Raw genomic sequence first — 72089 nt, 5'->3', positions numbered from 1 at the left:
CCTAGTTTCGTCTGCTTGACCCGTAAGAATGTTCTCCTAAAAATAGGGAAAGGGAATTAGCCACCCGTGGATGAGAGGATACAAGCACTCAGTTGGTCCCCACTGAACACCTCCGGTATTCCCTTTCACTGGTCTCACCTTATAGTTTGAAAAGATGAGCTCTCCATCCTGCGTGGAGTGCAGGGGCACGTAGAATATCAGTTACTTCACTGGTCTGAAGGTGTTGGGTGAGTTCCAGATGAATAATGACTCTGAGGTAAGTGGCGTGAAGCCCTAAGTATATAGTTCTTTTAGATTCACTCTTGCCCTTTCACCCCCTTTTGTCTTGCAGCTTGATCCGAGGGGAATTCGCCTGTTTGCAAGCAGGTAGCGCTTAGGTAAGAGTCCGGATTACCCAGCACTGTCTAGTGAAAAATAATGATCCAAATGTATCTAATCAACTACCTTCTATCTCCTTATAGGTGCAGCGTAAGAAGAAATTGTGTGCCGAAGAATAATGCCTCGGGCGGTAAACTCAAGTAAGTATCTTGCGGTAAGAGAAGATTGTCTTTGTTGGCACTCGGCTCACCTTGTTGTTTCTATTGTCTTTTCAGATGCCGGGAATTCAGCAACGAGGCAATGGGTGCTGCGCCGGATCGTGGAGATGCTGTGATGACTGGTGAGTATGGCGCAGCGCTGCAGCTGGCGATGCAACGCGTTTGAATTTAAAGTCTTTTTCCTTGTTCGGAGGTGCGGTTTCTCCGGGAGCTGATGATGATCAAAAGGTAATGTTCTTGCTCTAACCTTTCCTTCTTCTTTCCCTACTTTCTAGGATCAGCTCCGGATTCGAGGCGGGCGTGGCAGAAGACAGGATGCTTGACTTGTAGGCACGGTGAGCGTTACGCTGCAGAATGCAGACTAACACGAAGCGTGTGCTGTTCTTCGGGCGTGGTTTAAATAGCCTCCAAAGTAGTTCCAGGTAAGAAGTTCCCAAAACCACACCCAAGCAAAAAATAGTCCCTAAAGAAAAGTAATCCCTTCCAGGCCTCACGATGGCCTATGCTTAAGTTCTTTGCAGCATGGTCTGCATGAGGTAAGTTTAGTAATATGAGCCTGGCGCCTATGGCACCAGTACTGAACCCATATAGCCCCTAACCGGGGTTGTGGGAATTCCAGTGAGTGCTTGGATGTTTGTTCCCTGGACAGATGGACTTGATCCGGATGTCCGGGGGTAGGCATCATGACACATGGAGCCGTTCTGGGTTCATACGAAGCTGTATCCACGGCCGCTATAGGTGACTGACAGTCCAGGCCATGGGGGCTCGTGCCAAACGGGCCTCACGCGCCGTGCATGGGGGGGTCATCCTCTCACCCACTTAATTTCCCGGATTGGGTCTCACCACTCCTGTGGTGTGCACTCCTTCTCCTTTCCGGGGACCACGCCACAGCCACTCCGTTGGTCCAGTTGGATCTCGGGAGCCGCAGGCAACTCACAGCAGTGTGGGGGGGAGGCACAGCACCCATAGTGGATTCTGACTGTCAAGTTTGGATGGCTCCCCCATTCTGGACAGCCACGTGGCCCTTCCTGGAGGCTGGATTCACCTTTGCTTTTGCTCGATGCTGCATAGTCCGTTTCTCCCTTATCCGGGGACAGTTTTCTCCCGCTTTTTTTGTCCATAAGGCAGGGGGGTGAGGGGGTTCAGCAACACTGTGGGTCCACTAATTCAGTGGGTGGGGTCCGAAGTGGGGGCTCAGACCCGCTTACGGGACCAGTAATCCGGGAGCGTCGTGGGGTACCTTTACCAGCCCAGCAGAACTCCCCTGCACCACCAAACTGCATTTTCAGCAGTTACAAGAATCATGGCTATGCTGGGTCTACTGAGCCCATATTCTCCTGCATCACCACAACTGCATCTTGGCAGCTGCCAAAGTAATGGCTGCGCTGGCTCTGCTGAGCACATATGGGGCAAGATGGAACATGGAACACCCCGAGAACGGCTGCATTTATTTGTTCATGTGCACCCAAAAGAGAAGGATTCCAAGACAGCCTGGCTCAGTGCTGCTATGCTGCCAGCTCAAAACGTCCCGCTGAAAGAGAAAATGTTCATCCACATGTGAGGAAGGTCGCATTTGTAAATGACTAAGGAAAGTAAAATGAACCTGTGTTACTTTGCTTTGCAACAACAATGAAAGGACACTTTTAAGTTAAAATGTGAAATCATCAACAGCATTATGTGTGTGGGACTGGGCTTTGGTTTAAATGTGTAATATCTTTATTTACAAAAAGACTTAGCTTTTGTAAAAGAAAGAAAATGTTTGAGGGTTGTTTGAAAGCAGCAAAACCAGTTTTGCCTAGGCAGGCAATTCTAATGTACCACCACAATGGGAAAGGAAGTTCCCTTACAGCATGAAACGACCAGAGGTGTGGGAAGTAGCGGCGTTGTCAGACTGACTGGCATTTCTCCAGCCAGGAACAATGGATCAGGGGAACTGGCCTTGTCACAGGCAAGTGTGAATTCCTGCTGACACCTCTCTTCAGCTGCATCTACCAGAATGAAAGGTTGCTATGGTAGCCCTGCATGCCCAGAACTGACACAGTGGAGGTAGGATGACTGGGGAAATCTTAAGGACCACCCTCCAGTGACAGATGCATCCATTTCATTTAAAAGACTTTTTGATATTTAAGTATTTATTTCAGTAACTTAAAGATGCAGTAATGGGGAATTAGGATGGTTTTAATGTCATTTTGGTGCCATTAAAATGAGACAATGGGCCTCATTACCCGGTAGGCGGTGAGCCATGGCGCTATTAGCGCCATGGCTCATGCCGGTAAAATACCGGCACCGCCTTGGCGGAAAGGGGATTTACCGCCCCATTCCAAGGTTGGAGGGGCAGTAAATCCCCTTTCCGCCATTGCCCTTCCCCATTCCCATTTCTGCCCCATAGGGCTCTATGGGAATGGGGAAGCCGCTAATTACGGCACCGCAAATTTGCGGTTCCGTAATTAGCTCCGAGGTCCCTTAGCGGGTTGGATTTTAACGCCTGCAAAAAACAGGCGTTAAATCCCTCAAAACGCAAAGGGACCTCGTAGTAAGGCGGTAAGGATTTACCGGTACCGGTATTTTACCGGTACCGGTAAATCCTTACCGCCATCCGTGTAATGAGGCCCAATGTGTGTTATCCTAGCATGTGGGGGATGGGAACAGCATGAAAGTGACATTTCTGGGAAAAACGTACATGGTACAGTTTTGAAACTTAAATACAAATGTGTCTGATACTGTTAGGCCAATGTATTTCCATTTGCAGGATGTTTGATAAAATATTTCCCATATAAATGGCGAAAGAATGCCAGGAGAACCAAGCAATGTTGCACCAACTTGGCGTTTGGACAGGAATGTTCTTTGTGAAATATGGAATCTGCCTATCTAATTTTTATAAGGGTGACGTTTATAAAAATGAGGATTTTGTGGCATAACTGATTTGTGGCAAAAATAATTGGAATAACAATGCACCTTATAAAAAAAAAAACACACACTAAAACTGAGTCTCTTCCTTCAGTACAATCTGCTTACAGGGAGGCAGCTACATTTCCAGGTTGACCTATGCGATTTTAGAGGTATGTCCAGCATAGTTTTGCCCACATAGTAAAAATCCTCTGATGTCTTCCGGCCTATATAAGGAGGGGACATTCAAGATTCAGGACATTCCAAAATTCGACATTCCAAAATCAACATCCAGAGATCCATACCTTCAACATTCACCCTGCAAGACTCCAGAGCCAGGCCAGAAGTAGCAGATCCAGGCAGAATCTCTTATCCAGGCTGAACTTTGTATCCAGAATTAAACCCTTCAAGAATCCCAATAATTCAGGGAGTAAAGGGGAGAGGCTGCTGAACCCTTTTGGGATTATCCAGTGACCAGACCACTTTGCCCCGCTACCTGATTTGCCCAGCTGATGCACCCACCTGTCCACTGAGACCAGACCCTGGTTGCCTCGCTGTGTCCCTAGAGGAGAGCTGCCGCTTCGCATTGACCAGAACCCTGTCCCGCTGGCCAATGACCCAGATGGCTGTCCAAACTATTCCATTCAAGTGCTTGCTGTAGTATTACCCTTCCCCAGTAACCTCACTTTCCCACTCTCACTCTGGCCAGTCTCCCCTGGTCCTGTGCCACCACCCACCAATGAGGCAAACAATCTGGGGGTCATCGTCAACTCTACTCTCTCCTTCTCTTCTCACATCTCAGACACGTCCAAAAAGTCCCACTACCAGCTGCATCTCCTCAGACGTATTCTACCCTTTCTCACCTTCCCCCAGAGGCTCATTGTCACCAGAGCCCGGGTTCTCTCCAGACTTGACTACTGCAACAGTCTCTTTCTCAATCTTCTTACTTCTACTTTCGGACCTATTCATCTTATCCAGAATAGAACCGCAAGACTTATCATTGGCATCAAGCCCAGGGACTGCATCTCTCTGGCACTGAAATCTCTCCACTGGCTCCCTGTGGCTGCAAGGATCAAGTTCAAGACCCTCTGCATAGTCCACAAGGCGTTCTGAGACCGGGGCCCTCACTATCTACAATGCTCTCTTCCCAAATAATCTCCTTCTAGAGCCCTCTGATTGGCCTCCTCCAACTCTCTGTGGGTGAGTCGTTCCTCTAAACAGAGATTTGGGGGTAGATCCCTATCATCTGCAGGTGCCTCCCTCTGGCACAGCCTCCCTGCCGCTCTACGTCTTGAGCCGGTCTTCCTCAAGTTCCAGGAAACTCCTCAAGGCCTTCCTCTTCTCTTCCTCATTCTCTCTCCCTCTCAACTGCTAACCTCCTTATCTTTGCTTGTTTCCCACCCTCCATCTCTTCCCCAACTTCCTTCTCAGTTAGCCTAATGGTCGCCTGGTGCACCTCCAGAACTTCACAGGTCCCTGGCTCACCCGTCAGTCCTGCACTTGCCTTCGGGCCTCTGCCTGGCACTACTGCAATATGTGCCATGATGGGGCAACCACTCTGCACTCAACCCTGGCCCCTGCTGGACTGGGCACACTTGTTCCCCTACCCCTCCTTCGCAATTCCTGCCCTGTGCACTTACAGAAGCTTGAATGTTCTAGTCCTAGCAAGTATGTTTTTTCCAGTCCTCCCACTGTCGCCCCCCGCACCTCTAGCTGGTCGTGCTAGAAATACTCATGCACAGACGCATGGATGATCAATCACCAAGCAATCTGAAATGTCGCCAGACCAGTACTGTAGTTTATTGATTTGTATGTTCTCCCCCCCCGCTTTCTCCTCTCACCCTTTGTCAATCACATCACTAGTATATATGCCTCTGACCTGGTATGCTAGTTACTGTTGTTAGATCATTCGGAATCTTCAAGGCCTCAGAATGACGACCGTATTCCCTTGTTCCGCTCCTGCCTTGGAGCACTTTGAAGCACTTCACTTGTGTATATGTGCTTTACAAATAAACAATTACAATTACTACTAGTTGTAGCTCTTGAAATCCGAAATTGCGTGGATAATGACGCAGTAATGCACTAAACCCTTCACTCTTGTTAGGGGTGTTGGACAATAGTGTATTCTAGCCTCCACTAAAGCCAACCTGATCCAAAGGAAAAGGAGCAGTGCAATCTTGACCTATTCCAAATCTTTTGGTAACAATATTCTCCTCTTGGCATTGATAATCTATCAAATGCAGACCCTACCAGTGATGATGCTCGGTGCAGAATTGTGGGGCACTGCAACATCTCCAGATTGAGCGTAATTGAAAACAGTTTTATAAAAAAGCTGCTCACAGTCGTCGTCCCACAGCACACCAAATATCCCGTTATTTCTAAAATGGGCTACCATCTATTGACGATAATATCAAATTGAAACCAGTACTCTACTGGGTGCGTGTTTGGTTCAGCAATAAACTTTTGATTAAATATAGGGAAGCGCTGTTAGATCTGTTGGGGCACCAACATGCAAGTTCCCTCCCTCTGTTGCTTGCCCCTCTCCTGTCGCTACGACTTCTGGTTTGGAGTATGAGGTGGCGGACATTTGTGACTTCCGCTACTTATACTGGCGACTGTAGAATCTGGTGGACCTGAAGGGGTACTCACCTGCAGTTTGCACGTGGGAACTTGCCTCTACGGTCCATGCCCTGCATTTGGTCCAACACTTTCAGCGTCTGCATCTGGGCAAACCGGGGCTGTCCCGTCTTGGGAGGAGGCATACTGTAATATCCTGGTTCCACCAGCATTCATTCCTGCATCGCTGGAAGAGGGTTGGTGCATTACATCCTGGTCCCACGACAAGTGCCATACGACAGTCTAGTTGTTCAGAAGGAGGAGTATTGGTGCATGTATTCTTCAGCCCCGGCGTCAGTTTACTGTGGGTGAAGTGCTCAAGTACAGGAGAGACTGGAGAAGAGGGCGTTGCTATGTCTCAGTGTAATGCTTGTGAGTTTGTTTTCTTTTTCTGCTATCCTTCTGTGCTGAACTCAACTATCTCTGCTCTTATCCTGTCCTGTTGATGCTCACTATATACCTCTCGTTTGTAGAATTGTGTGTGGTCTATTCTCTCTCTTCTAACCCGCCTTTGCTCCTGGTGCCCCGATATTTCGATTCCTGTTGAAGCCCGCTCACTCAGCCGGTCGCTAGCCTGCTGCCCTTCTTGGCTAGACACAGGGAAATACGTATCACAGAAAGCTTTCCAGAGAAGCCTGTGAAAACGCAATCAAAGAAGACTTGACTACAGGGTTTACCCCCCTTGAGGGTTTCCCTGCTGTGTCTGCAAACATCCTCCCTTGCAGAGGATGGAAGATACGGGTGGGGGATTCTAACATACATCGCAGTTTTGCTGCATCTGAACAGGTTTGTCCATTGTGTATAAGGGTCAGTGTTCTGTTTGTGCCATTGAGTTAACGCCTGCCTAGCTCTAATATTCACGCAGCAGAAGTTATGTCTCGAACTTCTGAATCAATACATTACAAATGTGTGTTTTGAAACTGAAGCTACGCTGAACTATATCATGGGTTTTGAAGTCGAGCTATTGCGTCTTGGCTATGCTATTCATAAAGTATTTATACCTACTGTAAAAATGCGCAATCGCACTGTAGATCAGAGGCCTAACATTACTATCCCATTTGTTCCTATTACCAACTCACAAGCAAGTGCGGCAAATGAGAAACGTCTGCCTATTCAAGGCACTAATACTGTGACAAACAATACTGATGCCATCCCTGAAGGTTATTGGCAATGGTTGCCTCTGAGTTTCAAGCCCCACTTTGCTGAATCTCGCAAATGACCAGATTCATTGCAGTTGCTCTACTCCTGGAATACCCGTGGGCACACGCATTTGTTCCAGGACGAGGGCTTGATCGAATGTATGGCACTCTTCAACATCATCGCACTTCAGGAAACATGGTTGACTGTGGAAATAAAGATAGTTGATAGGAACACCGTTCATCAACTTGCCTCTAAGGGCCCCCTTGGCCGTCCGAAAGGTGGGTTGTTGATATCTGTGCAATCACCATGGATGATAACGAAACTTACACTATCAACCGAGCATGTATTAGTAGCTAAAATAAGTTGGCTGTCGGTCGCTCTAATTGTCATCAACATATATGATCCTCCTAATATGGCCAATATGGCAAAGAACATTATGACGGTTGATACTGTGTTGAAACTATACAACCATCGCTACCCTTTATGGCTTCTGGGTGATTTGAATGCTAAAATTGGAGATTACTGCCAATCGGACGAGCTGTTGAGCGTCTCGTCTAAATCAAAAATTCACACGGTGTCCAATAGACAAGGCAAAAAATGGTTAAATGTAATGCAGACTCATAAACTTGTGAAACTTAATGGCCTAACTCCCAGTGTTGTGCCTATGAACTACACTAGGGTGGAGGGTAGATCGGCAGCCACACTTCATTATATTTTTACCAATCAGTATGGTTTTCACTTCGTTATTGAAATGGGTGTTGTTGAGAGAGATGAGAGCGACCACCTACCCCTGTGTTTATTATTTGCTACTCCAGGAAAAGAAGTAGAGAGCCATGACTATGATGCAAATGGGATGCTTAGCATCAATGAAGGTAATAATAGAATTGTCTGGCACAGTCGTAATATTGAGCATGTATCCCAACTTGTATCCACTTTACTACCGGAGTTTATTAAGGAGGTGGTGTCTGGCATGAATGCTGGTAATTTAATCTTGCAAAACTTTACTGAGCTTATGCATAATATACAGAAACAAGTGGGAGACCGTAGAAAATACAAATCATCTGGGGAACACTCTAATATGGTTATTCCGCGTAGGCCTGGGAATGACAAAAAGATTAATGAAGCAAAAAAGAACCTACGTAAGGAAATTTGCGATGTAGTAAGAAACAATGATTCTCTGTTGACAGAGTTCGCGGTTGCATGCCATATTAAAAAATTTAAAAAGAACTATAAAGATTGGCTTAAAATGCACAAACGCGAATGTGAAACCAACTTGTGGCAAAAAATTGCTTTGGTCACACTGTCTAACAACAAACAAGGTATCTGGCACCTGCTCAGGAAACATAAAAATGTGATTTGACAATCAATTGCATCACTGAAGAAGTATGGGCCCATTATATAAATGGTACACTGGGTAAAGTCGAATTAGATGCTAATATTTCTCTACCACCTGAAGTTACATGGGATTGTCAATCTTCCGAACTCGACATAGTCAAGATTATTGAAAATCTTAAGAATTCCCGAGCAGCTGGACCTGATGGGGTCTGTAATTTAGTTCTGAAATAGCAGCCTGAGTTGTGGGGTGCTGCACTTATGCTATTATTCAAACAAATAGGGAAGCTTGGTGCATTACCTCCATCATGGAAGACAAGCCACATTCTAACAGTGCACAAAAAAGGGTCATGGGACAACCCGGCAAACTTTAGAGTGTTGGCTATGTTAGATGTTTCTTCTAAGATCTTTACTAAGGTATTGCTCCAGGAACTTAATGTATGGATTAGTGAACACAATATTCTTCCCTCCAAACAAATTGGCTTCCGTGACAAATCAAGCACCACACACAATCTGTTACTACTAACATCATCGATTGAGCATGCCTGAAGTACACGCAATCTTAATGTCTATTGCGCATACATCGACTTCTCTGCAGCATTTGATACTATTCTTAGAAATAGACTTTGGAAAAAACTCAGCTCATGGGGGATCCCAAAAGGTCTCCTAAAGATGCTTATGTTACTACATTCAGAGACCTCTGTACGCATAAGACTTAACGCGGCTGGTAAACTTTCTAAACTCGTGGCCACTAGTTGTGGTGTGAAGCAAGGCTGTATGATCGCTGCCATCCTGTTCAACCTTTATCTGTCAGATATGATGAAAGCATTTCTTATCCCAGAGGCTAATCCCGTGAGAGTTAATGGTGTGACTATTGGTTGGCTTGCCTATGCTGACGACCTGCTGTTACTGGATTATACTCTGGCGGGTCTTCAGTATATGCTCGACTCCCTGGTCACCTATTCCTCTGAAAATGGATTGACCATTAATATTGACAAGAGTAAGATAATGGTCTTTTCAAATAAACGTAGAACTAAGAAACACTCGTGGAACCTAGCCCTCAAAAAAGTTGAACAGGTAAAATCCTACAAATATTTGGGTGTTATCATTGATGAAAGGTTGAATTGGGATGAACAGTGGTCTACAATCAAAAGCCGTTGCACCGTGGCCGCAAATGCTCTGAGTGTATTGATTGGTAGAAATTGTTGTTTTTCTGCCATTGCAGTTCTTAATATCTACTTGTCAAACGTGGCGTGGTTTTTGAATCAAACTTTTAAGAAAACTCTTGCGTCTACCCCGAAATGTGAGTGTTGAATACTTATACTTGGAATTTAACATCAGAAGTTATTTGTATGCATATATTTGTCAATGCGTTTTGTCGTATGAGAAAGCTGTGACACTTTCCACTGATACAATTTTTGTCCCAAATGTTAAAGCCTACCTTAGTCTTGAAGGTAATGTGCTGATTGGTACAATTGGTACTATCCAAAGGCTCCATCGCACATGGTCTAATGGGTCTGTCCCAGGAACTATGTCTCTACTAGCCTTCAAAATGAGACTTAAGAAAAAAGTCCATGTTTACTGCCATGAACTTAATACGGTAAATTTAGCATCTAAAAGGTTCAGTGGCTGGTTTTTAGATGAGTATTTGAGTAGAGTTTCGTCTCCTCAATACATTATAGCCTATCCTAACACAGGTACTTTTCGCACTTACCTTATGATGAAATTCAACTCGACGGTTGCACTAGAGACTAATTGTGTCAAAATGGGGTCTCCACTCACGTCAAAGTATTGTCGTCTATGTGGAGTAAATGTTGTTGAGTCCCTTCACCATCTTATTATGTGTTGTGAAAGCTTAAATGAACTACGAACCACGTGTTTTAAATCCTATAATAATGGCATTGTGTTGACTGATATATCCGACCAATGGATGCTTTTTATGAGAGGAAATGATATTAATCTGATATATTTTATTGTTGTTATTTATCTGAAGATTGGGGCAATTTTAAAATGTATTGTATAGGATATATTGGAAATGTAATATGTTTTTAGATTTTGTGTATATATGTTGTCTGTTTATGTGTTATACAAAGCCTATTGGCTAGATGTATATCTAATTAATAAATAAATAAATAAGAAGTTATGTCTCCTTGATGATTTTCTTTCTCTGTTGGGAGGAAAATCCTTTTGGAATTTTCTGTTCTAGTATTTCCCCTTCCTCATCTGGGAACGCACACGTTAGAGGCCAGATGTCTAGACCTTGTGTAGAAGTAATCTAGCGCCAAATGTTGTTTTGCCTGGCGTAGCTGGAATCGGTCATAATCTATGTTCAGCATAGGGGAGAAGTAGTTCATCAGGGCAGCTCCAGAGTCCACATAAGGCCCATTCCCTTGTGGAAGAGCCTTGCATTGTTTGTGCAACTCACTCCAAGCGTAAATGATATATGTGTCTTTCTGTGGTGTTTTCTGACACTCCTGCAGCAGCAACATCTCTAACCTCTTGCCCACAGGGTCCATCAGGAGCCTAATGAGGCTGTAAGCCCTATAAATCACCTGCTGGCACCAGGCTGCTATGAAATGGTGGCAGTACCATTGTCTGACCACGTGGATCAGCCAGCAGTCTCGGGAAAGTGGCTCTATCCTGGTGGAAGAAGATATGTTGCTTTCTTCCTCTGCACATGCCTCATACCTCACAGGCATGGACATTGTCGCCTTACGTGGTATGTATGTGTTGCATGAGCACGGCATGCTTGTGAAGATGCAAACACTTGGTGCAGGGTTCACGTTACTCTTCCAGGCTAGAATATGCCACCACTCACAGCCTGGCCCACCTCTAATAGCCTGATCTGCCCTTCTCCCATTTACTCACTGTCTGTATTTAATAGTGATGTGGAGCCGATCGACGGCTGCAGAAGCAGTATGACGGTTTCCCCCGGAAGACCTCTGAAGCTCGTAGTGTGTGAGTCACAGCAGGATTGAATCATGTGTCAAACAAGCAGCACGGTGCCCGGTGCCCGGGATAGATCCACCACCCAGCAACTCTCTCTCTTGGGACTTCAGGACTTGATCTGTCCAAGCGCTTCCTAGCCAAGAACGAGGAAGTGTGCCAAGTCTTGAACACTTTGTTGTGCAGTCCGCAGTGTCGAAGGCAGATCCCAGTGTGATACGACATGGGGGATATCCGGGCATACCATCTATGTTAGAAACACAGAAGAGCTGCGGTAATGAGGCGCAGGACCCCATCCCCAGATATTAGGATGCGCCATGTGGCAGGCCGCATTTACCTTTAGCAGTACAGGGAGGCTGTACTGAAGAACCACGCACACTAGTAGGTAGTGATAACTCTTGCCCTGCCTGTGCTTAAGCACAGCCCGATTTATTAACTCTCAAACGTCCTGTCCATGGCACATTGCAGCACGTGTCAGTTAGACGTAAAAACACCGTGCACACTGCTCTCTGTGACATTTTTTTGGCCAGACCCGTAAACATTCTGGTAAGGGAGGGTGTGGTCAAAACCGCTGCACTCTTTTAAGTGAAGGTTAGCATCATGCATTGCTCTGTGTGCAGCCCCCCTTCTCTCTTTTCTGCCAGTGCTGCAGTTCTTTCCTGCATGGACACTTTTCTCCCCCTCCCCCACCCATGAGTTGATGTTTTCACTTACTTTAATCTCTCTCCTGTCTCCCTCCTGCCTTAAAATATACATTATGTGTATTGTTATCACACTAACGGGGCAGTGCCATACCTTCGTGCTGATGCAGCGCTCTAGCTTAAAGGAAGCCAGTTCTAAGATTAGTGGGGCCCTTTCTCTAAGATTAGAAGACGTGTGGGGCCCTGGCATCAGGGCCAGAATCTGAAGTCGGAGCTTGGAAAGGCATCAGTCTTTCATAGTTGAGTGCATCACCATGGAGTGGCATTAAGTTGTGATGAGTGAACCAAGCAACACATATCTATGTCGTGCAATATACGAATGGCTCGAATTATGGTACATCGTGCAGCTACACTGTAGCTCCTTGATCTGTGAGCGGCTCAAGCTTTTTATCTATAGTGTACACTGAAGGATCCCTTCAGATGTTGGCAGATAAGGCTCAGTGAGAGGAAATGAGTTGCTTAGAATCACACATTTTAAGTGGTGCCTGGATGTGCAATCAGTCTGCAATTCGGGCCCTTGACCATGCTCACAGCTCCAGCTCGTACACATGTGTGTCTTCGTTGTGGCTTTGATGAGTAGACAGAAATGACAAAGACCTGAAAAAAATGAATATATTTAGTGAAAACACCTTAGTTAAAGTGATGTAAAAAACATGTCACAGAATAATGCACAGATAGTGTGGGAGAGACATAATTATATGAATCTCTACGGATCCCTCCTTGGCAGTTCACTGCATCAAATGGACCACATGGCGCCTGTGAGACATGGGGACGCCCTTTTCCTTGTGTTCACTGTAATGGAGCTGCATAATGGTCTATCAGCCAGAGGGCATTATGGCCGCATGGGAGCTTAACACGGAGCTCAAAGCCTGTTACCCACTTTGCGCATGTGCAGGAGATCCGTGTCCCCTGTTTCGGTGATTAGTGTCGCCTGTTAGGAGCAACTTCAGTTAAATACTGGGATCCTGCATATGTCCACCACTGTCTCCCAGACGCCTCCTCTCTTCCCGGTTGGGTGTTGTCACGAACTCTGCAAGAGATCACTGAAGAAGAATCCACCCGAGATCACAGGACCGGAATCCACCCAAGATCACGGGAGAGGAATCCACCCAAGATCACTGGAGGGAAGGGGCTGAGCAAGAGCCAGGTCAGGTGAGTTGCCTTCCCTGTTGTTTTCATGTGGTCGGGAGTCATTGCTGCCATCTGGACCCATGTGACTGGGCTCACCTTCAGTCTCTGGCCTTTTAGCCAACGGTGCGGTGGCTTCTGGGAGTTGTAGTTTCACTTCTCCCTTATTATATATAGTCCTTTAGGCATTAGCATTGATTCCCAGCATGCAGCCTGCTGTCATCTAAACAAACAGGACTGGGCAAAGGTGTATTTTATTCCATGGGGCCTTCTGCCAGGCATGCAGAGCTTATAATTGTATTTTTGGAAGATAAATCTGAATGCTTATATCAGAAACACTGCACATGATGAATAAGAATGACGAGTTGCACAATACCTTAGCAGGGTGATTCACAATCATAGTGAATAGTGAGCAGCTGATGGGGGTGGTACAATACCTTAGCAGGGTGATTCACAATCATAGTGAATAGTGAGCAGCTGATGGGGGTGGCGCAATACCTTAGCAGGGTGATTCACAATCATAGTGAATAGTGAGCAGCTGATGGGGGTGGCGCAATACCTTAGTAGGGGGATTCACAATCATAGTGAATAGTGAGCAGCTGATGGGGGTGATACACGTTTTGACAGTGCACCATATACATCATTTACACTTATTTACACTCCCGTGCAATGGGGGGAGAGGCCGGGGAGTGGAAGAAAGGGGTGATGCCACTGTAGCAAATCTGCAAAGTCTCCCACAACCCCCGGGAGTCTCCAGCAACAAAATGCCACCTCCCCCACCTCTGAGACAGACTTTAATCATGACACTAAATGAACTTCATGGCGCCCACATCCTTGGGCATTCTGCGAGACAACACTCAGGAGATGGGTGTGTTGTGCTGAGCACAGCATAGGCCGGGATTTCCACTGCAATCAGGAACACTATTGCAACATGTACTCACCTAGGTGTGTACAAAGCAAGTGTAACTCTCCCAATGCACATCCATAGCCTAAGACCCGGCCTCAAATCCTCTAAAATGCTGCCGGTCTCCCAAAAGCAGCGACTCTCTCCTCATATGGTAGAGGAAGCATGAGGAGCAGGATGGCTACCCCAACAGAGTGCCAGATTTTAAAACATGTTTTTAAAAATGTGTCTAGGATCATTGTTCCATTCAGGAATAGTAGATAGTCACTTTATGAATCACCCACCGTATTAATCAGTCTCAAGAAACATCAAGGAGTACAAGTGTACAAACTGTTCTTTTCACCTTTTCCCTGAACGGTAAGGGCCAGGTTAGTCAGAACATTTACATTTACTTACTCCCCACTGTCGCCGTCGTGAGCGCCAATGAAATCGTAGTCCCTCAGGAAGCTGTGCTTCATTCACAGACAGGATTGACAGATGTCACAGCCACATCATGTCAATTCCAAATCCTGAGGCTGTCTAGATGAGTTTAAATGGCACATGGCAAGAACCACTTTAATGATTGGGTGAGTGCTATGAAAAAAGAAATGAGCACCAATCGCGTTATGCCTAATGAGCACGCAACCCCATGATCACAGAGATATTTGTCAAATGTAAAGATCTGCGGTCATTCTTATGTTCCCAACTTCTGTTTCATATTATGCAAAGTAGCCAGGGACCTTCATTGCTGCTATTTGTCCCACCGCCTTTCTCATAGGGGTATTTCCAAAGAGTATAATGGGACTGTACAGGAATGTGAAACTTGGAGTGATAAGCATGTATTAGAAAATAAACACATGTATATGGTTAGTGTACTTTGTATAATATTCTTTGTTCAGTAAGATACGTGTATCATTCTTAGTATGACTACAATATATACTGGAAGTGCGTCTTAGAAATGAACGGTGTCCTTCCTTCTCGGAAAGGGTTGTGGTAAGGTTAGAAGCAATGATCTGTTTTTTCTGTTCGCACCAATATAATACTTAATTTCGTGCTAGTCGCTGTGGGGGAGAAGCACCTGATGGTGAGACATTGTATCCCCCTTTTTTTACAACTTATTGTACCCTGCCTATTATATGGGAAAATACAGTTCCCATCATTCCTCCCCACTTTACATTTACAACACTACTGAGCCGAGGAAGATGAGGAATCGCCCCAGGAAGATTACCGCTACTGACTTGCAATGGCTCTGTCCCTTTAATGAGATCAGGCAGAGTCAAGCATGCAATCTTTTATTTTATTATTATTATTTTTTTAACTCTTTATTTCTTATTATCCATAAACAAAAATAAAATACATCAAAGGTAATACATGTTACATTTTAGATCTCAATGGCATTAAAGAATATCACTTCAAATAACAGAATTTAAGGAATGCAATAACATTGATCTCATCATTAACAAATTGAATGCGTACTAACCTAAAACATAACCATGAGTAAGAATCCGACAACCACAACAAGAAGGACTACACCACACAGACACGTAAACGTACACAACCCCCCTCCCACCCTAACACACTTTTTAGTCATCAAAGTAAACCCACATTTTCAATAGTACAAACCAGGATCATCCATGAAGTTCAATGAAGTTTCTCCAGAGATCCTCATAAAGTTCTTCCTTGTGCTGTCTATGAAACATAGTTTTCTCATATCTCGACAGAACTTGCGCATCTAAAATCCAATTCTCTATTGACGGTTTCTTCCTTGTCTTTCAGACCTTTAAGATCTGTTTATTCACCACCAACAATACTTTATTAATCCAGCACAATGTTACCCAATTAATATTATGTCCACAACCAAGAAGTTGTAGAATGACTGCTAGAGGATTACGTGGGTAAGCAATTTTCCAAACCTGGTCGATTCTGTCCAGCACATCCCTCCAAAAATGTACCACCCTCTCACAGTTCCACAACATATGAAGCAAACTACCCCTCTCCTTCCCACAACCCCAACAAGTATCATCATCCATCATTCCCAAAGTACACATACGCACCGGGGTCCAATACATTCTACCTAATATTCTTTGGTGCGTATAGCGTAGCTGTAACTCTGCCTTAGCCTTTATTGGAGCTCTCCATACTTTTTCCCATTCTTCTTGTGTTAGTTCTCTACCCAACTCCTCCGACCACAACAATCGTAACCTCTCCCATGAATCTAACCACCTCGCCTCTGGTTGCATACATTTCATAATGTTTGATACTTTCTGCGGCCCACTAGTCAACACAGTAAAAACTTCTGGTTTCTTTGAGAATGGGACAGTCATCATCTGCCTTCTTTCAGAGATTAAGCGTACCAATTAATTATACCTTCTTAATTCCCTAATTTGTATACCAAATCTCTCCACCAGACTCTCAAACGGGACCGGTCCTCCATCATCCCAGACGTCACCAACCATTAAATTTCCTCTACTGATCCAGCTCCTCCAGTTCAATACCTTGTTATTGACTCGCAGCCCGTATTATGTCAAAGAGATGCCTCTTCATAAATAAACAATCCTTGCCCGCTATCTATTATCAAAGAAGTCAATGCATCCGTAGTCACCAAAATCGTCTTTAAGCTCTGTATCTTCCCAGGCAGCTTTCCAAAAGAATACATATTCTTAATGTCATACAGCAAAAACTTCTGTAATTCAGTTTGTACCCACCATGGCATCCAATTACGTTCCCCGCAAGAGTAGCTAGACACCTTTTTCAACAAAAAACCATTATGTAATTCCTTAAAATCCATCCTTAACACTCCTGACCATAATATCCCGTGGAATTCTATCCCTCTTTCCTTCACCCCATAGGAAATTTTGAAACAACCTATCTATACGCCGAAGAGCTTTCATAGTGAAGAGTAGGGGCAATGATTGGATCATATACAAAACCTTCAGCAATAAAAGCATTTTAATTGCATTAACTTTAGCCCAAATTGTCAAAGTTATACGCCTCAATTTTCTAATATCCTTTTGTAGGATTTCAATGGTTCTATCTACATTACACTGACCTATTTGTCTAATGTCCCGAACTAAATGAATACCTAAATACTTTATGCACTTGTTCTCCCATTTACAGTTCCAGACTACTGTTTTACCCCAGTTAATCGGGTAAACTGATCATTTTCCTACTTCTTCAAAAATCCCTCTTAAAAGCTGACCTCCCTCCACAGGATTATTCAAAATAACCACTACATCATCCGCATAGGCCAATGCTTTTACCTCTCCATCTCCTACACAAAGACCGCAAACTCCCCTATGATGCATAATGTATGCCAGCAGAGGCTCTAACACCAGATTAAACATATAGTACCCCTATATAGTGGGAATGAAGTTGAAAACCCCTCCTTCACCCACACCTTTGCTGTAATGTCAGTTTGTAACGCTTTAATTCCATTATTAAACAACGGCCCAAAACCCAATTTTGATAACGTGGAATTCAAGAATTGCCAGTTTACCCTATCGAAGGCCTTCTTGGCATCTAAAAAAATTAAAACACAATGGCCCTCATTACGACCCTGGCGGAAAGTGACTGACCGGAGCGCCACAGCGTAAATAGCGTTTCCGCCATTGCACGAAGGAGCAAAGTGCGGCCCATTCCGACCCATCGGGCACGAGCACCACGCCACGGCGGAAGTGCAAAGTCCGCGATGGCGGAAATGACCCCAAAACGGCCCACACCGCCGCTGTACGGCGCCCTAGGTGCAATACCGCCACCCCTCTTAGCGGTCACCGCAGTGTGCGCCTACCGGAAAGTACGGTGACCGGAAATATACGGAAACGGAAGTAAAAACATGGGCCCGGAACGGGAAACATCCCGGCGTACACCTATAAAACCACTAAAACCACACAACCACTAAAATCACTACCCTGAAACACACCCCAACCCGTCACCCACCCTAGCGAAACCAAGACAAATGGGAAAAGTAGCGAAGAAAGCGTGCGACCGCAAGCGGCAGGTCCACTTCTCCCGTGAGGAACTCACCGTGCTAACAGAGACCCTCCAGGAGAATGCTGCCGTCGTCTTCTCCACGCAAATGACCAGAACGGCACTTGCAAACAAGAAGACCATATGGGCTCTGGTGGCACAGCGGGTAAGTGCGGTGGGGACCGCACCCCGCACCCCACAGCAATGCCGCAAGCGATGGGACGACCTGCGGATACGCGTCCGCAGCATACTCTCTGCCAACCGCAACATTGCCACAGCCACCGGGGGAGGTCCTGAATCACCCATCAAGTTGACCCCCTGGGAAGAAATCTGTGCCTCCACCATCGGAATGGAGAGCATAGAGGGAGTCGGAGGGATGGAGAAAGGAGTGCAGACATCCGAAGATTCAGGTAGGTGTGCCAGATAAAACAATGCCAAATCCACACAGTCCATCCATGTGAAGTACCATGCGTCCACATACATAGAACACATGTCCAGGAGAACGTCCACACACATCGGCCTGATAGCGCACGTTAAAACCCACAATAAATACATAAATAATTAAAAACCCCTAATACACGCACTACACGTGCAGCAGGCACACCCTAACTGCAGGCTGCCAAACAACTGCACCCTCACTCCACACACAAATCAAAGCACCTCCAAGGACCCGACCCAAATCACCCTCAGGTACCACCCCAAAGCATGTGATACAATGCCATTCCAATTCCCACAGACCCATCATTAACCCTCGCCCTCCTTTACTCCACCACAGGGTCCGATCCAAACGACGAGCTACAGGACACCCCTACCAGCACACCTGCAAAGAGGGCCAAGACCAACGGCCAGAGACCCTCCACCTCAGCTGCACGCATCAAGACACGGCAGCAGCACAAATCAGGTGGCAGCACAGAGGAGGGAACATCAACAGGCACCCCAGCAGCCAGCATGCCCACAACACCACCACCACAGGTCCCCCCAATGGATGCCACAGAAGGCACTGCCTCTGGTGGCAGCAGCACCATAGGTGACACCCCATTGATGGCAGCATGCTCGGACACAGAAAACGGGGATGTCGAAGTCAGATCCATCCATGACCTGTCCCAATCCCCCTGTCTGTCCCATCCCGTACAACATGAGGATACCACGCAGGGGCACCCACAAGACGACGACTGGCCATCCCCCACAAGCCCTGTGGTAAGGCAACATGAGGACAACAGCCCCTCTGTGACACCCCCGCAAATGGCCATGGCCCAGCAGAGGCAACAGTCCCTCGACCAGTTAATCGTACAACAGCAGCAACTGGCCACACTCCTCAAGGACCATGCCGATGAATGTGGGGGCACTAAGGCAGACATAGAAACATCAACTGAGACACTTAGGGCAGAAATGGAGAGAGGTACAGAGACGCTAAGGGCACAAATGGAGAGTAGCACCGAGAGCCTGAGGGGGGAACTGCATGCGACGTCCAAAGACGTATGTGCCGAACTTGCCGCAGTGCGCCGTGTGCTCACTGAGCTCTCGCAAACCCTTAGGGACATGCATGGACGTGAGCAGGCAGACACATCATCCGTTGCAAGTTCCGTCCAGGGCAGCCCCCAACGTAGATCTGGAAGGAACCTGCGCTCCACAGGCAGGGGTGCCCCTGATACCCGCAGAGGGGGCTTGCAATAGCGACAGCCCACTGACAATGAGCATCTTTGGACACTGGTGTTCGGGGGGGAGGTAGGAGGGTGGAGGGGGTGTGTTGGGCTCACTTGGGTGGCGGGTCGATAGGGTGTTCAACATGACATCACATATGCCATAAAAAGTGCACGATCAACCAATGAGATGTGTGGACATTGATCTTTGTGTACTAGGCCATCATAGGCGTACAGTCCATATTGTGCATGTCCCAGACACACGCAGTGCCACGAGTCCCGTGTCCATGTATCAGCCACCAGGCGTGAGTGCTAGAAGCATACATCAATGAGATGCTGACGAATGTCACGGGCCTCCGGTGCCTCGCAGACTCCATGAGGTGCTGCCACATCCCCACCCTCATCATGACCATCATCAGGTGCTTGCAGTTCTGCGTCAGGGGGCATGGGCACATTTCTACGTACGCACATGTTGTGGAGCATGACACATGCCATGACCATCTTTGCAACCTTCTCATGGCGGTACAGGAGTGCCCCGCCAGACCTGCTGAGGCAGCGGAAACGAGTCTTCAGTAGGCCGAATGCCTGTTCAATGACTACACGGGTACGTGAGTGGGCATGGTTGTAGTCCTCCTCATGCTGGTCCCGTGGGTTCCGGACTGGTGTGAGGAGCCATCTCTTCAGTGGATATCCAGCATCACCTGTATGTGGACGAGAAACGTATGATGTGGAATGCCATTGCTACGTACGCACACCCCCCCCCCCTTCCTGCCAGGTCATTGCCAAATCACATACCCCACATAATCATGCATGTAATGAGACTCACCGAGTAGCCAGGATCTGTTCCCTGCGTGTCGCTCCATGTAGCGTGGTATTGTAGAGTTCCTCAAGACCATAGAATCATGGGTTGATCCAGGGAATCGGGCACAACAATGTGTAATGATCCTGTTGGAGTCACACACCATTTGTACATTCAGGGAATGAAATTGTTTTCGGTTGCGGTACTGGGCCTCCATGGCATGTGGGACGACCAATTCCACATGGGTGCAGTCGATGGCACCAATGCAACCCGGTATGCCGGCAAGTGCATGGAATCCCACTTTTGTGTTGGTAATTTCCTGCTCCGAGCGTGGTAGAAAGATGTAGTCGTCTGCGTGCTGCAGGAGGGCATCGAGCACTTGAAATAGTGTCCGTGAGAACAGTGGCTGAGAAATGCCATGCAACTGTCCGACTGTGTGCTGGTAGGTGCCTGTGGCCAGGAAGTGGAGTACAGACACCACCTTCAGTAGGGGTGGGATGGCGGTTGGGCTATCTATCATGCTGACAAGGTCAGCCTGTGTCATGTCCACAATGGCGGCTATGGTGTCCCGGTCCAGACGGTAGAGGGTGTGGATCTGCTCATCAGTGAGGTTGAACGGATGTGCTCGGAGGCGTGGGATTGCGGGCTGCCTGCGTGGTGGTAGTGGCTGTGCTGGCGGCCCTTGCTGGCCCTGCCTTGGCCTCCTCCTCCTCCTGCGTCTCCTTCGTGCGGCCGGTTGCAGTTGGTGTTCGTCTTCTTCTTGGAGTTGGAGTAGTTGCAGTGCTATCAGGTCCCCCAGGGCCAACATCGCGAGTCCTGCCGGTAGCATTTCGGTGTGGTTGTGGGAGGAGACTGGCTGTGCAATTTATGTGTTTTCAGGCTGTATGGCCTCCACCTGTGGTGATTAATTCCACCTGTGCAAACTGCTCTCCCCTTTGGCCGAGCACGTCCCGCGCACAACGCTGCAAATCGGGGAATGGCATCTTGCTATTGCAATCATGTATTTGTACCCGATGGCCGTGTAACATTGGTTGACATGTTCATTCTGCTGTGGTCCCATTGTTGCACATACTATCTGTGCAGTCGCGAACAGACTTGTGAAGGGTCAGTGGAACGTAGTACTCGAGTAACGGTGGGCCCTCATGCATCACTGTACCGAGTTGCAACGACGGGCGGGGCGTCCCATTTGTGGGTGAAGGCAGTTGCCATTTTCACACACAGCCGCACTCGATGGAATAATTAGTGATTTCAAACGGCCACAGATGCCTTTTCGGCGTGATGTTGCAAATGTGGAATTCGAAGGGCGGCGCTTTCGGTTTCCAGCTAGCGGCGAGGAGATGCCCACAGGTCTGACTGCAAATATAACGTTCTATTGTTCAATGTCCTTGAGACAGGGCCCATGGCGAGGAAGCAATGATTGATATGAATAGTTTGGGATGCGCAATTGCTACGTGGGCGATGAGGCCGGCCGTTCCCAAATACATGTTACTTCACAACACTGGAATTACGGGCTGGGGCACTGTGGATTTTGCAGGCTGCATAACGCACAGACTCAATGGATGTTTCTAATGTTATGTGAGTAATTATTCAGGCGTTTTGATTCCGGGATGAGGGAATGATGAATGGATGCATGGGCAGGTGATTTGATACAGAGTTTGCCATGTACAGGGCTTCTTGGGATCTATCCGCCTCCCCTACGCTATGTGATGCAGGGCTGCCATGGTGGGACCATCGTCTATCTGGCCTTGTTGAGCCCTCCCTGTCTCGACGCGCCCTCAGACACTTGTGTCCATGCACGTTAACATTCCCATCTGATGGATTCTGTTTTGACAGACGCATGCACAGGTACACTCGTTTGTGATGGTGTTTGCACCTCGATATAGATGGTTAGGAGTCGCAAGTGGTTTTGGGGTGGTGATGATCCTTTGGAGTGGGCTAGCATGCATATGGCTGTGGATTTCGTGAGATCATTGAAGTGAGTTGTTGGAATGTAGTTCTGATGGCCATTCTGTTCTTTTTCTTTTCTTTTGGTTGACAGGTATCTCCTCCCCTTTTGCCACTGCCATCTGTATGCCACTCCTGCAGATGGGTTTTACTCCCGACACCTGCTGCTTCGTGTTAATCAGTGGAGCAGCATTACGATCTTATGGGACGATCGCCAATGGCCCACATGCCCTTACGCAGTACTGGTGGCTCGGAGCAACATTTCGGCCTTTCAGCTGGACTAGTGCCTCCCCATTGGGACGGCCCTGCGGTTCTGTGCGCTTCCATGTTGCCTTTTCGTACGTGAATGTGGCTCTGTGTACCATGAGGGAACAGGGCGACACACAAGTAGTGGCTGGTCATTTCTTGCGGATGCAGCCCACAATGGTGATTAGTGTTTAGGAGTTCATGGCCTGATGGCTGTATGGGCTTGGTGACTTTGATGTGCATTAAATTTCTATTCTGATTTGGCCCGTGTAGCGTTTTTCTTTGCAAGTGATGTGGCATATGCCTATTTGGGGGGCGATGTATTGTGAGGAGATCTGCATTGGGTTCCAGCTTCGGAGTTTAGTTGCGTGGTACTGTACTGGGCGCGTTTGCCTACTAAGCCCGTGAGGTCAGGGATGGGGGCTGCCAATATGACAGTTTGAATGTTGTCATGCTCAGGGGCGGGGGATTGGGTTTTGTGTAACAGATGCCGGTCAGCCAGGTGGACTGGTGGAATGATGTGATTCTCGGAATATTGCTGGTCACAGGTGCCTGTGTTTGCGTGCGTTTCTTGGTGGGGGACTGTGGTCATGTCCATTGGGATGGCTTCTGTATTCGTGCCATCTGTGCCCTGCAGCTCCCATTGGCCCCTCTTGTGTTTCTTTTGTTCGTTGCCATGCATGGGTGACTTGTACATTTCAATGGTTGCATTGTGACTTCATTGCACCTACGGGGAGTTGTACTTTGTGGGCAGGGAGCGGTGTACAGGCACTCAGTGGGGCCGTTTACGGTTGATTCGCGATGCCGTACTTCTCACCATGGCGGAATGGTACATTACGCCATGCCTGATGGCGTTAGGTACATGTCCGCTAGGGTCGGAATTGGCGTACCGTTGCGCCATGGTGGTGTTTGCGGTTTCGCATGGCGCGCGCGCGCGTGCTTGGTGCAGTTAGCGTTGGCGTTCACTACGGTGTCGCTAATGGCTTCGTACTTTGCGGTGACGGGTCATAGTCGCACCGAGCGCTATTCGATGGCGGTATTGCATTTCCGCCATCGTTTTCCGATTTCCGCAAGGGTCGTAATGAGGGCCAATATCCTTGACCTCTGAATCAGGTAGACTCAAAATGTCCAACAAAGATCTAATATTGTCGTAACCGTATCTCTGTCAAAGGTTTCCCCCCGGCTCACCTGAGTTCTCTTCTTGTGACGTTCGCGGAGGACTCCTTCTCCCGGCCGGACCGGGACTTGTATAAGTGCGCGCAAGTCGAGTCTGACTCCAGCGCGAGCGTTCAAAGTTCCAGGAAGTCGCGTGTTCCAGGACGTCCAGGAAGAGGATCGAAGAAAGGTAATAGATACTGGAAACAGGGGAAAATGGAAGAAAGAATAAGGGAGTTGGCCAGGAACTTGAAAGGGTAACGCCGAGCAGCACACACACGTCGAGACACTACCTAGAGATAGCGTTGAGACGCGCGGGGGCGTGGCCCATTTATAGAACGCGCCGTGTCTGACGTACAGGCTAGAATGGAACACGGCATTGGGCACGGCCATGTTGGAAGTATCAAGGAGCACACTCTCCGTCTGGACCAGGACCAGGAAGACCAGAAGGGCTATGTCCATGGTTCATGACAGCATGCCTCCTCCGAAACCCCGTCCCACCAGGCTTGCCAGGGTGTATGAGATGGAATCTTCTCAGCAGTCGAGGGTGTTTAGGTTGGATAGTGGTTCCCATGTTCTCTCGCTAGGAGGATAGCCTTTCCACTCGACCAGGTATTGAAGTCAACCCCGTTTGTACCTGGAGTCACATATTCTGGATACTTCATATTCCAGCTGATTGTCCACTATCACAGGACTGGGTCTGCTGGTTTTCCGGGTGGAGTGGATGTAGGGTTTGAGTAGAGAAGTGTGAAAAACTGGATGTATTCTCTTCCAGGAGTTTGGTAGTTTGAGCCGATAAGAAACAGGATTGATGATTTCTTTTATGGAAAATGGACCATAATATCGGGGGGCTAACTTGTTAGGGCGTAAATGTGGTAATAGTTTCGAGGACAACCAGACCTGGTCACCAATAGAATAGGAGGGTGCTGGTCTTCTTTTGGAATCAGCATATTGCTTAGTGTGAATCTGAGCCTTTCCCAATTGTTCCTTGGCTTCCTTGTGGATGTTGAGGAGAGTTTCAATCCAGGAATCAAGTGAAGGTACTGGAGTTGGATGTGGTAGAACTGAAGGTAACACGGAGGGATGAAAACCTTGACTGCAATAGAAGGGGCTAATGTTGATCGCTGAGTGATCTGAATTGTTATAGGCAAATTCGGCCAAGGGTATAAGGAGGGACCAATCATCCTGTACCTTGGTTGCGAAACAACAAAGATATTGCTCCAGGGTTTGATTAACACGTTCTGTGGCCCTGTTGGTCTGTGGGTGATATCCAGATGAAAGAGCCGTTGAATCCCTAGTACCCGACAGAGATGTTTCCAGAATTGTGAAATATATTGCGGTCCTCGGTCCGATATGATCTTGGAAGGGAGTCCATGAAGACGGAAAATGTGTTCTAGAAAAATTTCTGCAAGCTCTGAAGAGGAAGGAAGTTTATAGAGAGGCGTGAAATGTGCCACATGAGTAAACAAGTCTATGGTTACCATGATGGTCGTGTAACCCCAGGAAGGTGGTAATTCCACGATGAAGTCTGTAGCTATACATTGCCATGGTCTTGTTGGCAGTGTAGGTTGCAATAGAAGGCCCGCCGGTCTCTTATTGTCGTGCTTATTCTGACTGCAGACAGTACAGGTCTTGATGTACTCTTGTACCTTGCATTTCATTTCCGGCCACCAAAACTGTCTTTGTATAAGACGGAGCATGTTGGTTACACCACGATGTCCAGAATGAAAAGTATCATGGCAGAGAGTTATTATTTTATGTTGAAGTTTCGGTGTGGGAATGACCAAGGCATTGTCCTTGAATAAGTATCCTTCCTTGATTCTTAAGTTCCAGGCATTTTTCCTAGAGACGTCCTTCCAGAGGTCAGAGGACTGGGTTTTGGCTCGAATCTCTTCCAAGAGGTTGATCGCTTGAGCTATAAAGATTGTGTTGGGAAACATTGTAGGATAGGTCCTATCTTCAGTGGTTAAATAGTCAGGACGTCGGGACAAGGCGTCCGCAATCACGTTTTGTTATCCAGGAACATGAGTGATTTGGAATTGGTACTGGCCGAAGAAGTAGGCCCAACGCGCCTGACGACTGTTCCTGCACTCCATAGATTGGAGAATTTGTAGATTTCGATGGTCCGTACGGACCTGGACTGGATATCTAGCACCCAGGAGTAAATGTCGCCATTCTGCGAAGGCTTGGCGGATTGCCAACAGGTCCTTTTCCAGGACGGAGTAATGGGTTTCGCTAGTTGTTAGGGTTCTAGAGAGGTAAGCCACTGGGTGGTCCATCTTGTCCTCAAGCACCTGTTTCAAGACTGCTCCTATGGCATGGTTGGTGGCATCCGTTTCCACTATGAAAGGGCGATCTAAGTCAGGCTGAGCCAGGATGGGGGCTTGTGTGAATCTTGTCTTCAAGCGTTGAAAAGCCTTCTCTTGTGAGGAAGACCAGATGAAGGGAACATCCTTCTTCAGCAGAGCAACGATCGGTTGGACGAGCTCAGAAAAGGTAGGAATGAACTTTCGATAAAAGTTAGCAAGTCCCAAGAAAGACTGAGCCTGTTTCACCGATGTAGGAGCAGGCCAGGCCAGTATGGCCTTTACCTTTGAAGGGTCCATTCCAACTCCTTCTGAGCTGAGGATGAATCCAAGGTAATGAACTGAAGTCACATGAAAAAGACATTTCTCAGGTTTGACCAAGTGCTTGTTTTCATGGAGCCGTTGTAGTACCGCCATGACATGTTCTTCATGTTTCAAGGGATCCTTGGAATAAATCAAAATGTCGTCTAGATAGACAATGACAAAGAGAAAAAGCATGTCAGAAAACACCCTATCCATGAAACGTTGAAAAACTGCAGGGGCATTAGCTAATCCAAAGGGCATGACTAGATATTCAAAGTGACCAAAGGGCGTTCTAAAGGCGGTCTTCCATTTGTCCCCTTCCCGGATACGGATTAAGTGATAGGCACCCCGGAGGTCCAACTTCGTGAATATTACGGCGCCTCTGACAGCTTCCAGGATATCTGAAATCAGAGGCAGAGGGTACCTATCTTTGAGGGTGCATTGATTTAGACCACGGTAGTCGAGGCAGCGTCTGAGTTCCTTGGAATCCTTCTTAGGAACGAAGAACAATGAGGCACCCGCTGGAGATTTTGAGGGTCTTATGGTGCCATTTTCCAAATTGATGTCCAGGTATTCTCGGAGGGCCTTTTTCTCAGGTTCTGAAAGGATAAACATTCTGCCAAAGGGAATTACTGCCGAGGGATCTGTCTCAATGGCACAATCTTCGGGTCTGTGAGGGGGTAAAGCCTGGACTGTGGCAGTCGAAAAGACATCAGTATATCCTTGGTAGGTCTCTGGGACTTGTACAATGTTGGAAACCATGAGTGAGGTTTTTTGCTCTCCTGAATGTTCAATAGCTGGTGTTAAGGAGAGATCCAGGGATAAACAGTGGGACATGCAAAACTCAGAGCCCAGAAACAATGACCCTGCTGTCCAATTAATGTACGGATTATGTCTTTGAAGCCAGGGCATACCCAGAACCATTGGGTGATGGGCTGATTTGATGATGTCGAATGTAATCTGCTCTTGGTGGTGGTTTATGGAGAGACAGACCTCTTTTGTCTGTAGGGTTACGGGTCCTGAAGAGAGAGGTCTCCCATCAATTGCTTCTACCGGCTGTTTAATGTTCCGTGACTCATATGGTATTTTATGTCTGATAACCCAGTCTTGGTCAATGAGAATTCCCATAGCTCCACAGTCCACCAGGGCCAGTATGGGATAGGTCTTGTGCTTGGAGGGCGATAGAAAGGCCTGTAGCACCACCAGGTTATTCTGTCCAGGAGAGTTGAAGGATGTGATTGATGTGGAGCAGACATCTTTCTCCCTAAACCGCGCTCCATCTAGGGCCGGGAGCTGGCGTTTCCCGAACGCCATGGAGGGGCTAAAGGACATTCTCTAACGAGATGCTTGTCTGAGGCACAATACATACACAGGCCGGTGTGAATTCTTGTCATCCTTTCTTGTGGAGTAATTGGCCCACGAAAGGCGCCTATTTGCATTGGTTCGGAGTCGTTATCAGGGGTTGAGACAGGATCGGATTTCACAGTCGACTCCGGAGGGGTTCGTTGAAAGGCAGTCTTAGCCTTTTTCCTTTCAGCCAATCTTTCCTGGATACGAAAGTCTATTTGTAAAGCTAGATCTACCAAAGCCTGAAACGAACTGGGGCGAGCCACTCTGGCTAATTCATCCTTGATATCGTCATTTAGACCCCTGCAAAATAAGGTGAAACTCGCTTCAGGGCCCCAATCAGCCTCCTTTACCAGCTGTTTGAATCTGGTAACGAACGTTAGCATATCCTGGGATCCTTGCCGAAAATCAAGTAGGCGTTCCTGGGCGCTGAACACTTGTTCGGGGCGGTCAAACATAGACTTGAGCGCCTGGATAAATGCATCATAATCGTCCAGGAGGACGTCTCCAGAGTTCACTAGGGGAGTGGCCCAAGATAACGCATTCCCTGTAAGATGGGAGATTATGAATCCCACCTTGGCCCTTGAAGTTGAAAAATAATAGGGCTTGAATGTAAAATGCACCAAGCAGGAATCCAGAAATCCACGTAAGGATTTTGGCGAGCCATCGTATTTGTCTACCACTCCACCCAGTATCACGCTTTCCTTATGGGCAGAGTCACGTGACAGCACTAATTGTTTCAAGGCTGAGTTCTCTGCCTTTAAGTTCTGTACCTCGGTTGTTAGCTCCTGCATGCCGCGCATGAGGTCCTGGACCGCTTTCTCCATAGCGGTATCAGTGTTGATCGCTTGCCGTCTCAATCTGTCAAAGGTTTCCCCCCGGCTCACCTGAGTTCTCTTCTTCTGGCGTTCCGCGGAGGACTCCTTCTCCCGGCCGGACCGGGACTTGTATAAGTGCGCGCGAGTCGAGTCTGACTCCAGCGCGAGCGTTCAAAGTTCCAGGAAGTCGCGTGTTCCATGACGTCCAGGAAGAGGATCGAAGAAAGGTAAGAGATACTGGAAACAGAGGAAAAGGGAAGAAAGAATAAGGGAGTTGGCCAGGAACTTGAAAGGTTAACGCCGAGCAGCACACACACGTCGAGACACTACCTAGAGATAGCGTTGAGACGCGTGGAGGCGTGGGGGCGTGGCACATTTATAGATGTGCTGTGTCCGACGTACATGCTAGAACGGAACACGCCACTGGGCACGGCCATGTTGGAAGTATCAAGGAGCACACTCTCCGCCTGGACCAGGAACTGGAAGACCAGAAGGGGCTATGTCCATGGTTCATGACAATCTCTGTTACATAAATCCAGACTGAGACCGCTCTATCAACTCCCCCATGTATTTTTCCAATCTAATAGTTAAGATCTTGGGGAGGATTTTTATATCAACGTTGAGTAAAGAGATTGGCCGATAATTACAGCACCTAGTTGCATCCTTTTCCCGGTTTTGGGATCACTGTGATAATAGCTTCCTTCATTGAGGGACACAACTTCCCTTCTCTTATAATTCGATTAAACAAACTACTCAGTATCAGCACCAACATCTCATCATATTCATGATAAAACTCTACTGTTAAGCCGTCCATTCCCGGGGAGTTTCCTTTTGTTAATCCCCCAATTACGGAGACAATCTCCTGTGTGGTAAAGGGAGCTTCCAAAAAATGCCTACCTTCCTCAGATGGTGAGGGGAGAGCAATTCTCTCAAAGAAACTATCCAATTCATCTAGTCCTGGAGCCAGATCTTCAGTATACAACTCAGCATAGAACGACCAGAAGCAATCACCTATGTCTACCTTCTTAACTGCCATATTTCCAGATTCATTAAGAATTTTATGAACATATAACCTCTCTGTATAGCTTTTCAACCTATTGGCCAAAATTCTACCCCCATTATCCCCTCCTTCCCAATATCTTTGTTTCACATAGTATATTCCCCTCGCAACCTTTATATTCATTTCACACTTCAAGATTTCCTTAACATCCACTATTTTAGCTCTTACACTTTCATCTTTAGACAATGCATATCTTTTTGTAGATCCCCTAGTTCTCTTTCAAGTTCAGCCAACCTAGTTTCTCCTGATCTTTGTACTCTAGCAGTCCAATTTATCAATTCCCCTCTCATGGAAGTCTTAAAGGAGTCCCACACCACCATACTGTATGCCGTTCTATTATTCTCCCTAAAGTAATTCGGTATAAACTTAAATGCATCTTTATTTTGCAACACAAAGGGGTTCAGTCTCTATCTATAAACTCCACGCCTCTCCGGGAGTAAGGTCAGCTTAGTCTGCACCATTGAATGGTCTGAAAGGTGTCCTTCCCCAATACTCGCCTCCATTACGGTCTGTATCAATGTATCCGACAAGAATATATAATCGAGCCTAGAGTATGAATTATGCACCGGTGAGTAATACGACAATTCTCTATCTCTCCAGTGCAAACTCCTCCAGACATCAACCAAATCAAATACCTCCATCAACTCTTGGAATTCTTTACTCGATTTATGCCCTGTAAAGTTACATGATGAGGATCTATCCAATTTAGGATCTAGTACACAGTTGAAATCACCTCCTAGGAGGATCTTTTCACCACCCATATCACGCATCATTGCCATCAATGAATCAAAGAACCTTCCCCCTCCTGCACATGGGCCATATATAGAACTGATTGTTATTAAAGCGCCTTCATATTTCAAATCAATCAATATGATATGTCCATCGCTATCCATATTTACTTTTTCAATGCTTGCACCTAGACCCTTCCTCAACAAAATTCCCACTCCCCTAGAATTAGAAGAGTAGCAATTCAGTAGAGCTTTGGTATATTTTGCATTCGTCAGAAGGCCTCCTGTACCATCCTCTAACTGCGTTTCTTGTAGGAAAGCCACCTCTATTTTCTCTCGCCAGAGTTTAGACAGTACCTGCTTTCTCTTTCGTGGGCAGTTTAAACCCTTCACATTCCAGGTGCACACTGAAAGCGGGCCCATCTCAAATATGATAAAACAATTCACTCACATGCACACACTTGAGTTCACCCCAACCCTCCACCATTATTCCCCTTCATCCATCCGTACATCAACCAACATCACATTACTATTTGTACTTGAATGGAATTCCTGGTTCCATATCAATGGGTTGTACAATACATGTAGTTCCTCCCCCATCACACAGACAACAAAAGACAACACAAAGACAAGATGTACAACACTGTTTGAACGAAATCCAGTTCCCATGGATTTTATCAGAATACTGTTATATACACAGATTAAATCACTCCTAACCATTCACCCAGAATCCTTTACCCAAGGATATATAATCACAAATCATCCTCTATTTCTTCAGATAAATAGTTTATGTGACCATCACCTAATCCCCCCTTGAATATTGATTAATTTCGAGTAAGTAATCCCTGATGAAAACCAGTGTTCCTGTAATAACTGCTAAATTAATGACTATGTAATACCTACCCAACTAACTGGAATTGAATGAGTACACCAAACTAAACCATGCTCCACAAGGTCTTCCCCACTGGCCCAATCTTTCCCCATAAGATTGATTGAGTACACCAAACTAAGTCATGCTCCACAAGGTCTTCCCCACTGGCCCAATCTTTCCCCATAAGATTGATTGAGTACACCAAACTAAACCATGCTCCACAAGGTCTTCCCCACTGGGCCAATCTTTCCCCATAAGATTTGTGACATCACTTATTTCCTTCACACCCAGCGTGATACACCACCCAACTCCATCAGCTCGAAGGTAAACAACACCATACCCAAGGATGAAAGGAAAAAAAACTATTTCAACTGTACCAGGACATTAACCCAATATTTGAAACCATTGAAACCAGCAATGGCCGTGTAATCTTACTTCAAGTTTCTAAATGCATTTCCCTACATCATAGCTGGAGAAGTATCCAACCCCTATCATGTTAAGCCCACCTCCACTAGAATTAGCATATCTGGCCTCACCATCCATATTACGTTTGCAGCACAGCTTGTAATTAGTGTGCATTATAAGTCATTCAACAAAAACGCCATAACAAACCTTAAATCCTCATTGACATGCACAAAAATGCACACATCCTAAATGGAAGTCCTCTGAAAAGTAATCATTTTCTATAATAGGCTGATTGGGAGATAACAGCACTACCAGCACTTACTTATCGTGCAGATTTGGACCATTCAGCTGAATCATCTGGATTATACCACATCATTATGTAACATTAGATAAGAGTGCTGCATTTATGACCACATTTAAATCATGCCCCCAAAAATCACCCAAATCCAGGTAGATGAAACAGGTGGGACCGCAGCAATCGTATCCCTTCAACGACAGCAGTGATCCAAAGCTGTCTGAATTCAACCGACAATGGCATGCTATGGAATGAGTCCTGACGAATTAACGTCCATTTGCTAGTGATCCGAGAAGCATATCCGAAAGAGCCTGATATCACGCAGGAACGTGCAGATTCAGTCAATCGGGAAACAACAAAAGGAGATCTCCTTACCTCCGTTCTCGGCAGCACAGGTCTCCACACTGTACCACGCCATTGCCATCACCTCGCCATGTCACTGCCTCTTACTCCCGTATATCCACTGGCTAAGTTCCCCATTCCTCTTTCAAACGACACGGCGGCCTAGCGTAACGTAACGTGGCATACGTACGCAGGTCCTTTCCTCAAATATCCAAGTCATTGTTCTCACAGCCTCGAGAAGATATACAAACACTGACAATATGAATTAAATATGTTCAAAATAACGGCGCTTCTTTAACTGCCTACTTAACAAATACAGAAAATTTCAAAAAAACATTACAAACCCGAGAAATATTATACAACCCAAACCAATTAAATGAATAAAGTCAGAAAGTCATCTCTTCTTCTTGTTTAGTTTTTGAGAGGAGGCTGCCTCCATTGGCTCCACATCCAGGTCAGATAAGAAATCCTCAGCACCTCTATGATCAGCAAATGAATGAAGCTGACCCTCCACAATTACACGAAAAATAGCCGGATAAATCATGAAATATTTGAGTTTCTTGAGCCTTGCTTTCTCCTTTGCCACAACAAAACATTTTCTTTTATCCATAACATCCCGGCTCAAATCTGAAAACACCATAATCTTGTTTCCTCCCCAGGCAAGATCACCAATTTCACGAGACTTCTTCAACATCAGTTCTGTGGTTGGGAATCTTAAAAATTTGACAATAAAATGTCTGGGGCGCTGACCCAAAGCTGGATTCTGGCCCAAAGACCTATGTGCTCTCTCAATATCCAGTGGTATTTTAGGGTCCAGATGTAACATGAAAACCAGAGCTTTTTCCAGGAATGAAATCGGGTTCCCTTGCTCCACATTTTCTTGAAATCCAGCTATCCTTATGTTATTTCTCCATGAGAAATGTTTATAAACACGGGCTCCTGGAAAAACCCTATTCTGCCCAGGAGGGCTTCATGGTAAACAAAAATACAGGTGAACGGGTCAATGTGACAAGCATACCCGCTTACTGTTCAATCACCATTAACACATAAAAATCGAGTACCACACCTAACTGTTTAGTATACTGTTTTTTGTATTTTAGAGTATCTACTTAAATATTGCTTTAGGTATGGTGCTGAACATCATGGGTTACAGAGTGAGGCAATATTTTTTTTTTTTTTTTTTTTTTTTTTTTAATTTGTTTTGGCACAAGCCTTTACAAAATAATAAATTTGCATATGCATTTCATTATTATCCACCAACCCTGACAAATGTTCCTAATTTTTGCTGGATCAAAGTTTACAAATACTTCTACTTTATTTTATTATATTAGATTGTCAAACCACTTTCTATTATGACCTGGGTTGCTGCAAACATCAATGCAGCGTTAGTGCCCGAGATGATTCTATCCCAGAGGAAGTCTGTAACTATGTCTTCCTCCCTCCGCACGAGATCTCTAAAAAGTCTAAATCGTAGTGGCCATGTGCCTTCACAATCCATTAGAACATGTCTTAGCGTTTGTTTGGCAGGGTTTCCACAGACTGAGCATAGTTTTTTTGCCATGTCCCCTTGGTTGCGTTTTACCAGAACAGCACCACAATGGACAAGGTTCAGTCTCATTCTGAGGAAGTCTGAACGCAGTTTCCTATTAGGGGACTTCAGGAGATATCGGGAGAGACACCTGAGTTTCTTTTCTCCTTTCAGGAAAGTGTTTTGCGTTGGGTCCTCTCTTACTTTTTCTACCATTTTAATCCAGTCCCATTGTTCGAGTCTTCTTTTTACTTTAAGTGGGTTTAGGACCAAGATCTCTTCATTTAGATCTACTGCATCCAGTCTTTTCATCGTTTTCTCTTCTAATGAGGCGAGGATGGTTGATCTCTTTAGTAGTGCTTCATGTCTAAGATCTCCATACATTGTCGAGTCTTTACTTGTTATTATTTCTCGATATAATGAGATGAGCTTCCAGTCTGCCATACAGTTCAATGATTTTAGACCTAGTTCAAATCTCAGACTTTTTAATGAGGCACAATTTGGGAGGCCCAGAGCTTTTTTCCATAGATGGCCCTCAAAATTGTCCCAGTTTGTAAACCAGAGATCCGGCTTTGCTTCTAAGCCATATAGGATGACTGGGACCACTTTGGCTAGATAAAACTTCACCAATGGGAGAATGGAGAACTTGCAAAATGTATAGTTTAGCTTAATCATTTGTGATGTAAATTGTTTAACTTTCGCCATGATTTCGTTTTCTGCTTTGTATATTGCTGGATGGGCATGGATGTTATATCCCAGGTATTTTATAGTTTCAACGGTTCTTATCCGTTCTCCTCCCATGTTCCAGTTTCTACATTTTGTTTTTGATAGTGGATGTTTGAAGATCAAAATGTTTGATTTGGCTGGGTTAACTGTCAATTTATTTAGTTCCACATACTCATTCATTTTATCAAGTAGATGCTGTAAACCGATCAGTGTTCTGTCGAGGAGAACTATATCGTCCGCATACGCAAGCCAACAGATCTTCCTCCCATTTAACATTGGGCTTAACAAAGCAGATGATTGTAAAAAAGGGCCCATATCTGCCAAGAACAGGTTGAAGAACAGGGGCGCTCCCAGGCAGCCTTGTCTTACCCCTCTATTCACTTCAACCAGTCTTGAGAGATGTCCCATTGCATCAAGCCGTATTCTCAAATTAGTATCTTTATATAGTTCCACTAGAATTGATAATAGTGGTTCTGGCATTCCCCATTTTCTGAGTTTCTCCCAAAGTAGTACTCGTTCTACCTGATCAAATGCTTTGGAAAGGTCTATCCAAGCTCCGTACATTATTTGTTTTTTTCCCCCTCTTTTTTGTTCGTTTAGGATGTTTAGGATCAGGCCATTAATGGATGTTGAATGGCCTTTGCGGAATCCTGTTTGATAGCGTGACAAAATATTGGACTCTTCAACCCATTTCATGATGTGATTTAGTAGGAGTTTCATGAAGATTTTACTTTCAATGTCCAACAATGCTATTGGTCTGTAGTTACTTGCTACTCTCCGATCCCTAGTTTTAAAAAAGGGTACTATGAGAGCCGTTTTCCAGGATGCTGGAAATGTTCGTTGTTTTAATATTTCCTTAAAAAGAGTGGATAAAAGCTTTGACCACAGCACTGGTTCATTTCTCAATGCCTGGTAAGTCAGGCCATTTAGTCCCGAAGCTTTAGATGTCGAGGAGTTGGCTATAATTTCAAGTATATCCTCCTCCTTAAAGTTAAGTTGCCAGTGGATATCTGTTTTGTTTCTGAATTCGCAATTGATTTTACTCTTGAATGTTTCTGTCAGATATCTCACCCAACTATCTTCTGACACTAGATTACATAATGATTGTGTCTGGTCCCCTTCGAATTTGTTCAATATTTCCCAGAAGTTCTTACTGTTTCTTTCTCTAAGGGTGCTAAGTATATGCTCACCATCTGTTTGCATCCGAAGGGCTTTATGCGAGATTGACCATGATTTATAATTTGCTTTTTGGTTTCTTATCTCAGTTTTCATTTTTCCAAATGAATATCCTGCTCTTTTTATATCTCTTAGAGCTTTTCTATGCTCTCTTTTTTTTCTTTGTGTGAGTTCATCGAAGGCATGAAGATGTTTCTGTTTGGTTTCTCCCGCTAAATATTTGGGCATTAGAGTTGCCCATAGAAAATTGGTAAATCGTTCTGGGTCACATTGTGTTTTCCAAAAGTGTTCAGGGAGCCCTTTAAGTTTTCCATTTAGTTTGATTCCCCCATCTTTGTATTTTACAACTCTAAGTTTTCCTTTTTTACCTTCTAGCAGCTGAAGTTCTCTTTCAGCCTCTGTTATTATAATATTTTCAAATGACAGCTCCAATCTACTGTGATCACTGCCTAGCTCCTGTTTTATTTTTAGAGTAGAGGGCAAAGCATGTAGGGTTTTTGAAACAAAAATATAGTCTATGGCGGAGGATGTATTCCCTCTTCTCCAGGTTGTATATGGTTCTTGGTCACCCTCTAGTGTGCACATTACCATGTGAAGATCCCATTCTTCCATAAATTCCTGCCACTTTTTCCCCTGACTGATTTTCCCATGAGACATTCGATCTAAGCCTCCTTTTTGAGGATATAGGCAGTTTGAATTAAAGTCTCCTGCCATCACGATTTTACAAGCGGCTAAGGTTGTTTTTAGTAGTTCGAATAGTGATGCTAGGTTTTCTAAGAAGCAATTTAGTTTCGATGTTGCAGGGTTCCAGTAAATATTTACAAAGACCCAAGTTGTCAAGTTGTAATAGTTTCTTGTAATTTTACTTCGGCTCTGCATGCTTGGATACCCTGGGGATTTTTCCATATTTCTGTAACATTTTTAAAAACTTGATTTTTTAGTGCTATCAATAGGCCTCCCGAGGGACGTCCTAGTGGTTTTTGCGCAGCTGATAGACAGTAAACTGTGTATCCTTCAATATTTAGTGGGTTTACCAGCCAGGTTTCTTGTAATAGAACTACATCTCCCTGGCTGAATAGATATGATCGTGTTTCTTTGCCTCTAATGACACTAGAGCCCCTTGTATTCCAACTAAAAATATTTACATTGTTCCTTCTAAAGTCGCTGTGTGCCTAGGCCCAGTTTCTGTAATACTTCTGTCAGTATTTCTGGGAGGAGCAAAAGAGTGTTGTCTTTTTCTTTGAAATCTTTTTCTGAATTTCCTTTCTTTATGAGAATCGCCTCATTTTGAGGTATTTTTCCTTTGATTGAGTGTACAGGGTTGTGTTGTTTACTCATAACGTCGCTTTCCCTGTCATTGCATGAGACCTCTAGCCCGTAGGATTCTAGTTCAACTGAGTTTTGTAGAATGTCATTTTTTGCATTCTTAGAGGACAAGAGAAGCTCAACCAAAAATGGGTCAGTTGACAGTGGGAATTTCACGCTCTCGATGTCTTTAGATTTGAAGGAGTGAAGATTTGCAGTTTTTTGTATTATGTCTAAAATCACTCCCCGATTCAAGGCTTTGTGGCGTCCATGGTTTGATCGTAGTCTCAACCAAACCCTTTGGATTTTATTTTCCAACGATGTATTTTGGATTGGTTGATCACATGTTACAGAGGAGTGTTGGGACCCTACTTTGTTTTCCTCGTGATGTGTAAGAATGTCAAGCCTAACAAATTTTCCTTCTCCGTTTTGAGTTTTGTCATCATTTACTTCGGGTATGTTTTTTCCCATCGTATTTGTTAAGGTCGATGACTTAGAAAGAATTGAACTAAATTCCTTGATGGCCACTTGCTTCTTTGATAAGAAAATTGGGGCAATTTTCATGTTTTCATATTGATCTATGGCAATGGTTTTGCCACCAGCTTTATTTTTTCCAAGCTGGAGGTTTTTTTTAATGAAGATAGGAGCCCATTTTACTGCTTTTGCTGTAGTCTCTTTTTGGTGTTGTGCATCTAGGTTATTTTTTGCTGGTAGTTTCTCCAGGTTTAGTTGCTGTTTCAATTCCTTTTCAGCCTCTGCGATTTTCTTTTTTAGGTTGTCCTTTTGCCCTATCTCCTCCTCTGTTTGCAAACCAATACTTGCTTTTGTTATTAAGGCTATGTCATCCAATTGTTTTTCTTCAATCGTTTTGGTTTTTGCAGAAACTTCAGTCCTACATTTCTGATTCACCTTTTCCGTATTAGATTTTTTTTTTTGTGCCGTTGTAAGGGGCTTTAGGATCTTCTATAGTGCTTTCTTGTTCTCCACTGTACCCAGTTGATCGCATTTGTTCTTGTGCGTTTCCTTTCTCTTTTCTGTTTTTGTTATAATTTATTCCTTTATTATGTTTCCTTTTTCCTCTAGGTTGTATAGATTTGGATCTCTCTCTCTTTGCAAGGCGATTCCTCCTTTTTCTTCTCCCTCTTGATGTTTGTTCTCCTCGTTCTTGCCATTCTTGCGTTTGTCCCGTTTGAATGCTTTTTTGATTTTCACATTCTTTTTTTTTTTGTGTGTTTTTTCCAACATCTGCGTCTTCCTCTAGTACCGTTGCGAGTCTTAGAAATTCTTTCATTATGGAGTCTGAAAGTGGCGAATTATCAAGTGAATATTCCTGGATTTTTTGTGGAGTTTTTTCTTTTTGAGTTGGGAACGAATGTCCTTTCAAAGTTGATAGAACCTCTTGTAGCAGTCTATTGTTTTGTTTTCCGGTTTCATTTTTTTCTTTCAATGATTGCTGGATGAATGAGATATCGAGTCCTTGCTTTACAGTCTCGAGGTTTAAGGCCTGAATTTGGGTGCTCAATTTTGTGTTAATAGCATTCACCAAACCCACTAAAGTGGAATCGCAAAGTGTAATTTCTTTTGTTATTTCTAGCAATGTCCCATTTTGCGATTGAACCTCTCCTTTTAACATCTCAAAGACTGAGACCAATGAGCTAAGAACAAAATTCAAGGCTTTCAATGTATCTGCATTTACGTTTGTTTGTGCTTTCTCATCGTTTTTTGTGTCTGTTTTCCTTTGGCCCTGAAAAAGCTGTGTGACATTTGTTGTTGGCTGTAAGCTTTCAGGCATTGGAGAAGGCACCTTGTCCTCCTCCTGGCATACGGGGCCTTCTTTTCCCAGATTTGTTGATATCGTGTGTAATTCTGTGCTGGAAGTGGGGGTTTGTGGATTCCTTGGGTCTTCCCAAAGAATGAGTGATTCACCTTCGATGTCACTATGACTTTTATGTCGTTTTTTCCCAAAAAAAAATTCTATTTTACTTTGCATCCTTTTTGTTGTGATGGTATATTCCAACCCCCGCTTCCAATTTTGCATTATAGCAACATGTAGGTTTTTCTCTGTTGGACTTTTTACTGGTGTGCTATGGATTTCTTCAGCATGTACCAGTACTTGGATTTGCAACGGGGTGTTTAAATTTACGTTCTCCAGAGCATGTTGAATAGTTGGTGTGCTTGCTACATCGTTTTGATTTAAATAAGATCCATCCCCTGCCCCTTCCATTTCTTTTGTACTGCGAAGTCTCATTCAACTTATTGTTTAGTTGATAGACAGTCTGTAATGTATATATTGTTTATCAAAGTAGAGTTCAAGGAGAGTGTGTCAAAAAATATTTCAAAAAACTTAAATAGATTGGAGACTTTCTGCGAACAGAGGCGCTTGCTGCCAAGGATTTTTATATCTTGATAATATATCAGTTATACCTTGTCGGGGATCAAAAATGTCTGTTTGTTGCGAAACCTGTTTTGCGATCCTGACGTGATCAAAGGAAGTAGTATCCTGCAGTTTCACGTAGGATCTTGGGTGTATTATACTAATAAAGTTATATGGTGTGGGTCCTTACCTCAATACCACCTCATCTGATGCTAGGTAAAACAGGTTCCGTCTCAGTTCCGATGTTGAGTTGGTAGACTGCGCCTCCCTCGCGCAACAGCCGCACAACAGCCATCGCCCTTGACCCCGCCGGGCTTAACGCCGCAAGGGTGGTTGACTCTGTGCTTTGTAGCTGGTAAGGTCACGTGATGAGTCACGTGTGCTGCCCGGGTCCTGCCTCCTCCAGGAAGCGACCTCACGCAAGCAAAAGCACCTGGATGGCTCGCAGTTTCTGCAGAATGCAGAATAAAAAAACGTTCGTTTTTAACAAAGTGAAAGCAGGTTTTCAGGCAGCAGCATTCGCCGCTCGGCTGGTTGACTCTGTGCTTTGTAGCTGGTAAGGTCACGTGATGAGTCACGTGTGCTGCCCGGGTCCCGCCTCCTCCAGGAAGCGACCTCACGCAAGCAAAAGCAACTGGATGGCTCGCAGTTTCTGCAGAATGCAGAATAAAAAAACGTTCGTTTTTAACAAAGTGAAAGCAGGTTTTCAGGCAGCAGCATTCGCAGGAAATATAGAATCGGACAATACAACAAAAAACAAGTGGAATTTCTTGCGCATATGTCTATACAGTCAACAAAAAGCAGATTTCTACTGTCGATACATAACGACAGGGGTCAGATCACATAAACAAATGAAACAAATATACAGAATGTATTTCGTACAATACAGTGAAAGAACATTGGTAACACTGTGGTTGGAAAAAGGTTTGTCTACACCAGGGTGTTTCGGCTGTCTATAGGGCTGTCTATATATGAACTTTGAAGGAGGGCAAAGTAACATAAATAAGGAATTACAAATACCAAGAAGTATTGGTGTTGCATATGAACTTTGAAAGAGGCCAAGAGGGCAAAGTAAAGTGAATAAGAAACTACAAGTACCAAGAAGCAATGCGAAAAGAGAAACATTGTTGATTGTTGAATTATGTAAATACAGGTCGAAGTGGTCATGCAGAGGTCTACGTAAAAGCCCTGCCATTTCAGTGAAAGACAGGTTCGAGCCCGGCAGAGGGAAGCCTGAGAGGAACTGTGGCAAAGTGAAAGATAAGTGTGAAGGAACGTGGGGAAGGGAATCCCCCACACAGAGGAAGGACGGCTTGAGCCCAGCAGAGGTAAGCCTGTGTTGAACTGCATGCCATTAACTCATTTGTCAATTTAGAAGGAGAGCCAGGTTAGGTTTTTTTAATATAGGCATTTTTATTTTGGCTAGACTGACGTGTACCCTCTTGTGTTTTTGTTTAATGGTCGTGGCTACTCCCATTCTAGAATTGGGGCCTGATAGGAATTCAACCAACCCAACCAAAACACCAACACACCAAAATAAAGGTTTTTGAAACGTGAATCCATTTTGTCTGTGTCTACCATTGATGCCATGCCTTCCTTACAGTATGGTCTCATGTTTGTGGAGATTCCAGCTTTCTTCCCTTAACACTTATTGGAAATTGACCAACGCCCCCAATGGCAGCCTAAACTATCTCATTCTTGAAGCTGCTCAGACCAAGGTTCATTTTATGCAAGATAGTATCCTGGCTAATATCATCTCTACCTCAGACCAACAGTAGGCTGGGGCCCTGGGCTGAATTCCCAATTCCAGCGACATAAAGCTGCCATGGGAACCATTGTTCTTCCATTTTATAATGACCTGCATATCGCAGCACTTACTACTAAGAGCAGCAGTGCCTTATTCCTCCACTACATTCTGACTCAGGAGCGAACCCCAAACTATATTCCACAGTTCGCCGGTGACTCCTTGGTCTGGGAGTATCTGAGGTTAAAAATGAATGCGGCCAAGACATGTGAAATCATTGGTGCTGGGATTAATATGCCACGTCCCATCGATTTTGCCGCCTCTGTGGGGATTCCCATCTTGAATCTGTTAAACACCTACTAATAAGTTGTGAAGCATAAGTTGCTTTGAGGCGGAACACTCTCAAGGGCACTGGTATGGATCCTGTCACTGGGGAGGCTGCAATGCGGTGTTTGTTCGTGAATGGTAACACTTAACCTTGTATCATTTTCTTCGCAATTATGTGGAAAAGCAAAGTACTGATTTTGGAGGGTCTTAATGTTTATTGAGGATTCAGGGTGGCCGGATTGGTGGATGAAGGGTGGGGACATGAGGGTTGTTTTGGGCGGTTGTTTTCTTTTAACTTGGCTTATGTCATACTGAAAAGTCATAATTTTTGCACAACTGTGTAACACGTTAATTAATAAACTAACAAGACACCATTTATTTCTGTCTCGTCTGTTCCATTTGTTCTTCTTTGGCCTTGGGAACACATGTTATAGTTCCTAGCAAAGACCACTGTGCGAAACACACAGTGTATAGCTGCTGGAACAGTATATATATAATGTATGAGATGATATACTATAATATTCAGAGCGAGCCTTAAAGGATACCTTTCCTTCATGCCTTCTCTTCCCACCCCCTGCACTGCAGGTCATGGAGAGTGAAAAAGACATTGGGCCATAGACATCACAACAAAATGTTTGGGTAGTCATCAGTCATGGGGTCTATTCCATCTTGGGGTACCTAATGGCATCATAAACCTGAGCTCTGCTTTTATTTTCTATCAGATTTCACTCAGAACCTGTATATCAAATATAGTCCCATAGTCAATGGCTACGCATTCATAATTCTATTTCCCCAATTAATTTTGCTGTTTTAGAGAAACACTGCAACAAACAGTGAAAGTGAAATTGATGCCCGGGTCTCATCTATTTATGTATGGGGGCAAATACGCCTAGAAGTGTAATCATTATTGTACATGTAAGTTTGTGTATGATTCTCTCAAAAAGTACTTTTTTTCATTGTCTCTCTCCTGATTGGTGAAGGCTCGCTAGCGCGGCTTCTCACAGGATCACCCAGTGAGTTTGTGAGTTGGGTGTAAAATGAGGATTAACAGCTCTGTGCTAGATCTATTCTATTTCAGGCTGTACAATCACATACAATAATAAAGTGTCTGCTTCTTTCAACAGAGAATGAGCAGCAATGAAAGGATGCATGCTGGGGAGAAGTCCTACGAGTGCACGGAATGTGATATGCACTTTAATTGGGCATCACACCTGAGAAAACATCAGAGAACCCACACAGCGGAAAGACTGTTCAGGTGCTCAGAGTGTAAGAAGAGCTTCACTCGGGGCTCAGAACTGCAGCAGCATCAGAGGATTCATACTGGGGAGAGACCATACCAGTGTACAGAGTGTAAGAAAAGCTACACTAACAACTCATGTCTGCAGAAGCATCAGAAGATTCATACTGGGGGGCGACATTACCGATGTACAGAGTGTGAGAAAAGCTTCACTCGGAGATCTGATCTGCAGAAGCATCAGAATATCCATACTGGGGAGCGGCCATACCAGTGTACAGAGTGTGAGAAAAGCTACACTCAGAGATCAGATCTGCAGAAGCATCAGAAGGTCCATACTGGGGAGCGGCCATACCAGTGTATAGAGTGTGAGAGAAGTTTCACTCGGAGCTCAGAACTGCAGCAGCATCAGAGGATCCATACTGGGGAGAGACCATACCATTGTACAGAGTGTGAGAAAAGCTTCACTCAGGGCTCACATCTGCAGAATCATCAGAAGATCCATACTGGGGAGAGACCCTACCAGTGTACAGAGTGTGAGAAGAGCTTCCGTCAGAGCTCAAGTCTGTCCAAGCATCAGAGGATCCATACAGGGTGGAGGCCCTATCAATGCACAGAGTGCATGAAAAGCTTCAGTGAACCCACAGTCCTGAGCAAGCATAAAAGGAAGCATACTGGGGAGAAGCCCTATCAATGCACAGAGTGTAAGAAAAGCTTCAGTGACCATTCAAGCCTGACGCGCCATCTGAGAATCCATACAGGGGTGAAGCCCTATCAATGCACTGAGTGTAAGAAAAGCTTCAGTGACCCCTCAAACCTTCAGAACCATCAAAGGATCCACACTGGATGGAAGCCCTATGTGTGCACAGAATGCACTAAAAGCTTCTGTGACCAATCAACTCTGAGGCGCCATCAAAGGATCCACACTGGTGAGAAGCCCTATGGTTGTACAGAATGTGGTAAGCACTTTAACCAAGCATCAATCCTGATAGCTCACAAGAGTTGCCATACTGGATTGAAACCCTACCAGTGTACAGAGTGTAGGAAAAGCTTCACTTGTAGCTCAAGTCTGTCTAAGCATCGGAAGATCCATACAGGGTGGAAGCCCTATGAGTGTACAGAAATACTGGGTAGAAGCCCTATCAATGCACAGAGTGTAAGAAAAGCTTCAGTGACCATTCAAGCCTGACGCGCCATCTGAGAATCCATACAGGGGTGAAGCCCTATCAATGCACCGAGTGTAAGAAAAGCTTCAGTGACCCCTCAAACCTTCAGAACCATCAAAGGATCCACACTGGATGGAAGCCCTATGTGTGCACAGAATGCACTAAAAGCTTCTGTGACCAATCAACTCTGAGGCGCCATCAAAGGATCCACACTGGTGAGAAGCCCTATGGTTGCACAGAATGTGGTAAGCACTTTAACCAAGCATCAATCCTGATAGCTCACAAGAGTTGCCATACTGGATTGAAACCCTACCAGTGTACAGAGTGTAGGAAAAGCTTCACTTGTAGCTCAAGTCTGTCTAAGCATCGGAAGATCCATACAGGGTGGAAGCCCTATGAGTGTACAGAATGTGGTAAGCTCTTTAATCATGCATCAAATATGATGGCTCATAAGAGATCCCATACAGGAGAGAAACCGTACCAGTGTGCATAGTGTAAAAAAAGCTTCACTCAGAGCTCACAACTGCAGGCACATCAGAGGATCCATGCAGGGGGAAGCCCTTTCAATGCACAGTGCAAGAAATGCTTCAGTGATCTCTCTGCAACCATCAAAGGTTACATACAGTGGAAAACCCCTATGTGTGCACTGAGTGCAAAAAAAGCTTCAGTGAACATTCATGCTTGAGGCGCCATCTGAGAATTCATACTGTGGGGAAGCCCTATTAATGCACAGAGTGTAAGAAAAAGCTTCCGTTTCACCTCAGGCCTGAGCAGTCATCAAAGAATCCATACTGGGGTAAAGCCCTATGAATGCACAGAATGTGGTAAGCACTTTACTCATGCATCAAACCTGATGACACATAAGCCATCCCAGACTGGATTGAAACCCTACCAGTGTACAGAGTGTGAGAAGAGCTTCAATCAGAGAACACGTCTTAACAGGCATCAGAGGTGCCATACTAGAGACTGACCATTCTACTGTACAGAGCAGGAGAAGCTGCATTCATGTAGTTAAAAGCCATACATAAGTTGGACAAGGACTTCCATTACAGTGGTGCATTATTTATTGTAAAGAAAATAAATCAAGCGATATTTTGCAGAGAGACGTGTATATTCCTAACAGTTCCGCAAGTGCTCCATCTAAAGGCTAGAAGTGACATAGGAGCCAGAAAGCGTAATTCCCTTCCAATCAATGTTCCATTTCCTGATGATAATCGGATGTTTTGGGAATCTTAGAAGTCCTGCATATGTTCACAATCAGCAGCCCTGCTGCACTCTCCTGTGGTCCAATCATTCAGCTCCAGGATACCTTTTTGGGTGAATGTTGCATGTTATAAATATGTTAAATAGAAACAGTGTATGGCTTAAGCACCCACAGTGAATATCGACTTATAACCTGAATGGCACATGCACTATTTCCAGTATGATAGCTCAGCAGGTTGTCCTACTGCTGCAGAAATGTAGGGGCCCGATATACATTCCATTTTCATCTTGACAAGTACCCAGGTTATATTAGGTTGAGCTTGGGAAACCCTGCCTTTTAGAGGTAGGGTGAGATATTTTTCTTCCTTTACTTAATAAAAGTGTACACCTAAACATGATATCACTTTGTCATTCTCCTTACTCCATCACGCCTCACAACCCAGAACCGATTCCCTTCAACATCGCATGAATCAGTGTTTGATATTCCCTTCCCTGATGCTAGTTTTTTACATACTATTGAATTAACACAAGACAGGGACCTTATGCAGGAGCTAAGTCTAGTGTATTGAAACACAGCTGGCTTGCCCACACATCTGGATGACCTCAATTGGGTTGATTTCATTAGTTCTTTAGACTTCAAATTCTTCCAGGAAACATCGACCTGAAGCCTCTATATTTGGAGGGTTAAATGTGTTTCACAGTTCTGCAGTCTGTCCCTCTCATAAAATAGGATGGCCAATCGGGGGGCTATGAATGAGGGTTAGTGTAGAATTGAATGCCCACATGAAATGTATCAAGACAGGTTCACCAGATACAAAAGGCATATTGAAATCCCATGAGGTGATACTTATTTGCTATTCAACATCTATAACAGTAACAGACCCTGTGGCTTAAATGGTATGAGAACATTTTATAATTTAGAACATTTGGTAGCCAATTGGGTTGGTGATAAATTAAACAAAAATTGTGTTAATTGCGGGATATCTAAACCTTCTGTATGAACCCGTACATGAAATAGTCGTTCTATTGAGGAGGACTTGATTTCAGGGCTCTCCTCCCCTAACTCCACCAAAGCTAAGGAAATCCTATAAATTTGCCTTACCAACTGCCCAGCTTTTTTATCATTTGGGTATTGGGGCATGTAATGGGTGACTAACCGGTGATATATAACCTGAGCCTACTTATCATAACGCCAGGACCTTTAGCGATATTGATTATTTACTAATTGGTGTAAGAAACTGGAAGCGGGCAAAGTCATTAGAAGTAGTACACTACCCACAGACCTGGCAAATATATATTGTTTGAGACGGCCCACGTGTTACGTCCATCAATAAATAACCATTTCAGTTGGCGAGACAGTGACCTCAAGAATATTATTCCATTAATTTACCATGAATTGATAAATATGGTCTTCATATGAAAGGGTCACTTATAGTCTTGCTCCCTTTTTTACCAAAAATCATAAAGCAGTGTCCTCAATCCAATTGAAGAGGGAGAGGTGGTTTGATGAGAATTACATGAAGCAAACAATGTACTCGTTGTAGCACTTGAAATCCACAATTATGTGGGTAATGATGCAGTAATGCATTGGACCCTTTTCTGTTTGTAAGGGTGTTAGACAACTGACTGTGTATTCTAGCCTCTACCTTGTTTAATGTGTTCTTCAGTGGGGTGCTGGGTAATATACCGTCTCACACACACACATCTGACGCTCCCAGCATAGGGTGAAAGGATTCCATTGCATATGTTTGAAGATGATGGTGTCCTCATTTCCTGGACCCCAAGTGGCCTGATTAAACCTAAAGAGCATTTTGTGAACTAACACAATTATGACAGATGAGACCAAATTGATGAGGTGTGGGAAAAACTCTAGATCTCGTTCCTGCATGCAACTATGTATAGGAGAAACTAGAATTGAGGATGTCCCTTTCTTTGATTACCTCGGAATCAGGTTTGGGTGAAACATGAATTAGCAAAACCATATTGCTAAAACTAACCTGATCCTAAGGCAAAGGAGCAGTGCAATCTTGACCTATTCCAAATCTATTGTTTGTTTGTTCATTTATTTGTATGGCGCACCCAACCCAGGGGTATCTGGGTGCCTTTTGCATAAGAGGTTACAAGTATACTTTCAGCTTAGTTACAATAGATACAATAGTTACAATGTATACAATAATACAAAAGCTGCAGTGAGTTATACAAAGAAGGTGAGAGTAAGGAATATATGTACAAATGTACAGGTAAAGAGGAATTACTAGGTAGTCGGAGGACGTTGCTAGGTGGAGTCGCAGGAGTCGGAATAGTCAATGAATAGTCAATGACTCTTGTGTGTGCAGGGCTAGCGCTGACCGTTAGTGTCATTTGTGACAAGGCACTTGATAGTGTTGCGCCTGAACATGAAGACGAGTTGGTTGGCTCTCTTTGGTAACAATAGTCTCCTCTCGGCTTTGATAATCTATCAAATGCAGACCTTACCAGCGGCGATGCTCGGTGCTGAATTGTGGGGCACTGCAACATCTCTAGATTGAGCGTAATTGAAATCTTTTATAAAAAAAAGCTGCTCACAGTCATCGTCCTACAGCACACCAAATATCTCACTACACCTAGAACTTGTGCTATCATCTATTGGCGTTCATATCTAATGGAAACCAATAGTCTATTGGGCACGCATTTGATCCGGCAATCCACTTTTGATTAAATGTAGGAAAGCCCTGTTAGATCTGCTGGGGCACCAACATGCAAGTTCCCTCCCATGGTGTAAACACCTAAGGGATCACTTACACCAGGTACATCTGCGGGAGTTGTGGAAAAATCCCTCTGTGATCACCCTGAAAAGTAGATGAACTGTCATTGAAGCACATGTAGAGTGGTCCATGGGCAAGAACATCAACAAGTGTTGGCACTTTCAACAGACAATTCTTACTTAGATATCAAACAAGTGTATCTGTCCTTCATTAATGATCCATTCAAAAGGTCATTAAGGGCACTTTTCCAATCGCATCATTGAATTCTTGTTGGAATAAGGACCAGTCGGATCATTGTCCATCTTATTCTGAAGCGGTTGAAAGCTTACATTTTCGTCTTCTGTTCACCATGCAACAAAAATGTCAATGGGCCTCATTACAACTTTTCCGGTCCAGACTGCGGTGATTCCGCGGTGGCGGTAACAAAGTTTCCGCGTCCGCAAGGTTGCGGTAAGACCAGCCGATTACGTGCTGTTGGTCGCGCGCACCACACGGACGCGGAAACGTTGTAACCGCCGTCACAGAAACACCCATGGAAATGGACATAGCGGCGCCACAAGTAGCGTAAAACCTGTGTCTGCCACAGTCACCACGGACTCGGAAACGGAATTACCATGATCGTCGAAACCGGAAACAGAGAGGCGGCCATCATATAAAGCACAATCCATTGCCATCCAGAGTCAGCACAAGCAGAATCCACACTGTGAGAAGCCAAAATGGACCACCAGCATGTCTGCCAGGATTCCAGCCCAGAGGCAGCGCAAACAGCGTGTTAGTGAGGCGGAGCTAACTGTTCTGGTCAAGCACATAGTGGAGCATGCTGAGATGCTGTTCAGCAGCGGAGGAAGGAAGTGTGGGCGGAAGAAGCACGCAAGTGCATCACTGTGGGCGTGACTGTGAAGAGTGTAAAGGACTGCCACAAGCGGTGGGACGACCTCAGGCTGAGGGTGCGGAACCTGATCTCCACACACCGCCAACGCAGCAGTGGGACAGGTGGAGGACCTCCTTCCCCACTGAGGCTGCAAGCATGGAGGGAGCGTTGCAGCAGTGTCCTCCACCTTGAGGGCCTCCATGGGATAGGGGAGGCTGAGGCAGGAGTGAGCCCACCTGCAGAGACTGGTAAGTGTGCAAACATGAATGCCATATGAGTATATGTTGAGGGCAGGAGTGGCCTAAAGGACCCATTAACAACCCCCCCCAGGCAGTGCATGACTGGGCCAAAGGACCTATTAACAACCCCCCCGCCCCAGGCAGTGCATGACTGGACCAAAGGCCCCATTAACAACCCCCCCCCAGGCACTGCATGACTGGGCCAAAGGACCCATTAACAACCCCCCCCCCCCTCCAGGCAGTGCATGACTTGGCCAAAGGACCCGTTAACAACCCCCCCCAGGCAGTGCATGACTGGGCCAAAGGACCGTTTAACAAACCGCCCCCCCCCCCCCGCAGTCAGTGCATGACTGGGCCAAAGGACCCATTAACAACCCCCCCCCAGGCAGTGCATGACTGGGCCAAAGGACCCATTAACAACCCCCCCCCCCTGCCCCCAGGCAGTGCATGACTGGGCCAAAGGATCCATTAACAACCCCCCCCCTCCCCAGGCAGTGCATGACTGGGCCAAAGGACCCATTAACAACCCCCCCCCCCAGGCAGTGCATGACTGGGCCAAAGGACCCATTAACAACCCCCCCACCCCAGGCAGTGCATGACTGGGCCAAAGGACCCATTAACAACCCCCCCCCCAGGCAGTGCATGACTGGGCCAAAGGACCGTTTAACAAACTGCCCCCCCCCCCGCAGGCAGTGCATGACTGGGCCAAAGGACCCATTAACAACCCCCCCCCCAGGCAGTGTATGACTGGGCCAAAGGACCCATTAACAACCCCCCCCGCCCCCAGGCAGTGCATGAATGGGCCAAAGGATCCATTAACAACCCCCCCAGGATCATGATCCATATGGTGACCAATATCACTACAATGCTTTTCCGGCAACTAGCAGATGCATGTAAATGCCACTATTAAATGATCAACCTGTGTGATGCATGTGATGCACCCATCAGGCACCACCACATAACTAACTGCATGCCCTCTGTGTCCCCACAGCTGTATCAAGTGACAGTGATACTGCACAACAGCCCAGGCAATCAGCTCCTGCACGTGTGCAAGCCAGCGCCCCTGCCCAGGAGGATGCTGCCAGCAGTTCGGCATCTCTGCCCCCAGTAGCAACTGCAACACATATGCCGGCCACCATCACCAACATCCCCACCGTCTCCACGCTGCCTGATGCAACACAGGTGCCACGGGCACCCATCATGCCTACCCAACCCACCACAGAAAGCATCTGCACTGGAGAGGAGGCAGCATGTAGTGAAAACACTTCCCCCGGCAGTGCAGTCTGATACAGGGCCACAGGGGGAGGTGCCCACCCTGGATGACTTGGAATCATTACATCAGCTGGAGTTCAGACCCACATCACTCCGAAGTCCCATGAGGTCACCTACCCCCTCGATGACAGGGCTAAATTCCCGCATGCAACGGATGCAGGAGCAGCAGGCTACCCTCACCCAGCGGGTGGAGAGGCAGCTTGAGGAATCTAGGCTGCAGAGGGAGTGCTACAGCACATCCGTACGTCGCCTCTCAAGGTCCATTGGACGCTTTGCCAGCACAATAGTCACCCTGGCACGCCATGTGCGGAGGGCAATGACAACACCTCGAGGCTCATTGAGTCCATGTTGATTGGCCAACAGGCAAATCATGCACATATGCCACCTATTCCTGATTCTGTGCCATCCAATACCACCACCCCATCCAGCTCCACCACTGCCAGTCCAAGGAGGCGCTCGAGTCGGCTAACGGGGCTCTCGGGCAAGGATGCACAAGCACAGAAGTGCACACGGAAGTGATGGCATGTGTGTGGGGCACTGCAGGACACATGTGGACTTGAAGGGTGTGAGGGGGAGGTCCATTAGGGGGTTTGTGCATTGGGGCCTGGTTGGGGGTGGGTACTTTTGGGTGGTGGAGGGAGGTCCATTAGGGGGTTTGTGTATTGGGGCCTGGTTGGGGGTGGGTACATTTGGGTGGTGGGTGGGCACGGGTGTACAGCTTCCCTAACCATTGCACCTCCTTCTCTATTGTTATTTCATCAATATATCATCATTTGAAAAAAACATACATGAGTGGACATCCATCATTTCATTTGCAGTACAAGAATTCATTTACTGGCATCACCATATCCATGAAATGCTGTGAATGTGCTGTCTCTCAAAAGTAAATGCGAATTAGTGCATCCCGTGCTCATTGACCATCTAGTGGACCCCCAGGAGGTGGTTGTGCCATCCCATCCCCATCCCCAGCCCCGTTTCTGTCTCCGTCTCCATCCCCATCTTCATCATCTGTGTCTGGGGGCATTGGAATGTTCCTGCGCAGGCACAGATTGTGCAGCATGGCACAAACGAGCTTAATTTTACCCGTCTTCACTGGGCTGTACAGCAGTGATCCGCCAGATCTGCTCAAACAACGGAACCAGGCCCTCGGTAGTCCAAATGTTCTTTCAATCATGCCACGTGTGCGGACATGTACCCTGTTGTACACCTCTTCATGCCTGTTCCTTGGCCTCCGTACAGGCGCCATCAGCCATGGCGTGAGTGCATATCCAGCATCACCTACATGGGATGTAGATGTGGGGGACATGTCAGTGTTTGTAGTATCATGTCTTCATCAGATGCAGTGCAATCTTGTGTCATTGTTCATTCATGCATATGTGGCATGCAGTGGTTTGACCGGTGGGTGTTTATCTTCTTTGGCCATTGTAGAGGACGTTGGCAACTGGACATTGACCAACGCATCGGTGTGCATGTGGCTTGTGAGTATGGCATTGTGTAGTGATGTGCACACATGGCAGAGTCACTCCACAGTGATGGTGTAGTTGATGCAGGACGTCTCATATGCAGCCATCATGTGCATTGGGAGGGCAGTGTTGCATATTGTGGGTGGGGGTTTGCAGTGGCTCCAGGTGTATGTGCCAGTGGCAGTTCAGGCTGTGTGTGTCATGTGACAGGGTGTGTACGGTCACACTGTGGCAACCTGTCATGCGTTGCTTTGTGAATGTTGGGTTCTGCTGTCTATTCAGTGGATGGGCGGGGGTGATGCATGTGCAGTCGCAGCAGCCCACTTACATTGCTCATTGCCAGGGACACACACACACCACTTCCACAGGGCTGGTGCATTGGCAGCTGTACTCACCCAATAGCCATGTGCTTTGTCCAGCATAGCGTTCCATGTACCGTGGCAATGTGAAATTCTGCAGTACCATTGAGTCATGGGTTGAGGCCAGGAAGCATGCGCAGCAATGTGTTATCACTTGCATGGCATCACATACCATCTGTACATTCAGTGAGTGGTACTGTTTCCTATTGCGGAACACCATTTTGATTGCACGTGGTACTGTCAGCTCAATGTGGGTGCAGTCGACTGCACCTAAGCAATTTGGCATGCCTGCTATGGTATGGAAGGCCAACTTGGTTGCAATTACCTGGGGGAGGGTATGGGGTAGGGCAATCTGTTCAGAGACATGGCGCAACAGGGCATCCAGTACCTGTACCAGGATTTTGGAGAAACAGGGTTGTGATAGGCCGTGCAGCTCACCAACTGTGTGTTGATAGGTACCGGTGCCAAGAAAGTACAGAACAGACACAACCTTCAGGAGGGGGGGGATGGCGGTGGGGGTGTCTATGTGGCTGCTGATGTCATCCTCTATCAGGCCGGTGATGTACAGGATTGTTGAACGGTCCAGCCGGTATAATGTGTGGATTTGTCCTGGGGTAAGGTTCCAGCGTGAGGCCCTGATGCGTGGTATTGCAAGCTGCCTGCGGGGTGGTGCCGACTGGACAATGGGGTTTGCCATGGGTACAGGGTTAGCTGGTTGCTGCCTGCGCCTCCTACGCTTCTGCCTCCTCCACTGCAACATTACTGCCATCATCTGCAGTGCTGCCTGTTGGTTGAGTAGGCCCAATCCCAATGCAACTAGAGCTGCTGTCTGCATGGTTCTGTTTGAGTTGGCCTGGGTGTAGCCCTTTTGTAGGCTACCAGTGGCCTGCTGGGTCCAGCTGGGCTGATTTGGTGCACCTGTGGCCTGATTCAGGTCACCAGGCACTGTTTAACGTCATGTTCGCGGTGGTGGCGGTACCGCCACCGTGATCACGGTTTTACTGCCATTTTTCTGGCGGTGTTTCCATGTCCGCGCTACTTGTGATGCTCGCGGTGTTTCGTATTGCCGGTAACGGAGGGGTTTCTGTGCAGGCGGAGTTTACGGGAACTTTAACTCCGCGGTGGTGGTTGAAGGTGGTGCTATTTCCAGGTCCGCAGGTAATGATTGGGCGGACGTGGAATCGGTGCTGGTATGGTTTTACCGGTGGCGTTAGGTCCGGACCGCCCGAACTGTAATGAGGCCCAATTTATATTTCAGTAATAGAGGAATTCAAACCTTCAAGGAGGCAGAAGCTCTGTGCAAGTAATCAAAAGACCTAGGTTTCATCTTTGTGATCTCCACCTACTTGGCCCAGGCCTGGTGGATAAGATGTAGGAGCTTGGCATTGCCATGAGCCATTATGGACTCATCCAAGAAAGAATGAATTATAGTGCCTGGTTTCAACATGATAGTAGACTATTAAATGGTTGATGTTTCCTCTCCACTGCTGTTCCTAATCCTTTTTCTTCCATTTAAATGTACCTTGAAAAACGCAGTCTGATATTGCTTTGTAGCTTTTATTGTAATTAAATATAATAATTGGTGTTATTGATTGTATATTACACATGGAAAATAGATCCTCAACTAGGGCGTACATTTTATTTTTGTTTTAATCATCCATTTATTCAAATGTATTTTGAATACTGCAATTTGATGTTGTTTTGCTTGTTAAGTGCTTATCAATTATGATCGTCAGCGTGATTGCCTGTTCTGTTATTCATGGGACCGTGTCTTATGACTTGCTTTCTCTATTATAAATGTATCAGTATGTGTTAAGATTTTAAAATCTGCAAGGATTTTTGGCATTCTGTTTGGCGTTTCTTTGTTGGAAGGGACTGAGTCTGTATTCCTTTTATATTCCTAGCAACTCCCTTCAAAACACCCACTCAGGAAGCGCAGCATCACAGAGTGTTTGCAGAGTCTTTTGTCTGCAAGGATTTTTGGCATTCTGTTTGGCATTTCTTCGTTGGAAAGGACTGAGTCTGTTTTCCTTGTCTATTCCTGGCAACTCCCTTCAAAACACCCACTCCAGATGCTGAGCATCGCAAAGTGTTTGTAGAGTGTTCACAGATGTCTGAGGAAGCCCACTGCAATACACTCTGCAGCCCCCCTGCTGCCGACAAGAGAGAGAGCATAACAGTTCTGCAAGTGAAATGCAAGATTCTGTCGAACAAGGACTCCAGCAGAGAAGGAGAAGTAAGGTACGACAGTTTTTAATCATCAAAGCTGCTGAACTGACTCATGAAAATTGGAGTGGGCGGGATCGGGAGGGAGGGTGAGCACAGTGAACACAGGTAATCTAAAAGCAACAAGTGCTGCCCCGCCCATCCCGCCAAGCACCTTGCATTCTGTTAGCAAGCTCCTTGTCAAGTCCCCCATCCCCTCCACACCTGCCAACACTGAAAATAGTGAAATCAGCGAATCCATGATTACAAGAGATGTGTCCTTCGACTTAGTGAATCTGGCGTCTCCAGCAATGGTGTTTGAAACCCACCAGGTAGATTCATAGGGGTTGTATGGCACAGGCGCCAGAGCATCTACAACAGAGCCCGAGGCTACAGAAGGCGAAGACTCAAGTGGCAGGGGGATCCACAGTTAAATTGAAAGTAGATTTGCCCGCAAACCTGAAACGACTGACCAACTTGAATTTTGCTCAGAAGTGAAACACCCAGAGGCAGCGCGATTGCCGTCGGAACCCGCTCAGGGCCGCAAGCCTTGGTGCCATCAAACAACAAACTGAAAGGAAAAGATTGAATGAGCGGGATGTATACAGAGAAACCGACGAAAAAAAGAAGCTACTCTTACACGGACATGGGCAGCCGAAAATGGCATTTCAACCCAAAGGTCTCTAAAACCGAGGGAAAAAATTGAACAGAAAGTGTGAGGGGAGGCGTACCTTTGGCTCAAAACTCCACCCTACATTTGAGACAAAAAAACACGATTCCAGGGAAGTAACAGATGAAGTCACAGATGAAGATTTGTTGAGTAGCATGGTGAACATTTTGGAAGTGTGTGGAGCCGCCGCAATCAAAATAGAGGCCCTTATTGCAGCTGGTGTAGTACCTCTCCTGAGTTCAATCGATCTAAGAGTCCTTGAGATGGCAGGAGGGTTGGTCTCATGATCAGCCCCGTCGCTCCTTTTGACTTTTAACCTCTTTCATGTAAATGACTAACCTCCCAACTTTAATTAGGGCATGTGCCCGCCCTGGACAGAGCTACCATCTGGCTAAAAGCCACCCCAACATAGAATCCTGAAACAAGTCTGTTCCGATTTCACACAGCAGAAGCCACCGGAGCCGAAAGCCCCTCACCCGCTGGGTGCCTATAGCCATGACACACCTCCAGCAGATTCACGGATGCTGAGCTGTCTAGAGAGCAAGCTGGTCAGGGTGTGAACAACAATATGGATCAATCAGTGAATCCGACGAAAGACGCCTCAGCCATGGAAAAAGGTTTCACCACTGTGCTGCAGGAAATTCGAGACATGCGCTCAGATATGAACCAGAAGCTAGAGAGACTAGACCAAAGAGCGGAAGAGCGGAAGACAGACTGAACTAACTTGAGTCCAATCAATCGTCATCCTGCATCCTGGAGACAAAGATAGACACTAGACTGGCTGCCCTGGAAAAGAGAGATGAAGAAAGAGCCCTGCAAATGAACGATTTTGAAAACAGGGAGATGAGGAATAACCTTCAATTCTTTGATATCCCGGAGGTGGATGGGGAAACGGAGAGAGATATCTGTCGGGTGGTGAGAGATGTGGTTCACCTATTGTTTGGAAATGAAACGACCACGGAATCTATGATAGATAGGGCACACAGAGCAGGGGCCAGAGCAGGAGGTCCTCGCTCCATTCTGGTCCACTTCCACTATTATACGGAGAAAACAAAAGTCCTGGAGGAAGCTAGGAAAGCCCGGCAGATCACGTACAACAATGCAAGAATTTCGGTCTTCCAGGACCTATCTGCCTTCACACTGGCCAGGCGATATCTGTGCCGCCCCTTGACGCAAGGCCTGCGGGAGAAGGGGGTGTGCTATCGCTGGGGCTACCCCTTATCGCTTTCCTTTAAATACATGGGAAAGAGAACATGCCTGGTCACCGAAGAAGACATCAGAGGGGAAATCCTCCTCCAATGACCGGAAACAACCCTCAGGGGAAGCTGCAGCCGGTGCAAGAGGGAAGGGAAATGCAAGTGATAGGAAAAAGATCCCAGGCTTCAGGATCCCAGGCTCCACGAAAGTTAAAAAAATTGAACACCCCCATCTCCGGCACGCGATAGAGACAGGAGAAGCCCTACGGATGACGGAAACCCCGGACTGGGCCAGAGAGGCAACCTGGCATCTGAATTAGGGCATAACGAGCTTCTCCAGTGACTGGCGAGTATGGGGGAGAGGGGAACGTTTCCACCTATGAGCACCATTAATGAGGAGGAGTACAAGGGGGACCAAGAAAAGTAACAAAGTTAAAATGGGGCCCGGCCATGGCGGGCACAATGGTGGTCCAGTCAAGTACCAGAAATGGTTGAACTTTTTTGGCTGGACCACCATTGTGGGCACCGGGGAAGTGGGTAGGGGGCCGTTGGGGGTAAGCTCCACCTCGGGGGTAGGGAGATGGGGTTTGATGGTTTCTAGTAAAAGACAAATCCTAGTTACCGGGCGAAGGCGAAGTAGAATTGGCCAAGGGGAGGTACCAGAGATATCACTTGGAGACAGCCGCACATTGGGTAATGGATGATCAATTGCCTGTGTTGGAGATAGGTTCCCTTAATGTTAGAGGAATAAACTGCCCCAAAAAGAAGTCCTTGCTGGGCAGGGAGTTTAGGCGTGCCAAATTGGATCTACTCTTTTTTACAAGAAACACACTGGGTGAAAGTGAAGGAACCAAGGCTCCGGGGCAAAGGGATAGGGGAGGTGTATCACGCCTCATGCAAAACCAAAAAGAGGGGGGTGGCAATCGTAATGGCTAACAAGTTGGGCTATACAGTGGAGGCTTTGTTTAAAAACCTGGGGGGCGCTATCTATTTATTAAAGGGCAGCTCTGAGGAACTCAACTGACTATGGGAGTGATATATGGCCCGAATGAGGATCAGGTGTCATTCTGGGAGGAGGTTAAGGATAAACTAAAGCTTTTTTGTCGAAGGCACCCTAATTGTGGAAGGGGATTTTAATATGGCCATCGACCGAGTGAGAGATAGGATGAGAATGGATCCCCACGTCCCAACGGTGCTGGACAACTCTACGTCCAGGAACTTTCGAAGAATTAATCGGGAGTTGGGTCTGGAAGGCACACTCTTGAATTCAGCCGAGGGCGATCCCCCATATACGTATTACTCCAAAACCCATGAAACCTTCTCCAGAATTGGCTACGTCCTGGTGGATAGTTCTGTGCTCTCCCACGCAGCAGACTTAAGGACGGACCCGGTCCCCTGGTCTGACCATCATTTGGTGAGATAACTTGAAGGGAGGGTGGGGCTTATGAAGAAGGGGTAGATGGAAATGGAATGATGCCCTATTGAAAGATCCAGTTATTGCCAACACAGTGCTTGAGAGTACAGTGGAGTAATTCAATATCAACGATAATAAAGGAAATTTGCCCACACCTGCTGCGAGATGCATTCAAAGCCACGATAAGTAGGACCCTCATAAATCTGGGTGCTCAAAAGAAGAGGGAGAGGGACCACCAGGAGAAAGCCCTTCGAGATAAGATAGCAGGGATATCACCGAGACGGATATCGGGCCACTCCATCACCCCAGCGCAAACAAACGCCCTTGACCAATACAAAACCCAACTCAAAGATCTTCTGTTGACCAAAACGGAGAGGAGCCTCCAATTCGTTAAACAAATGTATTATGAAAAAGGAGATAGGGCAGATAAAATCCTGGCATGGAAGCTGAGAGAAACCCAGAAGAGTAAAATGGTAAAAGCCACAAAGTCCGGTGAAGGCACAGTGCACTATGATACCCCGAGCATAGGCGAGGCATTTAAGCAGTACTATGAAAATGTGGTGATGAGGCTCTGATTGAAGAATTGATCGAAAAGATACCCATACTGGGCCTGACTAGGGAGGTTGCAGAAGGCTTGGAGACCCCAATAGTAGAAGAGGCAATAGTTCAGGTGATAAAGGCTATGAAGGGAGACACAACCTTGGGGGATGATGGGTTCTCAGTTAAGTTCTACAAGCTGTTCCGCACCACCCTTGCTCCACACTTGGTCAGAGTTTTCAATGCTGTCCTACAGGGAGGGATCCTACCCGAATCAATGATGGGGGCCATTATATTGGTGTTACCGAAGGAGGGAAAAGACCAGATGTTGTGATTCTCTTACTGTCCAATATCGCAACTTAATGTCAATGTAAAAATGTTTGCCAAAGTGTTGGGAAAAAGAATGGAGGGGATCTTAACATCCCTGGTCCATGGGGACCAAGTGAGCTTTGTGAAGGGACTCCAGGGGTCGGATAATATCTGGAAGACCATAGACCTGATCCATTACATACAGGACTCCGATCTCAATGCCAGCCTCCTTTCTCTTGACTCCGAGAAGGCTTTTGACAGGGTGGAATGGCGGTATATGATGGCCCTCTTACAGAATATGGGGTTCAGGGGAGCATTTGAGAAAATGGGTAGCTGACCTGTATAGGGCACCCACGGCGAGGGTGCAAGTGAATGGCAAACTCACTGACTTGTTTGGTCTCTCCCAGGGTACAAGACAGGGGTGCCCATTGTCCCCCCTGATTTACACGCTTACCATGGAACCTCTTGCGATAGCAGTGAGAACCCACCCGGGAATACAGAGGATTCGAAGGGGCCTGGTGGAATTTAAACTCTCCCTCTTCGCAGATGATATCCTGGCCTATATAGTAAACCCACGGACATCACTTCCCTCCCTTTTCTCCCTGATTGACACCTTCAGGACCTTCTCGGATTGAAAATTAATCAAAATCCTTGTTGCTACCTCTCCGGGCATTTGACCCGGACTTGGACCCGCTACGCACATTCCTGGGGTTAGGGTTGAAAAATTGGCTCTCCCATATTTCGGGGTTCAGATCACTAGGAATCTCTTGATGCTAACGACAACCAATTACAACCCTTTGATAGCGGTCATTAAGATGGATCTAAAAATATGGTCCAATATGATCCTCTCATGGTATGGTCGCATGACCACAGTGTAGATGAACATCTTACTGAGAATACTGTATCTGTTCACTGCCCACCCCTGGAAAGTGCTGGACCACATCTTTACAGAGGTCCAAAAGGCACTTCAGAACTTTATTTGGCAAGAGAAACCACCGAGAATCAAGAGATCTGTTCTCACCATCCCCATGGAATGGGGCTTCGGTCTCCCCGGCTTCCGACACTATTATAGAGCACTCCAACTCTGGGTCCTCTGTGAAAATATCCAGGATGGGACGGACACGCACTGGACATACTTGGACCCCCTCAAAGTGTGGGACCTCCAATGGGCTCCCCGTAGGGATATCCCGGACAGGACTCTCAAACACCCCACTTTAGGGGTATTGTGGTTGTTATGGAGAAGGGGCCCACTAACAGAGCACCTATCCACATGGCCTTCCCCAATGGTCTCGCTATGGGGCTCCGTACTCAGAAATGGGGGATAGGGGCTTCTGCAAGTCACAAATGTGGTCGGACAAGGGTATGGAGAGGGCTGGGCAATTATTTCAGGAGGGGGAATTCCTATCATTGGATGAGGTGAAAGGTTCCGACTCAATCACGGTCTGTGAGTACCTCAGGTTGAAGGGGATCCTATGTGATCAGAAGTGGGGCGATAATCTCAAAAGACTGATTACCCCTTTTGAGAGAGTGCTCGACTCTGCTAGTTCAAGGAAGGCGCCGGTCTCGAGACTATATAAAATTATAAACACTAGCAACCTGTCTGAAAGGCGAGGGTTCAGACAATACTGGAATGACCTGGCGGGAGGGAACTCACGGAGGAGGAATGGGGAAAGATCTTTAAAATAGCCTTTCATGGGAACCTCTTCACAGCTGACATGGAACATAACTTCAAAGTCCTCCAGGGATGGCATAGGGACCCTCTCAAGATATCAAAGATGTTCCAGGGGGTGTCTCCACAATGTCCGAAGGGGTGCGGTCAGGAGGGATCGAGGGTCCCCATGTGGCAGCATTGCCCACGGACACAGGGTTACTGGGAAAACCCCCAAGACCTGTTAATAATGCTGCTGGGTTTGCCACCAGGGGACTCCGATATTTATAGGTACCCTAAAATGTGCGAGATGATTTTGCGGGCGGGGGGGTCAACCTTGCACAAATGTAGATGACCCCTTGTCTCCCAAACAAAGAGGAATGGCTGGCTAAAGTGAAGAGCATGTTCTTAATGGATAAATTAACAGCCCTGGTAAATGACGAAGTGGGTGCCGTCCGGGCAGCATCACAGGGTGTTTGACAAAAGTAAGGATGGGATGTGCACTGAGAGATCAAAGCCTATTGGGGGGGGAGTGGCGAGGGGCGGGATGCTGGGCAAGGACTGGGGCGAAATGTCTGAGACACCCTCGGCCACGGGAACCAGGGGAAGAGGGCAGGGGAGCTTACACCTCTCGAACTTTACACTGAGAAGCATGAAGACACTGTTGGATGATCAATGTCACTGGTACGTTTGTATTAAGAATAGCGTCCCCTTACGTGGGACGTGGACTGATAGCAATCTCTTCGCCGAATTGCCATTCTTTTTTAGAGAACTTAGAAACCGTTGTGGTTTTCTTGGGGTTGAGGAGAGGAAGTGGGGGGTTGAATGTTATGACTTCCCAGGATATCATTTGCTCTTGATTGGATATGTACCGCAGGTCCTTTTCATGTTCTTGTTTTGAAAATGCCAATAAAAATTCAATTTAAAAAAAAAGAAAATGAAATCGAAGTCTACGAATGAATGTCTTTGAATTCAGACTTCGAGGACGATCCACCAGCCAGTGTAAAGGAAATACAATCACTGGCATACAGTGTCCCGAAGTCTTACACTAATTAAAAATACAGAAATGGACAACAATAACCAGCCACAATGATTGACTTCGAATGAAGAGAACTTACCCTTAAAACTAAAGCACCCCCTCGAAAAAACTGTCCTGCAACAAACCTCCTTGGAGGAATGGGCAGAACTTAAAGAGGACCCCCAGCTGCAGGGTCCAGAAAGAGAGCCTACCAGCCATCGGCAGCCATTGCAAAAAGCTGATTCTGCAAGATTGATGGCGAAGAAGGATGCGGAAGAGTCGTGCCCGCCAAATACCATGAATACAAGGATTAGCCAAAGAGGGTGATTCCCCAGTAGTGAGTCTGACTCGCCAGACACAGAGTGCTTGGCAAGATCAGAACAAATCCATAGCAGAAAGAGAACTGGGAATGTGTTGAGCAGATCAAATCTTCCTCCACATAGGCCTGACGCAACAGAATTAACCCAAGATGGAGGAAGAATTCTACACTCTTCAATAATCTCTGCTGCAACAATAACATTAGCGCCTTATTTAAAGCTGTACAAGTCTCTGAGTGTCACTGACAATTACAAATATCTCTCCACTCTCATGGCACTGATGAGCTCAAAATTGGTCCTTGTAGAAAATGTAATTGAAGCGATGAGAGAAAATAAAGGAAGAGAGAATGATCTGGATGGAGTGATCTTGAAATAATAGGCTGGGTCAAATCAACTCCCAATGAGAACATAACTGCAACAGATTTGCATGAGTATGCAGTTTCTGCATCAAATAAACAGGAAACAAAACAGGCTGAGTCTGGTGAAATGAGCATGAAAGATGTAGCCTAGGAAGATCTGATTCAGACGGAGCCTAAGTCTGGTTCAATCAACAAATATTCCCTCAGCTGATGCGATAGCCCTGACAAAAATAACAATAAACGCTATGATTCATAGCGCTGATGCAAAGAACGTAGCAGAGGAGCTACCTCTGCCACATTTGAAAAGGGAAATAACTTTTTCAAATCATAAGATCATAAATCCTTTCACCATATTCAAACAGGGGGTCACTCCAGCCGAAAGGGAAAGATTGAAAGATTCCAAAAACCAGGCGCAGAAAACAAAAAAACATTTAAAAAAATGGGGCAAAAATAAAATCTGTGGATCACGCAGGTTCTTGCGGAACTTGAATTTTGTGGAAAAAAGGGATCAGTCGCAAGAAGTCGGAATCCCAGAGGAAGCAAATGCGAGCAATCCGCCACACCTGATGCATAAATTAAAGACGGCATGTTCAGCCAAAAGACTGAAACTACAGAAAAGATAAACCAAGTGGCAATCGATGAAAGTCTTATTGAGCTACTAGGCTTATCCACCTATGAAGAAACAGCACTTGATATGCCCTGTAAACAGGATCGCCTTGTCACAATTAGCCCAGAGAATTCTTGTGCGGCAGAATTGAACCTGCCTCTCTTTCTTATATTGAGTGAAAGATGGAAAAAAAAGCAGGCCATTTCAAGCGGCCCCACATGTGTCGCCAGAATCTTTGATGAAATGCTTAGTAGAAAAATCTTCAAAAATGCTTATCTCCTCCAAAAGGAGCGGCACAATTGATCAACATTCACTGACAAGACTGAGATCTCCCAAAAACCCCACCTACTGAGGAAACTCAAAGAGGAATGGAGAAACAGAGGAGAAAGCTTGAGTAAACCTAGAAAGGATATAAAAGACCAATGATGGCCTGATATTGTACCGTTCAAACTTGATGATATTATTACATGTCCCACAGTTGCGGGTTATTAATTTGGAGGACATATAGATTGTTAGTTTCCCAGACGAAAGCATAAATGATAAAGTGACTCTGATTATGAGTTTTCCAATCCTGAAATCAACAATATTGGATGCAAGAGATGATCTCTGCACTCTAGATTTTGATGTGGAGGAGCCAGAAATGCAGAAAAACGCATGTCCAGACGAAAAAGTCACACCACCTTTTAAGGTGATGCGCAAAACTGATGCAAGAAGCCCAGTGACTGTTCTGGACCTGGGATCCATTTCTTAAAAACAAAATTTACAACATGGCGTCATGTTAGAACCCCAAGAAAAAGAGAAGAGTGTTGACGTCGAGCATTTCCTGAATGAAAAAAGCTCCCTACAAAGGATGAAAATCACAATCAAACGCAAAGATACAACTGATGAAACTTTGCTTACCGGACCCATAAAAATGGAGAAAAATGTGGTCAAGGATCAAACATCTTGGAACTGGCTAGCTGCTGCGCTCTCATCGAATTCTCATGACCAGAGCCAGAAGAACTGCCAAGGCGCTCACTGGAAAATTGGGTGTTGGAATACACGAGAATCAAGTAATCTATTCAACAATCTATTTCCAAAGCTTATTGAGGCAGATATAATCTGTTTCTAAGAAACTTGGCTAAAAGAAGCCCCTCAATTGGACGGGTACAGCATTAATTTAAATACGACAAAGGGTGGCAAACGAGGAAGGCCCTCCTCAGGTCTAATGATATTGGCAAAAAACAATAATTTTAAGGTAACGCAATTAAAGAACCCCAATTCATTTATCCAGATGATCAGGATTCGAAAAACACATGAGAATAATAAAGAGGATTTATTTATTATGAACTTGTACTGGAACCCGTAAAGAAAAGAAGGGGCCTCCTTCGTCGAGACTGCAACAGCACTGATCAACCAAAACCTGGAAGAACACCCCAAAGTGTGCATACTAATTTGCGGCGATTTAAATTCAAATTGCCTTATAAAGAAGAGAGGATCAGACCCAAAAGGAATAGAAAGAAGGAGTGTCAAAAACTGCAGATTTAAAGAATGACTGGAGTAAATGTAGTTAACGGATTTGCACATTTTAAATGGCAATGGGGGTCATTACGAGGTAGGAGGTAACCATGCCTCTATTAGCGGCATGGCTACCCCCTTAGCGGGTACCGGGTCTGGGTTCCTTGAATGAGGAATTACCGGTCCATTCCGACCTTGGAGGGCCCGGTAATTCCTCATTCAAGGAACCCATCCCCATTTCCATTCGAGCCCCTATAGGGCTCGATAGGAATGGGGAGGGTGCTAACAACGGGCACATTAATAACGGGCCTGTTTTTAGCACCCTGGTCTGCTCGTGGGACCCGCTAAGGATGCCTTGTTTTACTTGTTCACTGGTTTTTAGCAGAACTCGTAATGAGGCGGTAAGGGGTTGATGGCTCCGGCACCGTTAACCGCTTACTGCCTACCTGAGTAATGACCCCCAATGTCTCTGGTGACATCCCAATGGTGCCAACGTGCTCAAATGGGAAAACACAAGCAATCCTCGACTACTGTTTTGTTTCAGGAAACATCCTTAACTGATGTACACAGCATGCAGGTTGAGAAGTCGACATACAGCGGCCACAACCTATTCATAGTGAGTAAGTATGAGTGGCAAGTAGAACTCAACAGAAATGGTTGCATGAAGTGGAGTTAGAGAGAGGGAAAAATAGAGTACGAATGTACCCACAAAACACGCCAAATGTTTTTAAAAAATTGGCGGTTATGTTCGAGATTGACCCGGATGGGGTCGAGTATGATACAAGGAAGTAAATAAAGGAGCATTGAAGCTGAAATGCATACATATGCATGTCAGAAATAAAAAAGTCATTGAACAGAGAAAGATGTTAAGGAAGGATCTCTGTGAAGTAAGTAAATCGCAGATTCCACACAAGAATGGAATCATAAGGAAAAGAAAGCAAAAGTATAGAAACTGGTTGAAAAATGAACATACTTCAGAAAGATGCAGAAAACATGTTAATGGCCCTCACAAACTCAAATATTAGGTATTTTTGGCAGTTGTGGAAAGAAAAAGGCGAATCTACAAATGCACTCTTATCAAATCCAATAGCGGAAGAGGTTTGGATGTCCGATTTTAGTCAACTATTTGAGATGTCGAAATTGTAAATCTTTGGGGAGGAAAAAGATCAGCTGCCTAACGAAAAAAGCTGGAATATACGAAGTAAGAGAGGGAAGATTCTGCAATTAATAAAAAATGCCAGCAAATCAAGAGCCGCCGGCCCCGACATGGTTTCATATGCACTTATGAAAGAGGCCCCTGAACAATGGCCATTATTCTGCGAAGTCTTATTCACGAGGAACTTTGCAAGAAGAAAAATCCCTGAACCATGCAGAGCCGTGATAGTGATCCCCATTGTCAAACAGGGGGATAGACAAATGCCTAAGAATTACAGACCAATTGCACTGCTGGATGTGGTAGGGAAGATTTTTGCCATGCTGATCTGAAAGCGGCTGGAAGATTGGATAAACAAGTCTCATTCGTTAGATAACCGACAGACAGGGTTTGTGAAAGATGTGGGTTGCTACCTAAACCTATTGATGCTAAACCCCTTTAAGCAAAGCTCGGAACATAAGAAAGAAAAGATGTATGTGGCCAGTGTCGACCTAAGACAAGCTTTTGATAGCATCGACTGCAGATTTCTATAGAGGAAACTTAGAGCAAGAGGATTCCCCCGTGATTTATTAGAAATTATCCAAGAGCTGTATTCCAAAACAAGTATGCAAGTGAAATTCAAAAAACATTGAAACATCTATGGGGATGAAACAGGGTTGCCCGTTGGCCGCAACCTTGTTTAATTTCTTCATCCACAATGTCAAGGAGGCACTGACCGACAAAACAACATTTTCACCGAAACGAAATGGTAGAGAATTGGTTGGCTATTCTACGCGGATGGACTTTGGTCCCCTGAGGGTGTTCCAGCCACAAGCATGTTGAGGCCATATTAATGGGACGAAGGTGCTTTTTATATGCTATTACTATTATTTTAATGGGAGCCACCAGGGGCCTTACATGTATGGTAATGTCACGCTAAACTGTAATAACAGTTTGTTGATGATGGCTCCATTAATATTAGTCCTCTGCACTTTCTGGGAACCCACAAGATACATTTGGTAATGATGTTATTGGTCTTGGCCCAGCTACTTGGCTAGGACCTCCGAAATCCCCCTCTTTTCCGCCTAGACAACCCTGAATGTACGGTTGTGGTCACCTTAGTATGAGCGATGCAAGATCGTGCATCTAGAAAGGCTATTGGCCAGTAGCTACTAACCTTAGCTTGTAGAGTTTTCGATCGGCAGGTTTGCCTTTTTGAAAATCATGAACATCATAATTACAGTCCAGGTGCGGACACAATTAAGGAAGATAAAATCTTACAGAACATAATTGCCAGGGTCTCGGTCCATTCCATAGTATATCTTTTCATGGTGTTTGCTGTTTGTTGGGTCCTGGCACTCTGGACTTCTTTAACTTCTCATGCACCTCTGCTATATCGCAGGATGAGAAGAAGCCCTCCCACTTGGTTAGCTTTCAACATGGGTATTGCTGTTTAACCCTTTTCAAAATAAAGACATGATTTTGTATGTAATTTACCCATGTCACTTTTATATGAGATTTACATGCGAAAAAGCAAGGTACAACATTATTTCGAGTCCATTTTGTATAATTTTGTATCATTTCGAATTGTCCCAATTGGCGGAGTTGGTTGGCGAGTTAAGCTACAGTCTGCACAGAGGCTGCACAGAGCGGAGAGTCTTTCCAGCCTGCCTACTATTGAAGAAGGAGGAGCCCTTTTTAATCTCTTTGTCTCGCGAAGGTGGTCGGCGAGTTAAGCTACAGTCTGCACAGTCCGCGCAGGAAGCAAAGGAAACAGAAGCTACTGTTATTTAGCTTTTTTGTGCCCACCGAATCAGGCTCATTCCCTTCGTCCTTTTTTAAATGAACTGCAGAATTGTTTTTGCCTACTTGCTACTGTTTCCCAGTATCTATACTGACTGGAGGCTCCTGGGGTTAGAAAAGTGATTTAAAGTGTACAAGAGTGACTGCAGGCGCACCCTCTCCCCCTGCTTCTTTGGTATCGAGCTAAGGTGCTTAGCAACAGACCGCTGTTGGCGCCTGCTTACTTGACAGAAGTGCAGAACATTGTTACTAGTGATACAAAGCCTTTGTCTGCTGCTAGACACCACAAGACACCCATAGAGGGAGGTGACTGCAGGCTCTTGAGCCTTTAAACCCTCTCATTAACGGAGAAGGAGAGGATGTCTGGAACTGAACTCTATCTGTGCACAGGCATATATCATCTTTGCCCAATAAGGGAGGCGACTGCGGGTATCAGTGCCTTTGAGCCTCCCTATCTCAGATAATCTACCATCCCACTTCTTCCTTCCCCACGGTGGCAGTGGAGTGGTGAATCGTGGTTGACCGTGGTTGGCCCTGGTGATCTGTGCCTCATTCTCTTTACAAGCAACAAGTTGCAGTGAGTAATAACGCTAAACAATCTAACAGCTTCTAAGAGGGGGTAATTTCCCTGCTATAATGAAACCTGCATTGCGCAGTGCGATAACACATTTGGGGGAACCTGGCCTCAAACCCCCCCCCCCTCACCGCCTCCCCGAGGCCCAATTACCTATTGTAACTCTAGATGTTGTAAAAACAATAGCAGATGGACCATCCCACTCTGAAAACCCAGTGAACTCCTCTGATCTAAATAAGAGTATACTTATATAGCGCGTTAGCGCATTTCAACACCAGATGCAAAAACGACGACTACCCGATCAGCTGACAAAGGCCAGGCACTATCACACAGTATTGATAATAATCACTTTTTATTGAACTTATGCATGGACTTTAGAAGGAACTCACTGGGACAAGGAAGGAACATTGCTAATTCTTCAACGCTCCTAAATGATACTGCTGACTCTCAACTGTCTAATACTCTGGATTTAGAACAAATTTTGTCCTGTTCAAGTTCGAATGGGTCGATGTTTAGTGAAGAGGCAGAACAAGACACAGATAGCGAAACCACCACATCTGGCTTCTCTACGCCTCAGAGCACTATGAAGGAGGTAAATCCCCTTCCTAGGCCCACATTGAACGCTGTACTCTCCTCTTCGGAGGCGCTCTGCATGCTGTGTACCAACATGGCAACAGAGCAGCTGGAACTCAAACATACCATGAGAAAAGTTGAGGGCGCGGACGCACTCATATATGAGGGTCAGCGTAGTCCAATATTGAGACCTGAAACAGAAGCTACAGTGAAGCTGCCTAATGCTGAGGTGAACCCGGCTTTATCCAACACGCCATCTACGATGCATCTAGTATCACAGCATATTATCCATCTGGTATCACAGCCCATGTATACAAACCAAGAGATTTCTTGGCGACCTCTGGAGAAATTAGCTCAACTGCCTCACAAAACGTTTCATTTGCCATTGCTAATAATATGGACGCATAATGTCAATGCGAATCTGCCACGGAAAATAATTAGAAGACAAAAGAGCGGACTAAAACACAGAAGGCTCGCCAAAAAGAAGCCGCGCCTCAATACAAAGAAATTACTCTCATCATCTAACAACGTCATGTTGGCTCCAAATAAGACACTTGAAGTTGCTTCTATCATTCAGTCAGAAGCTGTCCACATTGGTAACACCACATTATCAAGTGGCTTAACTAACAAAGCCCGGAGTACAGTAAAAACTCTTATCGGTGTCCCTCCTGTTCACGAAGCAGACCTCCAGAGAGCACACCAATCACGCAGCTCCCTTGGCAGATGGCTGCAAGTACATGGCCCGCCAGAAAACTTTTCCACAGTATTAACTAAAGCACCAAATGCGAAAACAAGTTTTACCATGATCAGCTTCACACAAGAAGATGGATCGCTGAGAGAACGCAAACCTACGTGGCCATTTTAATAGATGGCTGGAAATGAATGGCCCTGCAAAAACAACTTAATTGGAAACATATTTGCCCAGCTCCAACGGGTCTTCAAAATATGTTACACTTTCTCATGGCCCATTTGTAAACACAGGTGCAACCCCAACACCTCTGTAAGTATATGTCCTAGTGGCTCAAGAGGGTCTGAACCCCATAAAATGATCACAAGAGACAAATGTATTTATCCCTTTGGCTGAAATAACCAATTGCCCACCCATGAGCGACATACCTAACTTGCACTGGAATACTCCACTCCAAACTATGGCAGTCTGCAAGGAAAGTACCATACATCAAACGACCCAAAGGCATGCTACTCGTGGGAACTCAATGCCCGATTGGGAATATCAATACACAGATAGGAGTCCAAGAGGATAGATCTAAATTGCAACTCTCCCACTAGGGAAATGGATAACAATAGAAGAACAGAATTCTAGTACACGGAGCCCTTTTATGAACCGTGGCTTTGTCATGAATTTACTTCATACCAACCCGGAACTTAGAAACATTCAAAGAGAGGACATTGTGCGCCTGCAACTCCCCAAAATGTATAGTACAATGAATTGCGCTGTCATTGAATTTGTTTTATCAACGGTGACAACCCTATTGAGAACCCATCACTCAGCCCTTCAAAGAATGGGATTCCAGCTCACTGTGTGCAGGAAACGGACTACATATGTAGGTAATGAGGAGTTAAGATCGATCCGCCATGTTGGTAACCAACTGAACAAACTTAAGTTCAATCCATCAAATGAAAGGTCGAGCTTACTGGCTACAATGTCGATGACAAGGCCCAAGAGGACCTCTTGTAGAGCCTAGAAAAATGGATTCCTGAAACACTGCTGTGACCTGTTACTAAGGGTACCTCTCAAAGTACCAAATGTGTATCGTGGAACACCCGTGGCTTTAACTCTTTTTTGTCTAATCCGGCTGGCCTCTCATTGCTATTGTCAAGCGACATTTTCTTCTTACAAGAGACCTGGCTACTTGATGGTTTTGTCATTGACGGTTACAATGTTTTGTGTATGCCTGCTACCAGTGGATTGAGGTGGCGGCCAAAGGGAGGTTTAGCAATTGGAGCCAGATCGGTATACATAACCCTGTATGTGAGAGTATATGAATACTCATTATAAACATATACGATCCCCGTGGGAACAAGAACACACAGACACTGAGGAGGAAAATAGACACCATCTTGCATCACTGGTTCAAGCTGTACGTCGATGCCATATAATTGTGGCTGGGGATCTAAATTAAAGTATTGATTGTGAAATACATCACAAGGAACATATGGCCCATGAGATACATACAACTAGGCAAAACAAAACTAAAATCCATAAAACAGCGTGCTTGGGTAGATGTTTGGATGCACACAATTTAACCTGTTTAAACACCAAGGGGAGAGGTGGTGCACCCTTATCTACTACCAAGTCAAACAGGAAAACCTCATCTTGCCTGGGTTATGTGTAGGTGAGCTATGATTTCTGCCACTCATGCAGTGCCGTCTCTTATGTCTCCAATACACCTAGCGACCATTGTTTATTAAGCTGGTTTTATATCATTAATTGGTTAATATGCGAGAGATTATCACTCTATGTGCCAACTCATTAGTCTGTTAAATAAAAAACCTGTTTTCTCTTTATGGTGAGTCAAATCGAGTTTATTTCCATAATGTTATCTTCACACTGGTCAGGATTTGACTTGTTTGTCTTCAAATTCTATTTCCAGAGTACAATATAATTTCAAAGTGCAATTCTATTCATTTTATCACTTTCTCGACACGTGTTTCCCCATTGTCAATCCCAATGGTTCCTCAGGAGAAAAAAGAAAAAATAGTTTTGCTCCTTTTAGTTTGACTGTTAATTCTTAAATTTCTTTTTCCATTATACTGATTCGACAAATTGTTGTTTTGCCTAATCTCTTCTCAAAGAAAAGAATCCTCAATTATGCTTTGTTTAATACTGCTTTCTGTTCAAAAATGAAGTTTCTAGGCCTTGGTAAGCCTCCCCCTTGTCCTCGGCTCCTTTCGCGAAAGAATTAACAGTCAAACTAAAAGGAGCAAAACTATTTTTTCTTTTTTTCTCCTGAGGAACCATTGGGATTGCCAATGGGGAAACACGTGTCGAGAAAGTGATAAAATGAATAGAATTGCACTTTGAAATTATATTGTACTCTGGAAATAGAATTTGAAGACAAATAAGTCAAATCCTGACCAGTGTGAAGATAAGATTATGGAAATAAACTCGATTTGACTCACCATAAAGAGAAAACAGGTTTTTTATATTTAACAGACTAATGCGTTGGCGCATTACAGTGATAATCTCTTCCATATTAACCAATTAATGAAATTAACTTGTGAAGTAGCCACAAAAATATATGCGAGGCATCCATGCTGACGACTTCAAGATTTTTCCTTTGATAAAAATCAACCATTTCAACTAAACAATTGATGTCGCCAAGGTTGAGCTTAGTTTGGTTACAAAACATTATTTTCTAAGCTGGTTTTATAACCTGGAAATTGGTAACCCTAGGAAAATGCTTGTATCCCGGGTTATTTGCGTTAACCGCCAAGGTAATAGACTCTTATGGTCCAATGCAAATATGGATATATTGAAGTCGCATATGTTACTGGGCTATGAATGGATGGTACATTTACTGGCATACTATGATTGGGACATGAACAGAGTCATGACACTCATGCTGGCCTCAGAGAAATCATGGTGTAGGACGATGCCTAGGAATCGTCCTACAATAGGCCCTTTTGATGTGGCCATTTATGATAAGAAAAAACAATTACATAGAGATCGGGCCACTATACCACTCTTTGCTCCTCCAACTCCCTCAGGGTCAGTCGCTTCTCCAATCAACGAGTTGGGGGTAGATCTTTTTCTTCGGCTGGGCCCTGGAACAGCCTCCCTGCCTCTCTGAAACTTGAGAAGAACCATCTTCGGTTCTGAAAGCACCTCAAACCTTCCTATTTACTTCTGCCTTCACTCTCCCTCTGCCCTGCTGATCTCTGCCTCTTTTGGCACTGGGCACCGGGCTACCTTCTGATTTTTCCCCTGATCCCTGCCCACCCCGCCACATACCTGCCCTGCCTCCTGGCAACCCTTGCACTTGGGTCTGCATCTGCAACCCTACAATCCCCTTCCTGCACTTATTTGACACTCATTGTCAGCGTCTTATTCTTGCACCTGCCACCTACTGACCGCACTACCTGTT

At 45.6% G+C, this 72089-nt stretch overlaps 1 protein-coding gene across 2 annotated transcripts; it reads left to right on the top strand.

Moving 5' to 3' along the window:
• Positions 1 to 13105: 13105 nt before the first annotated feature.
• LOC138489325 (zinc finger protein 420-like) lies at positions 13106 to 45574 on the top strand. 2 transcript variants are annotated; one of them, XM_069617024.1, is made up of 2 exons: positions 13106 to 13309; positions 42698 to 45574. In XM_069617024.1, exon 2 carries the CDS (start codon positions 42701 to 42703, stop codon positions 43994 to 43996), a length of 1296 nt encoding a protein of 431 aa, XP_069473125.1. In that variant the 5' UTR covers positions 13106 to 13309; positions 42698 to 42700; the 3' UTR covers positions 43997 to 45574. The 2 variants fall into 2 exon arrangements, with proteins under 2 accessions (XP_069473125.1, XP_069473126.1); XM_069617025.1 differs by lacking the exon at positions 13106 to 13309 and adding an exon at positions 40515 to 40830.
• Positions 45575 to 72089: the final 26515 nt, after the last annotated feature.

The sequence above is a fragment of the Ambystoma mexicanum genome, chromosome 9, assembly GCF_040938575.1.
Source record: "Ambystoma mexicanum isolate Mex_15411 chromosome 9, UKY_AmexF1_1, whole genome shotgun sequence".
Lineage (NCBI taxonomy): Eukaryota > Metazoa > Chordata > Amphibia > Caudata > Ambystomatidae > Ambystoma > Ambystoma mexicanum.
Note: the sequence above shows the minus strand (reverse complement) of the source record. Positions and strands in the feature narration are given on the sequence as shown.

What these genes read in the sequence shown, in the direction of transcription:
- LOC138489325 (XM_069617024.1), top strand. Translation starts at nt 42,701, where the DNA reads ATGAGCAGCAATGAAAGGATGCATGCTGGGGAGAAGTCCTACGAGTGC.